At 46.2% G+C, this 72,089-nt stretch overlaps 1 pseudogene; it reads left to right on the top strand.

Annotated features, from left to right (window-relative positions):
* The first annotated feature begins 31,151 nt into the window (after nt 1-31,151).
* Nucleotides 31,152-63,170, top strand: LOC141229232 (cingulin-like; annotated as a pseudogene).
* The last annotated feature ends 8,919 nt before the right edge of the window (nt 63,171-72,089 follow it).

Here is a 72,089-nt window from a genome sequence, read left to right as displayed (position 1 = left end):
CTGGACGACCAGTGGGAGAGAGACCCGTACACAGTACTGCAGTCCAACCACGACAATCCGAAGGTATGTGTGATTACCAAGGATGGAGGAGAAACCACTAGCACCGTCTCCAGAGACCACCTAAAACGGTGCCCCGAGCAACTACAGAGTCCAAGTGAAGATCAAGATGACCTTGAACCCGCAGAGGACAAGGAAGAGATGATCAGCACAGTTCTCGGAGAGTTCCCCCGGACCTGGACTCAGATAAATGGCGCAATAGTGGTACCAGTCCTACACTTCCTTCAGCCTACCCAGCAGGAGCCTACAGGAGGACAGGAAGAACAAGAAGAGCAAGCGGCCCCAGAGGTGGAAGAACCCACGCCAGCAGCCCAGGAGAGTCAACCCTCTGCTGACAGTGAGCCTGCCTTGCCTGCGGTAAGCCAAAGGACCCGCAGACAGCTGCCTGCCCTGCCTGTACACCCAGCTAGTAGCTGTACCCTCAATGATAGTGGGGAAAGCCAGGTTGGTCCACCACCAGACAGTGGGTTAAGGAGGTCAACCAGGAGCACTTACTGGGAAGGACCGCCTACCCACAAATATGTGGACAGGTGAATGTGGCCAGGGATGGTACGGAGCAAGTCCACAGCTTTTTTTGCTGAGAGTTGTATTTAGCTCGGTGAAAGGACCGGCATAGAGGGAAACCGTATCTACTCTGGGTTTCATTTCTCCGTCTCCAGGTTTCGCCCATTATCACATACGACTATGCCTGGCTGTATGTTCAGCGGTGAGAGTCACAGATCAGGCTGCTGGCTGTGTTACAGCTTTCAACAACTCTGCAGTGCTGGGCGGTTTGTCAATTAAGCATGTTATCTTCAGCACAGCCTGTTGCCGCTTGGCCAAGGCAGTGCTGCAAGGCTGTCAGCTTGTGACTGATGTGGTCATTTCGGAGATGGAGGAGGAGGTGCATTGACCGGGAAATGTCATTTTAACATTTTACAACCTTATCTGGCAATGTGGTGTGTGACACATAATCAGACACATCCTGTTTTATTTATGATGGAGGGACGCTGAAAGTCATAAAGCCTATGTTTATAGGGCCATCAGACAGGCCTTACTATTCTTAAAAGGCCAGCAGTCGGCCCTCGCTATTGTTAGAGAGCCATTAGCCGGCTATGCTTTGTTGTTCCCATTATTAACAAGTGGGTCTCCTATACTGTTATTGCAAATCCAGTAACTGCAAGGGCTGCCAAAAATTTGGACGCAACCCAATACCCCTTTGAAGAGACATAGAGGAGGGTCTCAGTAACAAAAATGTTCCCATTATAAAGGATCGGGTCTCCAATAGTGGTAATGCCCATGCTGTGACTGCAAGGGCTGCCAAAATTTGGGAAAAACCCCACTAAGAATTTAAAGACACATAGAGCAGGGCCACAGTAACGACAAATTCCCATTAGAAAGGAGAGAGTCTGCTATACAGTTATATGGTATGTAGTGAGTCCAACGGCTGACCAATTTTAGGAAAAACCCACTAAGAATTTAAAGACACATAGAACCGGACCACAGTAACAAGTATGACATGTTCCCATTAGAAAGGAGAGGGTCTGCTATACAGTTATAGGGTATGCAGTGAGTCCAACGGCTGACCAATTTTAGGAAAATCCCCACTAAGAATTTAAAGACACATAGATCAGGGCCACAGTAACGACAAATTCCCATAAGGAAAGAGAGAGTCTGCTATACAGTTATAGGGTATGCAGTGAGTCCAAAGTCTGACCAATTTTAGGGAAAACCCCACTAAGAATTTAAAGACACATAGAGCAGGGCCACAGTAACAAGGTACGACATGTTCCCATTAGAAAGGAGGTAGTCTGCTATACAGTTTTAGGGTATGCAGTGAGTCCAACGGCTGACCAAATTTAGGAAAAACCCCACTAACAATTTAAAGAGACATAGAGCAAGGCTACAGTAACGACAAATTCCCATTAGAAAGGAGAGAGTCTCCCATAGTGTTGGCCTATGCAGTGAATGCAAGGGCTGCCAAAAATTTGGAGGCACTTCAATGCCCCTTGGAAGAGACGTGGAGAAGGGCCTTATAAAAAAATGTTCCCATTAGAGAGGGGCAGGCCTCCGATACTTGTAATGCCCATGCACAAGCATATGGGCTGACAAACATTTATCCCTGGGGGGTATGCATGAACATACGGTATACAATTTTTTTTTACGGGCATCATAAACACCCTTTAAAAAAATTATGTGGGTGTTGCATCACGGACCACGGTCACCCTGGTGATGTGGTGGTGGAGAATCAGGAGAAGGACAAGAGCAAATAGTCAAAATCAGGAAGCGTATACCCATGTGTGGGTGTGAAAAGGTGCATGTGAATACGCCTCCCAAGAAAAGACACTGGATTTGAGTTTATGTTACGCTGCTATAATTCGGTGGTGTTGAGAAGTCTGGCCCAATCCAGTCCTTGTTCATTTTTATAAGTGTCAGCCTGTCAGCATTTTCAGTTGACAGGCGGATGCGCTTATCAGTTATAATTCCACCACCGGCAATAAAAACCCACTCTGATAAAACACTGGCGGCAGGGCAGGCCAGGACCTCCAAGGCATAGATAGCCAGTTCATTCCACGTATCCAGCTTGGATACCCAATAATTATAAGGCACAGAGGAATCACGGAGGACGTTGGTGCGGTCGGCAAGGTACTCCCTCAGCATCTTCCCAAACTTTGCACTTCTTGTGAGAGTACCCCGCGCCTCAGGGCCTGTGCGATGGTAGGGGCTGAGAAAACTCTCCCAGAACTTTGACAGTGTTCCCCTACCTTTGCTGGATTGAAGTTGTGTCTCTCTCGCCTGTACTCCTTGGTTGTCCAACGAAGTGTGCCCTCTGCCGTCAGCATTTTCAGATGGAAATTTATTTTACTAGTTCCGCAACAAGGTCCTTCTGGTGCAGCCCCATTTTTGTAGACCTGTCCGCCTCAGGAATAAGAGATATAAAGTTCTCCTTGTAGCATGGGTATAGAAGTGTCACCAACCAGTAATGACTGTCACCCAAAATTTTGAGAACGCGAGGGTCATGGGAAAGGCAGCGTAACATAAACTCAGCAATGCGTGCCAGACTACTAACAGACAAGACTTCTGTGTCCTCACCAAGAGGATGACTGACCATGCTCTCCTCCTCCTCCTCCTACTCCTCTCTGTCCTCCGGCCATCCACACTGAACAGACGGTATGACAGCTGTGCAGGTAGTACCGTCTATAGTGTATGAAACTAGCTCCTGTCCTTCCCCCTCCTACTCTTCCTCATTGTCACCCAATATACTTTGGGATGAGATGAGGCTTGGCTGTGTGTAATCACTCTGTATGGTTCCTTGCTCCATCTCATCGTGCTCCGCCTGCAATGCATTCTCTTTCATTGTGAGCAGAGAGCGTTTCAGAAGACAGAGAAGCGGGATGTTGATGCTAAATATGGCGTCATCACCGCTCACCATCTTGGTGGAGTCCTCAAAGTTTTGGAGGATGATACATATGTTTGACATCCATGTCCACTCCTGAGGTCTTATGTGTGGAGTCTGAACTGAATACCGACGGCCTTGTTGATGCTGGTAGTCAAAAAATGCCCTCTTCTGCTCACAAATCCCTCCCAACATCTGCAGTGTAGAGTTCCAACGTGTGGGGACATCACACACCAGTCTGTGAGCCGGAAGCTGCAAACGCTGCTGAAACACGGCGGAAGCTGTAGCTAACTTTCTAAAATGGGCACACAGGCGGCGCACTTTAACAAGCAGATCTGGCAGCTCCGGGTAGGATTTGAGAAACCACTGAACCATGAGGTTAAGCACATGGGCCAGGCATGGTACGTGTGTGAGCTCGCCTCGCCTTAGAGCCACCACCAGGTTCCGGCCATTATCACACACGACCATGCCTGGCTGTAGGTTCAGCAGTGTGAGCCACAGATAGGCCTGCTCTTTCAGAGCTGTCCACAACTCTTCAGCATTGTGCGGTTTGTCACTTAAGCATATTAGCTTCAGCACAGCCTGTTGCCGTTTGGCCGAGGCAGTGCTGCAGTACTTCCAGCTTCTGACTGATGTGGTCGTTTCGGAGATGGAGGCTGAAGAGGAGGAGGAGGCTGAGGAGGCTGAGGTGCAGGAGCTGTAGACCGTGGGGGCAACCCTGATTGACCTAGGGCCCGCAATCCTTGGCATCGAGAAGACGTGTTCCATCCCAAGGTCAGACTGGGTCCCGGCTTCCACTATGTTAACCCAGTGTGTTGTCAGCAAGATGTACTGTCCCTGCCCACAAGCACTTGTCCACGTGTCCGTGGTTAGGTGGACTTTCCCGGTAACTGAGTTGTTGAGGGCACAGCTAATGTTTTGGGAGACGTGCTTGTGTAATGCGGGGACGGCACACCAGGAGAAATAGTGGCGGCTGGGGACCAAGTACCGAGGGACGGCCGGCGCCATCAGGTTGCGGAATGCTTCCGTCTCCACGAGCCTAAAAGGCAACATTTCGAGCGCAAGCAGTAGTGAAATGTGAGAATTTAGTAGTGTGGCCTATGGGGGGTTGGCTGCATATTTGCGCTTGCGTTCCAAGGACTGGGGCATGGACAATTGAATGCTGCACTGTGACAAGGACATGGATGTGCTTCCTGATGCTGCTACTTGAGAGTGCGCAACGACAGATTCAGGGCAGGAGGCATCTTCGCATGCACCATGGACAGGGGATTGGCTTGCATGCACAACAGCGGAAGAAGCAATGGTGCCACCTGTAGTTACTGTTCCTGGTCATTTTGCCCCCCCCTGCTGATGCCAGCCTGGCAGGTGGTGCAAATGGCCTTTTTGGGGTTATCGGCAGAGTCTTTAAAAAACAACCAGACTCGGGAAGATGTAACAGTTGTACTGGCAACTTCCTTCATGCTGGTGTTACGGGGAACGATTGCCTGCCTTCTGTCTGCGGCCACAACACTGCTTCTTCCCGCCTGTTGGGGTGCTCTGCCTCCCTCCCCCTGTGTGCTGCTCTCCTCGCTCTGCGTGTCCTCCTGCCAGGTTGGGTCAGTTACTATATCATCCACCACCTCGTCTTCCACTTCCACACCCTGGTCCTCCTCCTGACTTTCTGGCAATTGTGTCTCATCATCGTCAACCTCTTGTGACACTATTCCACCGTCGCCTTCGTGTGACCGTGGCTGCTCAAGTATTTGGGCATTACTACACGTGATCTCCTCTTGCCCCGCTTCAAGTGGACCTGAATCAATAAATGGAAAAGTGAACAGCTCTTCAGAGTGTCCAAGTGTGGGATCAGTTGTCTCCGTGCACTCGGCATGGTGGGAGGAAGGAGGATCAGGGTGAGGAATATGCGGTCCAGACTCACGGCTACTGAGACTTGACCATGTGGAAGACAGGGTGGTGGTGGTGGCTAAGTGACTGGAAGCATTATCCGCTATCCAAGCAACAACCTTTTGACACTGCTCTGGGTTCAATAGTGGTGTGCTGTGGTCCCCTAGGAATTGGGACAGGAAGGTCAGGCGAGAAGATGTGGGTGTTTGTTGTGGCACAATTTCAGCTTGCCCACGGCCTTGTCCTCAGCCTCTGCATGAACCATTACCATCGCATCCAGTTCCCCATCCCTTGCCACTTGCCTTGCCCATTTTAAATGGAGGACAGTATCTTCCACGCTCACTACAAATGACTGAGTTTGGAGCGAACTTATATGTAGTGTTGAGCGAGCATGCTCAACACTGCTCGGTACTCGCCCGAGCATCACGCTACTCGGGATGTTCGGCGAGCACCGAGCATTTCCAGGTTAATCGGGCGGGAGCTCGGGTCTCCGCCCTGCATGTTTGGCGGTCTTTACAGAGCCAATGAACATGCAGCGATTGCCAGCCAGTCACTGTAATGCCGCAGCCATGTTGTTTGTGGGCATTACAGTGATTGGCTGGCCGCACAGCGTCACTTCGAGTATTTAAAACCGGGCGCCGCCATTTTGGACACAGTCACTCCGGATCAGACAGTGTAGGGACAGCGCTGCTGATTTAGGGAGAGATATATCCTGCGAAATAGTTAGTGTAGGGTCTGTAAAGGCTGCCAGATCAAACAAACAGTCCTTCTCAGGACTAATATCCATCCCAGATATCAGGCAGGCAGGCTGTATAGGAGACGCAGTGGTTATACCAGCAAACGCTGCATTACAGTCCTGTGTGCTCCTGTTGCTGAAATTGCCGGACTTAGCTCCAGGTCTCGGGGGCCAGGAAAAATCCTTTTTTTTCATCTAAATCCTCTTTTTTTTTTTCTCCTCCACACTGTACAAATACCTGTCTTATTAACCTTTTGGTGTCCCTTCCCCCCACCCCAAAAAAAAAGTGTGTCTCTGATTTTTCAGACACAAATATATCTGTTGAAAATAGTCGGGTATAGGCCAGAGAAATAGAAGTGTGGTTTTGCAGTTCCATGGGCCATTTGTATCTAAAAAAAACAGTTTGAGTGTGTCGCTCACTGTTCAGCCGCAAATATATATATTTAGAAAAGTCTGGTATACACCAGTAAATTAAAACTGTGGTTTTGCTGTTCCACGGTAAAAAATCTCTATTATCCTGTTTTTGGCATTTTTTGCCGTAAAAAAAAATAATAGTGTCTCCCGGATTTTTCAGACACAAATATATCTGTTGAAAATAGTCTGGTGTAGGCCAGAGACACATAGTGTTATTTTGCTGTTCCACGGTAAAAAATCTCTATTATCCTGCTCTTGGTATTTTTTGACGTAAAAAAATAAATAATAGTGTCTCCTTGATTTTTCAGACACAAATATATCTGTTGAAAATAGTCTGGTGTAGACCCGAGAAATACAAGTGTGGTTTTGCAGTTCCACGGGTCAAATCTCTATATTATCTTGTTTTTTTGCATTTTTTGCCGTAAAGAAAAGCAGTAGTGTCTCCTGATTGTTCAGACACAAATAAATCTGTTGAAAATAGTCTGGTGTAGGCCCGAGAAATACAAGTGTGGTTTTGCAGTTCCACGGTTCAAACCTCTGTATTATCCACTTTTGGGCCATTTGTATCTAAAAAAAACAGTTTGAGTGTGTCGCTCACTGTTCAGTCGCAAATATATATATATATTTAAAAAAGTCTGGTATACAACAGTAAATTATAACTATGGTTTTGCTGTTCCACGGTAAAAAATCTCTATTATCCTGCTTTTGGCATTTTTGCCGTAAAAAATAAATAGTGTCTCCTGATTGTTCAGACACAAATATATCTGTTGAAAATAATCTGGTGTAGGCCAGAGAAATACAAGTGTGGTTTTGCAGTTCCACGGGTCAAATCTCTGTATTATTCTGCTTTTCGCAATTTTTGGCCGTAAAAAATAAATAATAGTGTCTCCTGATTGTTCAGACACAAATATATCTGTTGAAAATAGTCTGGTGTAGGCCCGAGAAATACAAGTGTGGTTTTGCAGTTCCACAGTTCAAACCTCTGTATTATCCACTTTTGTGCCATTTGTATCTAATAAAAAACAGTTTGAGTGTGTCGCTCACTGTTCAGCTGCAAATATGTATTTTGTATGCATACACCAGTAAATTATAACTGTGGTTTTGCTGTTCCACGGAGAGAAATCTCTATTATTCAGATTTTGGTATTTTTTCCGTAAAGAAAAACAGTAATATTTTCTCCCTGATTGTTCAGATTGTTCAAAAGAGTCGGGTGTAGGCCAGAGAAATAGAACTGTGGTTTTCCTCTTCCACGATTCTAATCTACTTTTTATTACCCTTTTTCCATTGATAGTGCGAGTGTAAGCTATTTAACTTACTTTACAATGGGCAAGGCGCGTGGCAAGGGACGTGGAAGTGGACGTTCTGGTGATGGTGCGTGCAGAGGACGGGGCCATGGCCAAGGTGAAAATGTGCCACAACCAACAGCCACATCTTCTCGCTCCCACTTCTTGACCGAATTACTAGGGAAGCACAGAACAACACCAGTATTGCGAACTGATCAGTGTGAACAGGTTATTAATTGGATAGCAGATAATACTTCCAGTTACCTGGGCACCACCACCTCCGGCCTGTCTTCCACACGGTCGACTCTTAGTAGCCGTGAGTCTCGACCGCATACTCCTCCTCACCCTGATGCTCCTTCCTCCCACCATGCCGAGTGTCGTCAGACAGCAACTGATCCCACACTTGGACACTCTGAAGAGCTGTTCACTGGTCCAATTCCAGATTTGTGCCCCTCGCCTGCTCCGCTTGAAGTGGTGGAAGAGGAGATCCCATGTAGCGATGCCCAAATATTTGAACAGCCACGGCCACAGGAAGTCGACGCTGGCAATTTGTCACAAGAGGTGGACGATGACGAGACATAATAGCCAGGAAGTGAGGAGGAGGATCGTGGTGCGCAAGTGGAAGAGGAGGAGGTGGTGGATGATCTAGTAACTGACCCAGCGTGGCAGGAGGACATGCAGAGTGAGGCCAGCAGCACACAGGGGGAGGGAGGCAGAGTACCCCAACAGGCAGGAAGAAGCAGTGTGGTGGCCGCAGACAGAAGGCTTTCCCCGTAACACCAACATGAGGGACGTTGGCAGTACAACCGGCAGGTCTTCCAGAGTCTGGAATTTTTTTAAAGGCTCTGCTGATAACCCCAAAAAGGACATTTGTACCACCTGCCATGCCAGCATCAGCAGGGGTGACAAAACTACCAGCCTGACCACCACCAGCATGATCAGGCACATGGCAGCAAAGCACCCGACTTTGTAGGCCGAAACCCAGGGTCCACGACCAGTGTCAGCGGGTGTCACCACTGCTTCTTTCACTGCTGTGCATGCAATAGAACCCCCTGTTGTGTGTGCAAGGAAATCCCCTGTCCATACTGCATTCAAAGATGCCCCCTCCTCTCAGCCTTCACTTGCTTTGGCATTTTCTCAAGAAACAGCATCAACGTCCACATCCCACCGCAGCGTTCAATTGTCCATATCCCAGACCTTTGAATGAAAGCGGAAATTCGCAGCTAACGCCCCACAGGCCACAGTCCTAAATTCACACATTTCACGACTGCTTGCATTGGAAATGCTGCCTTTTAGGCTGGTGGAGACGGAATCCTTCCGCAACCTTATGGCAATAGCCGTCCCTCGGTACTCGGTTCCCAGCCGACACTATTTTGCCCGGTGTGCCATCCCCGCACTACACAAGCACGTGTCCCAAAACATCTGCCGTGCCCTCAACAATGCAGTTACTGGGAGAGTCCACCTGACAACGGACACGTGGACAAGTGCTTGTAGCCAGGGACGGTACATCTCCCTAACGGCACACTGGGTAAACATAGTGGAAGCCAGGACCCAGTCGGACCTTGGGACGGAACACATTCTCCCCACACCGAGGATTGCGGGCCCTATGTCAGTCAGAGTTTCCCCCACAGTGTACAGCTCCTGCGCATCATCCTCCTCCTCCTCCTCATGTTCAGCCTCCATCTCAGATATCACCACATCAGTTATAAGCTGGAAGCACTGCAGTACTGCCTCCGCCAAGCGGCAACAGGCTGTGCTGAAACTCCTAAGCTTAGGTGAGAAACCTCACACTGCTTGTGAGTTGTGGACAGCTGTGAAAGAGCAGGCAGATCTGTGGCTGAGACCGCTGAACCTACATCCAGGCATGGTGGTGTGTGACAATGGCCGTAACCTGGTGGCGGCTCTGAGGCGAGGCGAGATCACACACGTACCATGCCTGGCTCATGTGCTTAACCTCGTGGTTCAGTGGTTTCTTAAATCGTACCCCAAGTTGCCAGATCTGCTCATCAAAGTACGCCGCCTGTCAGCTCATTTTCGCAAGTCGGCTACAGCTTCCGCCGCCCTTGCTGTGTTGCAGCAGCGTTTGCAGCTTCCGTCACACCGACTGGTGACTCGCCCCCTGGGCCGCGTGGGGCACCCGGAACCGGGCCTCTTGTGGGATGCTGGGGGTTGTAGTCTCCATGGCGGCGACCCGGTCCGTGGCTCAGGGTGGTCAAACCAGTGGCAGTCTTAGTGTAATAACAAATGTCCGACTACACCACCCGTGGATTGCGGTCAGTGGGGACCGCTGCTGCGCGCAGACCGCTGAGGCTGATGTTGTATGCGCAGCCAAGAATGGGATAACTCCCCACGGGAGAAGTATTGCCTCAGGGCAGCTAGTGTGGATGATGGGAGTGATGATGTGAGCGTCCCAGTACTAATGGTGCTGGTGCGGCGATGAAACACAGAGACGTGTGGTTGCAGTTTCCAATGCTTAACTCACAGTTGTTTACTCGTCCTAGTCACCTCGGTACCGGCGGTGTCTGCCCAAGCCGTGCTGCATCCACCAGGCAAGGGATTCATCAACTCCCAGGCAATTCCAGAGTGTGGCACAGGGCTCCCTTCTCTTCCCTTCTCTGGCCGTCCCCACCAGTGACCCACCTTTGTCCAGCTTCCTCGGGCCTTCTCTTGGCGAAACCTATCTCCGGTTTCCCTGACCCTATGTGGTATGCTTTCCTGGTGGATGTAGTGAGGGGTCGCACCAAGATGTGGTCACAACCTCCAGTCTTTGGCTGAGGAATTTGTTGCCTCCACCAATTTGGGTTCCGGTACCCTGCTCTGCCAACCCGTCACCCGCAATCTCCTGGGCCTACGGGGTTCCTTCTTCTCTCGTGTCTCTGGGCCTCTCTTAATGTGCTGTTCCTTGTTTCCTTTCTGTTCCAGTTCCTTGCTGTTTCTGTTCCTCTCCTCTGGCTCTGGCCTCCTCTCCAGGCCTGCCTCGTGGAGCTGGGCCCAGACTGAGCCACAACTCCCTGTCAACCCTCTCTGGCTGAACTCCTTCTCTCAACTCACTCCCCGGACTGAACTGAACACTGTTCTAAGATGGTGCCCACCTTATATACCTCCCTCTATGTGTGAGCCCAGGTGACTAACAACCAATGGGCTCCTACCTATGCCCAGAGACCCATCCCTATCTTCTCCTACACCACTGGGTTTTCCTCCCCCTCCCCACTCCAGCCAGGGACAGATGCTGTCGTGCCTGCACTTCTGTGGGAGCACCGTTGAGCTGTCCCTCGGAAATGGGGTGTGTGTGGTGCATGCAGATAAACGAGCCCTAGTCCACACTCCATCCTTACCCGGAAGTGGAATATCACACCTCTGGTTTGAGGTGCAGTACCCCTGTAGCAGCCGATCCCTCGGGTTGCTACACTGGTGTGTGAAGTCCCCACACGTTAGAACTCTACCCTCCACATGTTGCAAAGGATTTGTGAGCAGAAGAGAGCAGTTGTGGAGTACCAGCTGCAACAAAGCCGTCGATATTCAGGTCAGACTCCACACATAAGACCTCAGGAGTGGACCTGGATGTCTGACATCTGTACCATCTTGACAAACTTTGAGGTGTCCACCCAGATGGTGAATGGTGATGACGCCATCATTAGTGTCAGCATTCCACTTATCTGTCTTTTGCAACGCTCTCTGCAGAGAATTAAAGAGGAGGCATTGCAGCCAGAGTATGATGAGATGGATCAAGAAGCCGTAGCGGTCGATTACACACAGCCCAGCCTCATCTCATCCCAACGTGCATTGGGGGACAATGAGGGAGAGGAGGAGGAGGAGGAGGAAGAACAGGAGCTTGTATCATGCGCTGTAGACGGTAGTACCTGTACAACTGTCATACCGTCGGTTCAGCGTGGGTGGCCTGAGGACAGGGGGGAGGAGGAGGAGAGCATGGTCAGTCGTCATTAGTGTTGAACCACCCCCGTAGTGTTCGAGTTCGGTTCGGTTCGTCGAACACCCGTGTGTTCGCCGAACTGTTCGTCGAACACCTTCGAACACCGTTAAAACCAATGGCAGGCAAGCAAAAACACATAGAAACACATAGAAAACACCTTCAAAGGTGTCCAAAAGCTGACAAACTGCTCAGAAGACACAACTAACACATGGAAAAGTGACAAGTACATATAGTCATGCAAAAAGAAAAGAGGTGGAGGAGTAAAAGGAGGGGGAGACACAGATATAGGCATGTCATGCCCTTCTAAAATCCAAACAGTGAGAAGCCGACACGTTCAGTCCGCTCCTGCCCGTGCCACCTCCGCGTCGCCGGGTTTGTGCCAGAGCCGCGGTGAACCCTGACGGCCAGCCCCCCTCTCCCAATACTGGTGCCTGTCCGCTGGTGGATCGAGCGAGCCCCCCTGTGGTGGAGGCAGCTCTAAGCTTTTTAATTTAAATTGTCTCTCTAATTTGAATGAATACACTTTAAATCCATTTACAAGGATCTATTGGAGGGCAAGTCTCATGCCAGCAGCCGCGTAATTCCAGCTCCAGTAGCGTTCACTAAAGCTGCTGCAGTTAAAAAGCTTTTATAAGGATCGAGCTCGGCTGTCCACCGCAAGGCATCCTACTGCCAGTCCCAGCCCCTATGCCTTGGGGTGCCTCCTGATGCTCTTCACTGAGTATCCCGTGGTCCCGAAGCATTTCCTTTGAAAAAATTAAGTGTCCAAACTACAGGTGGTGTAGCTTGCTTAACAGCCGGGATAATCCGCTGACTAGCAGACACTGCTACTAGGCACAAAGTATTTCCTGGGCTAGATGCAGTTAAAAATTTGTAATTAGATACTCTCAATGGATGCTGAGAAAGCATTCCATAGAGTCTCCTGGCACGCCATATATGATTCTCTTAAAAAGCTTGGGGTAGGGGTCTAGGGGACCCTTTTATAGCCAAAATCACGGCCCTGTATCGCAATACGTCACCTAGGCTGAAGATAAATGGTACTGTAGCACCCTGAGGGCTCGGTTGCTACAGAGGTATTGCACCTCACCCAGAGGTGTGATATCTCACTCTCAGGTAAGGATGTAGTGTGGATCAGGACCCGACACCTGCATGCATTACACCACATTGCCGTGGGGCAGGGCGACCAATATGCCCCTGAGATGGGCACGACAGTCCCTGTCCCTGGCTGGAGTGGGGGGAGGGAACACTGAGGAAGGGGAACCCTGTAGTGCAGTAGCAGGGAGGAAGCAGTTCCTGGGTGCATTGAGAAGGGAGTATAAAAGGTGGGCACCATCTTAGTTCAGTGCAGAGAAGTCTGAGCAGAAGTGGCAGGGAGCAGGGGCTCTGCATGAGCTCTGCTCCGGAGGCGGGCCTAGTAACAGAGGCCCAGGCCTGGAAGAGGGAGAAGGAAGGAAGAGGAGCGGAGAAGGCTCCAGGAACGAGGAACGAAGGGATCCCAGGGGTGCGGACGGGCGAGTCGCCACCGCACGCCCGAATCCACCTGCGTGGAGGGGTCAGGCCAAAGGGGGAGACCGGTCCCCGAAACTAGTGGAGGCAGGAAAAGACCCTCAGCTAGAAACAGGAGGCTGTGACATTTTATGTGGCGCAGCCCCTCGCTACACCCGCTAGGAAGGCACCACATAGGGTCAGGGAAACTGGCGCCAAGTTTACCAAGAGGAGGCCCGAGGCAGCCGGACAGAAGGGTTGGTAAGAAAGGCCAGACAAAGGACACACAAAGGGGGTCCTGTGAAGCGCTCCTAAGTTATCTGGGAGTTGTCTGAGCCCCTCACCTGGTGAGCACAGTATGACGTGGGCAGCCGTTTCCTGCAGACGTGGTCTGGATAATAAGAACTGTGAGTAAAGGCCCTGGACTGCATCACTGACTCCGTGTCGTTACTGCTGCTGCCCTGCACCATCACCCCCATCCTCCGCATACACTGCCCTGAGGCTATACTCCTCCCGTGGGGAGTTATGCTACGCTCTGCTGCACCCACAACACCAGCCTCAGCGGTCTGCCCTGGAGCGGCGGTTCACTCTGACCGCAATCCACGGGTGGCGTAGTCGGACATTTAAACATCAAAACCACATAAATAGTTCCGCCTCTGGTTTGACCGCCCTGAGCCACGGAACCGGGTCGCCGCCACGGAGACTACAACCACCAGCATCCACCAAAAAGGGTCCGGCTCCGGGTGTCCCAAGGCCCAGGGGGCGCGTCACAACATTTTCATCACCTTTCACAATCACCAATGGGACAAGGCAGGGATGTTCTCTGTCCCCTCTCTTATACATCCTAGTGACGGAGCACCTGCTCTCATCAATTCGCCATAACCCCAATATTAGGTGGATTGAGGTGGGAGGCACCGAGTACAAGTGCTCTCTATTTGCTGATGATGTCCTAGTATATATCACTCAATCACATATATCCATCCATGCTGTTATGGCTGAAATAGATCACTTTGTTACATGGTCAAATTTTAAAATCAATGCAGCGAAGTCTGAGGCCCTCGATGTCTCCCTCCCTAAATCCATATAGGATTCCATCCAGTCCAACTTTCCCTTTGCCTGGCCCTCACAGGGTATCAAATACTTAGGAATTCCTATTCATAGAGACCTCTCCCATCTATGTTATCTTAATTTTGGGCCCTTTATTGAACAACTCCATACAGACCACGGTTGGCAAGTTAGAACTGTAAGATTCACTACGTGAACCACTGGTGTTTTGTGGAAAAGCACATGTACACTGTGTTCCAAATTATTATGCAAAAAGTGTTTAGGAGTGATAAGGGAAGAATTTGTTTGTTTGTCAGTTAAACTCATTGATGGTGATGTGTGTCAGGGCTCTTTATATCACTGTAAGCAATTGCAGACACCTGTGCTAATTAGTTTGGCAGGTGTGTCCAATGAAAGGCAAGACTACTTAAGAAGGCTCTCTCACATTATTAAGCAGCCTACATTTTCTGCCAAAATGGGAAAGAAAAAGGATGTGTCAGCTGCTGAGAAGCAACAAATTGTGGAGTGTTTAGGTCAAGGCATGACTACAATCAACATTGTGCGATGATCAGGATGAAGTGTCTTGGCAATCAAGAAGTATGTAGCTGATTCACAGTACACACGTGTGTGTGCTGATAAGGGCAAATTGAGGACTCTTTCCTACAGGCAATTACGTCAGGTTGAAAGAGCAGCGGCAAAAAAGCCTTGTCATAGCAGCAGACAAGTTTTTGAAGCTGCTGGTGCCTCCAACGTCCCCCGAACAACAAGATGCAGGGTCCTTCAGAGGTTTGCAGCTGTGCATACGCCATCCTGTCGACCTCCTCTATCCACTTCACACAAGCAGAAACGGCTCCAGTGGGCCAAACATTACATGAAGACTGATTTCAAAACTGTTTTGTTCACGGATGAGTGCCGTGCAGCGCTCGATGGTCCAGATGGATGGAGTGGAGGATGGCTGGTTGATGGACACCCCATGCAAACACGGCTACAGCGCCAACAAGGAGGAGGTGGAGTAATGTTTTGGGCTGGAATCATGGGGAGAGAGATTGTCGGCCCCTTTAGGATCCCTGAAGGCGCTAAAGATGAACTCCATAATGTATGCTGATTTTCTCAAACAGCACTTCCTGCCATGGTTCAAGAAGAAGAACCGTGTATTTCACAGCAAGATCATTTTTTTGCATGATAATGCACCATCTCATGCTGCACATAAAATATCTGCATCTCTGGCTGATATGGGCATAAAAGGGGACAAACTTATGGTGTGACCCCCATGCTCCCCTGACCTCTACCCCATTCAGAACCTTTGGAGCATCATTAAAAGGAGTGTCTATGATGGCGGGAGGCAGTTCACATCTAAGCAACAGCTCTGGGAGGGTATTCTGTCCTCATGCAAAACAATTGAAGCAGAAACCATCCAAAACCTGACAAATTCAATGGACGAGAGAGTTCAGAAGCTCCTTTCGAACAAGGGGTCCTATGTGAAAATGTAACATCACCTAGAATAAAGTTTTGAGTTGAAAACTGTTTGATTTCAGTTTCTAGCAACCTGCTAATGCTTATAATTTCAAAAATGACCATTTTTTTGTTCTTTATTAAAATGAAAAGGTTGATCGAAAAGTTTGAGGGATCTAAGAGTGTGGCAACCCAGTAGTCATGATTACTTCGAATTCTGACAATATGAGGGTCATGCTGCAGGTAGTGCAGCAAGAAGGCACTTATGTGTCTTGCGCATCTCGGAGCCCCAAAATTATTTTCCGGGCTAGATGCAGCTAAAAATTATTTTTAATTTTAAATCTGGTGGAGCTTATTATAGATGGCCTAATAGGATCAGTGCTGCACACTGCTACAAAGCCCAAATTATTTTCCAGTCAAGATACAGATAAACATGATTAGTAATTTGAAAGCTTAAAACGGTTGGTAGGGTGATTTTAAACAATCATCAAGCTTTTACTCTCCCCAGGATGACACAGGGGTAGAAAAGTCGTTTTGGATCCATGATTTGTTCATCTTTATGAACGTGAGTCTGTCTACATTATCAGTGGAGAGCCGCGTGCGCTTATCTGTCAGCACACCACCAGCAGCGCTGAACACACGTTCAGACAGAACTCTGGCTGCGGGGCATGACAAGATCTCCAAGGCGTAAGTGGCTAGCTCCGGCCATTTATCCAGATTGGAAGCCCAAAAAGAGCAAGGGTCCAGTGACACAGTCGTGGCTTCAATGTTTACTTTGAGATACTCCTGTACCATCGTCTCTAGGCGTTGACTATGTGTCAGACTTCTTGTCTCCTGTGGCCTTGCAAAGGATGGGCTAAAAAAGTGGTGAAATGATTCCGCAAAATTGATGTTACCACCAGATACTGTGGTTCTGTTACGGTTTGAGTGCTGAACACTTGACGGTCCCACGGTTGGCAAGTTGGAACTGTGAGATTCACTACGTGCACCACTGGTATTTTGTGGAAAAGCACATGTAAGATTCTGCAACAGTCTCTGCTGATACTCCTGCATGCGTGCATCCCTTTCTATGGCAGGAATAATTTCTGCAAATTTACTTTTGTACCGGGGATCTAACAGTGTGGCAACCCAGTAGTCAGGATTATTTCTAATTCTCACAATTCGAGGGTCATGTTGCAGGTAGTGCAGCAAGAAGGCACTCATGTGTGTTGCGCATCCAGGAGCACCAAGTCCCTGTTGTGTTGGTGGCGAGGTAACAATCATGCTTCCTTCCTCTGTCCTCTCCCCCCAACCTCGCACAACAGAAATGTGATCAAGGTCTCCCTCATCTGATGAGTCTTCCATCAGTTCGTCCTCCACTGCTTCCTGGGCTCCTGCACCTTCCTCACTAGTTTGGCTGCTACCATGCGCCCTGGTAAAACCATCTCCCCCACCCTCACATGCCTGCCGCCTTGGTGCTGCCGACCGTCTGGACCTTGCAGATGTTAGCCCTTCCGCATACAACTCCTCCTCCTCTACTTCCTCCACCTCCTCTTGTGCCACCACCTGACTCCGAATTCTGTTTAACATGTGCTCCAGCATGTAAATCACCGGAATAGTCATGCTGATAATGGCATCGTCAGCACTAAACATCTTCGTCGCCATTTCAAAACTGTGCAGAAGGGTGCATAGGTCCCTGATCTGAGACCACACCTCCAGCGTGATTTGCCCCACCTCTGAATCTCGTTGGCCCAGGCTATACGTCAGAACGTATTGCACCAGGGCTTGTCGGTGCTGCCACAGTCGCTGCAACATGTGCAGAGTTGAATTCCACCGGGTAGGCACATCGCATTTTAGCCGGTGAAGTGGCAGGCCCAACGACTTCTGTAGAGATGTAAGTCGCTGAGCTGCGGGATGCGAACGGCGGAAGTGAGCACACAGCGACCGTGCCCTCTGCAGAAGGCCATCTAGTCTGGGATAGTGGGCTAAAAATTGCTGGACAACCAGGTTCAACACGTGAGCCATACAAGGCACATGTGTGACATTGCCCCGGCGAAGGGCCGCACCCAGGTTTGCAGCATTGTCGCACACGGCCTTCCCTGGTTTCAGGTCCAGTGGAGACAACCATTCATGAAATTGGTTCTCCAGAGCTGACCACAACTCCTCAGCTGTGTGACTCACATTTCCCAGACATTTCAATGTAAAAACCGCCTGATGACGTTGAGCCCTACTGCCAGCATAGTAAGGAGGTGTGCAGGATCCCTTCTGCGCAGTTAGAAAGCTTGTGGCATGACCAGACAGGCTTTGGGTGCAGGTGGAAGACCGAGAGGAGGTTGAGGAGGCAGAAGCAGTGGAGGAAAAATGACATAAAGAGGATTGACGCACAACTCGTGGGGACGGCAAGACTTGGACAGCAGCCCCTTGTCCTGCTGTCACCATAGTTACCCAGTGCCCAGTCAGCGACATGTAACGCCCCTGTCCATGCCTACTCGTCCAAGTGTCTGTGGTGAAATGCACCCTGTCACACACAGAGTTTCTCAAAGAAGCGGTGATGTTGTGTGCGACATGCTGGTGGAGCGCAGGCACACCTTTCTTTGAGAAGTAGTGCCGACTGGGCATCTGGTACTGGGGCACTGCGACGGACATAAGGTCTCGAAAATCCTCTGTGTCCACCAGGCGGAAAGGCAGCATTTCTGTAGCCAAGAGCTTGCAGATGGTGAAATTCAACCTCTTAGCTTTCTCATGGCTAGGAGAAAATGGTCTTTTACTTGTCCACATCTGAGGGACCGAGGGCTGGCTATTGTGCTTAGACGGGGTTGATAAGGGTGTCCCCGGCAAACTGCCGGTCTGTGAGGAAGATGCAGGCGGACATGTTAGGTTGCCTTGATCCAAAGGTGGTGCTATCGATGTCGGACAGCGCTCAAGACCAGCTGGTGTTACCACCTCCAAAGAAAATGATGACCTGCCAATCACGCTGGCTGTTGCGGGTAAAGAGGTGGCAGGTCTGCGCCCCAAAACAGGTGTGACTGCTGTCCCCCCAGTCACAGAGGATGAAGAGGCCGCGGATGCACAAGATATGGCAGACGGTGGTTGGCCCGGCCGGCTAGACCGCATTGTAGCACACTGAGCTTCCCACTGCAACTTATGCTTCATGTCCATGTGCCGGTTTATGCATGAAGTACTCAAACTATGTATTTTTTGGCCTCTACTTAGCTTTTGCTGACAAATGTTACAGATAACACGAGTTGGGTCATCTTTATCGATCTGAAAAAATGCCCAGGCTATGCAAGGCTTAGCACCCATGCGACCTGAAGAGCCACCACGACTTGTGGTGAGAGGCAGAGTTGTGTTTGAGGATGCAGTTGTTGACGTGCTTCCAGTACTACGTCTCTGTCCAGGAAGGCGCAACCTGACCTCGTCGTCACTAGCATCTTCCTCCACCTCCTCTGCTGACCTCATCTCTTGGCTGACTGTGGGTTGACAGTAAGTGGGATCTCCGACCTCATCATCATCACCCTGTGCGTTATCACACCCGTCGTCCTCAGAGCCAACCTGTTCCTGCCCTGACAAAAAACTAAAGTTGTCGCTCCAATCAGGTATTTGAGTCTTATCATCGTCTTCCTCATTGTCTCCACCAACAGGAGTTACAGTTTGGGAATGAGGGTCTACATTATGGTCAGAACCTTCTGCGTCTGGTCCTGGATCCGACTCATAAAGATTCTGGGCATCAGTGCAGATCATTTCCTCGTCTGGATTCACAGAAGCGCTGGAGTCGACCTCTGATTCCCAGGCTATAGTATGAGTAAACAGCTCTGCAGACTTAACCATCTGTTCTACCTCATACTCAGACGGGCAGCTGGAGATTTGGGAGCTGTGAGGAAGCAAGTGCGATTGGGGTGACACCTTTGAGGACTGGAGTATTTGTGATGTTGAAGTTGATGTGGAGGAGAGCCCACTTAAAGGAGCACTTGATATCCGTTGAAGCACCTGCTGTTTTTGTGCCTCATCTGGAATTTGTAGCGATTGGCGTTGCCGTAAGAAAGGGATCTTATCACATTGTCCGCTAAAAGAAGTAGACATTTTAGTTTGGCTGGAAGATAGTCTTTCTTCTGCAGATGTTACTGTTGCTTTAACACCTACCCCACGGACACAACCTTTTTTCCCCTTCCCAACACGCCTATTCCCCTTTCCACCAGCAGCAGGCCTTTTTCCACTCATTTTGGTGGTTAACTAATTCACAACTCTGGAGTTGTTTGCACAAAAAAACAATGGATGGGAACCGAGCAGAGCTGAGTGGCCAAACTGTGGTATTAGGCCAAAACTATTGGCTGGGTTAGATGCAGAAAAAAATTATATTGAATTTGCAACCTGATGGAGGTCAGTATAGATGGACTAATAGAACAAGTCCCACACACAGCTAGAAGCCAAAATATTTTTTCAGAGGTAGATGCAGAAAAATTTTTTATTCAGTTTGCAACCTGATGGAGGTCTGTATAGATGGATTAATAGAACAAGTCCCACACACAGCTACAAGCCCAATATTTTTTCAGAGGTAGATGCAGAAAAAAAATGTATTCAGTTTGCAACCTGATGGAGGTCAGTATAGATGGACTAATAGAGAAAGTCCCACACACTGCTAGAAGGCCAAATATTTTTTCAGAGCTAGATGCAGATAAAAATTATTTTTAATTTGCAACCTGATGGAGGTCAGTATAGATGGACTAATAGAGAAAGTCCCACATACTGCTAGAAGGCCAAATATTTTTTCAGAGCTAGATGCAGATAAAAATTATTTTTAATTTGCAACCTGATGGAGGTCAGTATAGATGGACTAATAGAACAAGTCCCACACACAGCTAGAAGCCCAATATTTTTTCAGAGGTAGATGCAGAAAAAAATATATTCAGTTTGCAACCTGATGGAGGTCAGTATAGATGGAGTAATAGAACAAGTCCCACACACAGCTAGAAGCCCAAATATTTTTTCAGAGGTAGATGCAGATAAAAATTATTTTTAATTTGCAACCTGATGGAGGTCAGTATAGATGGACTAATAGAGAAAGTCCCACACACTGCTAGAAGGCCAAATATTTTTTCAGAGCTAGATGCAGATAAAAATTATATTCAATTTGCAACCTGATGGAGGTCAGTATAGATGGACTAATAGAACAAGTCCCACACACAGCTAGAAGCCCAAATATTTTTTCAAAGGTACTGTAGATGCAGATAAAAATTATTTTTAATTTGCAACCTGATGGAGGTCAGTATAGATGGACTAATACAACAAGTCCCACACACAGCTAGAAGCCCAATATTTTTTCAGAGGTAGATGCAGAAAAAAATATATTCAGTTTGCAACCTGATGGAGGTCAGTATAGATGGAGTAATAGAACAAGTCCCACACACAGCTAGAAGCCCAAATATTTTTTCAGAGGTAGATGCAAATAAAAATTATTTTTAATTTGCAACCTGATGGAGGTCAGTATAGATGGACTAATAGAGAAAGTCCCACACACTGCTAGAAGGCCAAATATTTTTTCAGAGCTAGATGCAGATAAAAATTATATTCAATTTGCAACCTGATGGAGGTCAGTATAGATGGACTAATAGAACAAGTCCCACACACAGCTAGAAGCCCAAATATTTTTTCAGAGGTACTGAAGATGCAGATAAAAATTATTTTTAATTTGCAACCTGATGGAGGTCAGTATAGATGGACTAATAGAGAAAGTCCCACACACTGCTAGAAGGCCACATATTTTTTCAGAGGTAGATGCAGAAAAAAATATATTCAGTTTGCAACCTGATTGAGATCTGTATAGATGGATTAATAGAACAAGTCCCACACACAGCTACAAGCCCAATATTTTTTCAGAGGTAGATGCAGAAAAAAATATATTCAGTTTGCAACCTGATGGAGGTCAGTATAGATGGAGTAATAGAACAAGTCCCACACACAGCTAGAAGCCCAAATATTTTTACAGAGGTAGATGCAGATAAAAATTATTTTTAATTTGCAACCTGATGGAGGTCAGTATAGATGGACTAATAGAGAAAATCCCACACACTGCTAGAAGGCCAAATATTTTTTCAGAGCTAGATGCAGATAAAAATTATATTCAATTTGCAACCTGATGGAGGTCAGTATAGATGGACTAATAGAGAAAGTCCCACACACTGCTAGAAGGCGAAATATTTTTTCAGAGCTAGATGCAGATAAAAATTATATTCAATTTGCAACCTGATGGAGGTCAGTATAGATGGACTAATAGAACAAGTCCCACACACAGCTAGAAGCCCAAATATTTTTTCAGAGGTACTGTAGATGCAGATAAAAATTATTTTTAATTTGCAACCTGATGGAGGTCAGTATAGATGGTCTAATAGAGAAAGTCCCACACACTGCTAGAAGGCCAAATATTTTTTCAGAGCTAGATGCAGAAAAAAATTATATTCAGTTTGCAACCTGATGGAGGTCAGTATAGATGGACTAATAGAGAAAGTCCCACACACTGCTAGAAGGCCACATATTTTTTCAGAGGTAGATGCAGATAAAAATTATATTCAATTTGCAACCTGATGGAGGTCAGTATAGATGGACTAATAGAACAAGTCCCACACACAGCTAGAAGCCCAAATATTTTTTCAGAGGTACTGAAGATGCAGATAAAAATTATTTTTAATTTGCAACCTGATGGAGGTCAGTATAGATGGACTAATAGAGAAAGTCCCACACACTGCTAGAAGGCCACATATTTTTTCAGAGGTAGATGCAGAAAAAAATATATTCAGTTTGCAACCTGATTGAGGTCTGTATAGATGGATTAATAGAACAAGTCCCACACACAGCTACAAGCCCAATATTTTTTCAGAGGTAGATGCAGAAAAAAATATATTCAGTTTGCAACCTGATGGAGGTCAGTATAGATGGAGTAATAGAACAAGTCCCACACACAGCTAGAAGCCCAAATATTTTTACAGAGGTAGATGCAGATAAAAATTATTTTTAATTTGCAACCTGATGGAGGTCAGTATAGATGGACTAATAGAGAAAATCCCACACACTGCTAGAAGGCCAAATATTTTTTCAGAGCTAGATGCAGATAAAAATTATATTCAATTTGCAACCTGATGGAGGTCAGTATAGATGGACTAATAGAGAAAGTCCCACACACTGCTAGAAGGCGAAATATTTTTTCAGAGCTAGATGCAGATAAAAATTATATTCAATTTGCAACCTGATGGAGGTCAGTATAGATGGACTAATAGAACAAGTCCCACACACAGCTAGAAGCCCAAATATTTTTTCAGAGGTACTGTAGATGCAGATAAAAATTATTTTTAATTTGCAACCTGATGGAGGTCAGTATAGATGGTCTAATAGAGAAAGTCCCACACACTGCTAGAAGGCCAAATATTTTTTCAGAGCTAGATGCAGAAAAAAATTATATTCAGTTTGCAACCTGATGGAGGTCAGTATAGATGGACTAATAGAGAAAGTCCCACACACTGCTAGAAGGCCACATATTTTTTCAGAGGTAGATGCAGATAAAAATTATATTCAATTTGCAACCTGATGGAGGTCAGTATAGATGGACTAATAGAACAAGTCCCACACACAGCTAGAAGCCCAATATTTTTTCAGAGGTAGATGCAGAAAAAAATATATTCAGTTTGCAACCTGATGGAGGTCTGTATAGATGGATTAATAGAACAAGTCCCACACACAGCTAGAAGCCCAATATTTTTTCAGAGGTAGATGCAGAAAAAAATATATTCAGTTTGCAACCTGATGGAGGTCAGTATAGATGGACTAATACAACAAGTCCCACACACAGCTAGAAGCCCAACATTTTTTCAGAGCTAGATGCAGAAAAAAATTATATTCAATTTGCAACCTGATGGAGGTCAGTATAGATGGACTAATAGAATGATGCTATGCCCAAAAGATTTTACTTCACTAGGTACAGTAAAAAAATTGGTATTCTATACACAGGTGGTATATCTTGCAACACAGATAGGCTACTCCACTGACTAACACACTCTGCAATAGGCCAAAAAGGATTAGCTTTGCTAGATTCAGCCAAATGCTGTGAAAAAAACTTGCACAGCACTGGCACAGACCTGCCTGGCAAAAACTGATAGGAACTGATGTAACCTAGTCCTGAAAAGGACTCCAATTACAATTAGTCTTTACTCCCAACCTATCTATTTAAGAGCACAGACCTGCCTGATAAAAGTCGTAGGAAATGCTGTAACCTAGTCCTTAAAAGGACTGCAATCACAACTATTCCCTACTCCCAAGCTATCTGTAGATTTGTGCGAAAATTGGCTTGAAATTAACAAGGTATAGCGCACACAGCAACAGCGGTGCCGTCTAACACGCAGCTGCAGCAGTGAGAAAATGGTGGCGACGGGGAAAATGGCTTGGTCTTATAGGGCAAGGACATGTGACATACACTGCCAATGACACATGCCCTTGCTTGTGTGAAAAAAAGCACTTCGCTCCGTGTGTGCGCTGCTGATAGGCTGACAGATTGCACCTCCCCACTGTAAATGCGGGAAAGAGAAAAAAAAAATGGAGATCTTCATTGTTCCTGCAGAGATCCATCACCTGCCCCTGCCCCCACCCACTGTACACTCAAACTGCGTATTAACATTAATTTTCATCATTACTGAGAAAAAATCCAGTTATGATTTTGGTGCACGAACAGTTATCGAACATAACCTCGAACAGCCGAATTTTTCTCAAATTGTTCGTGTTCGCCGAACGGCTCGAACACCGCCCAAAACAGCTCGAATTTGAGATTGGCAAACAGTTCGAGTAGAACAACGCTCATCTCTAGTCGTCATCTTGGTGAGGACACGGAAGTCTTGCCCGTCTGGCACGCATGGCTGACTTTATGTTACGCTGCCTTAACCGTGATCCTCGCGTTGTCAAAATGTTGGGTGACAGTCATTACTGGTTGGTGACACTTTTAGACCCCCGCTACAAGGAGAACTTTCACCCTCTTATTCCTGAGGTGGAGAGGTCTACAAAAATGGGGCAGTACCAGAAGGCCCTTGCTGCAGAACTGTTAAAAAAATTCTCATCTGAACACGCTAGCGGCAGAGGTCACAGTTCGTTGACCAACCAAGGCGTACAAGCGAGAGAGAGGCAACTCCAATCCAGCAGAGGTAGGGGAACACTGTCAACATTCTGGGACAGTTTTCTGAGACCCGCCCAGCTTACAGGCCCTGAGGTGCGGGGTACTCTCACAAGGAGTGGAAAGTTTCAAAAGATGGTGAGGGAGTACCTTGCCGACCGTACCAGCATCCTCCGTGATTCCTCTGTGCCTTTTAATTATTGGGTATCAAAGCTGGACACTTGGAATGAACTCGCTCTGAACGCCTTGGAGGTCCTGGCCTGCCCTGCCGCTAGCGTGTTATCGGAGCATGTTTTTAGTGCCGCTGGGGGAATTATAACTGATAAGCGCTCTCGCCTGTCAACTGACAATGCTGACAAGCTGACCCTTATCAAAATGAACAAGGGTTGGATTGGGCCAGACTTCTCATCACCACCAAATGACAGCAAAGTAACATAAAGTCAAATCCACTGTGTTTTTTCGGGAGGTGTATTCACATGCACCACTTCACACCCACACATGGGTATACTCTTCCTCATTTCGGCTGTTTTATGGTCTTCTCCTTATCCTCAGCCTCCACCACCACTGAACCACCAGGGTGACCGTGGTTTGTGTTGCCATTATTGAAAGTTCCTCCATCCTAATTTTTGGCAGCTTTTGCTTGGAAGGCATCAGCAAATACTATGGGAGACCCACTCCCCAATAATGGGAATAATGTTTTTAAGATGCTGTACTGCATGGCTCTTGTAAGGGGCATTGCAAGTTCCTCCATCCTAATTTTTGGCAGCTTCTGCTTGGAAAGCATGAGGAAAGACTATGGGAGACACACTCCCCAATAATGGGAATAATGTTTTTAAGATGCTGTACTGTATGGCTCTTGTAAGGGGCATTAAAACCGTCTTGTTAAGCTACTGTGACCTCCATCACTTTTCCAAGGGGCATTAAAACCGTCTTGTTAAGCTACTGCGACCTGCACGTCTCTTCTGAGGGGCATTAAAACCGTGTTGTTAAGCTACTGCCACCTCCACGACTTTTTCAAGGGGCATTAAAACCGTCTTCTTAAGCTACTGCAACCTCCACCTCTCTTCCGAGGGGCATTAAAAGCGTCTTGTTAAACCACTCTGAACTCCACAGCTCTTCCAAGGGGCATTGAAATGTTGTTTTTAATTAACTTTAACCTCCACGACTCTTCGAATGGGCATTGCATTTCCTCCTAATTTTTGGCAGCTTTTGCTTGGAAGGCACAAGCAAATACTATGGGAGACCCACTCCCCACTAATGGGAATAATGATTATATTATGCTGTACTGCATGGCTCTTGTAAGGGGCATTGAAAGTTCCTCCATCCTAATTTTTGGCAGATTTTGCCTGGAAGGCATAAGCAAAGACTGTGGGAGACCCACTCCTCAATAATGGGAATAATGTTTGTAATACGCTGTACTGCATGGCTCTTGTAAGGGGCATTGCATGTTCCTCCGTCCTAATTTTTGGCAGGTTTTGCTTGGAAGGCATAAGCAAAGACTATGGGAGACCCACTCCCCAATAATGGGAATAAAGTTTGTAATATGCTGTACTGCATGGCTCTTGTAAGGGGCATTGCAAGTTCCTCCATCCTAATTTTTGGCAGCTTTTGCTTGGAAGGCATAAGCAAAGACTATGGGAGACCCACTCCCCAATAATGGGAATAATTTTTGTAATATGCTGTACTGCATGGCTCTTGTAAGGGGCATTACAAGTTCCTCCGTCCTAATTTTTGGCAGATTTTGCTTGGAAGGCATAAGCAAATACTATGGGAGACCCACTCTCCAATAATGGGAATAATGTTTGCAATATGCTGTACTGCATGGCTCTTGTAAGGGGCATTGCAAGTTCCTCCGTCCTAATTTTTGGCAGATATTGCTTGGAAGGCATAAGCAAAGACTATGGGAGACCCACTCCCCAATAATGGAAATAATGTTTGTAATATGCTGTACTGCGTGGCTCTTGTAAGGGGCATTGCATGTTCCTCCGTCCTAATTTTTGGCAGGTTTTGCTTGGGAGGCATAAGCAAAGACTATGGGAGACCCACTCCCCAATAATGGGAATAATTTTTGTAATATGCTGTACTGCATGACTCTTGTAAGGGGCATTGCATGTTCCTCCGTCCTAATTTTTGGCAGATTTTGCTTGGAAGGCATAAGCAAAGACTATGGGAGACCCACTCCCCAATAATGGGAACAATGTTTGTAATATGCTGTACTGCATGGCTCTTGTAAGGGGCATTGCAAGTTCCTCCATCCTAATTTTTGGCAGTTTTTGCTTGGAAGGCATAAGCTAAGACTATGGGAGACCCACTCCCCAATAATGGGAATAATGTTTTTAAGATGCTGTACTGTATGGCTCTTGTAAGTTGCATTAAAACCATCTTGTTTAGCTACTGCGACCTCCACCATTTTTCCAAGGGGCATTCAAACCGTCTTGTTAAGCTACTGTGACCTCCACGTCTCTTCAAAGCGGCATTAAAAGAGTCTTTTTAAACCACTCTGAACTCCACAGCTCTTCCAAGGGGCATTGAAATGTTGTTTTTAATTACCTCTAACCTCCATGACTCTTCCAACGGGCATTGCATTTCCTCCTAATTTTAGTCAGCTTTTGCTTTCCAATGCAAAGGCGAAAACTAAGGGAGACCCACTCCCCAATAATGGGTAGAAGGTTTTTGGTACACTGTAATCCATGTCTGTTTCAAGGGGCATTGCAGTTCCTCATAATTTTTGGAAAGCCTTCCATTCACTGCTTAGGCCAACAGTGTTCAGGAGACCCAGTTGCTATAAATGGAAAAAACAGTTTAGTTAAGGCCCTCTGACCTCCATGTCACTTCCAAGGGGCATTGGAGAGCCTAGAAATTTTTTGCTAGGCATTGCACTCACTGTATGCTCTATAACTGCCCTTGAGAAAGCAGCCTGGGATGGCGCGAAACGCGCATTGGGCCTTCACCTTTTTCACCCCCCCACTTAGGCTGTGCTTCCTTGCCAGGTAATTATCCCATTGGATTAATACTTTTTCAGCATTTAGTTTTGGGCACAGAGTTTCCCATGATACAACACTGGTTCTTCCCCCACCCCTGTCTATTTAACAGTTAGTGGGATTATACAGTATAGGTTGATCCTGTGTTCCTGACTCCAGTTCTCCTATTTAAATCTAATATTTACAATTTTTATTATTATTATGGGCAAATGTGCAATTATGCTAATCCATGGGTTTATTATGATCATACTATTACAAGTGTATCTGACCTGGAAGCACTTTACCATCTGGTTACCTCATTGTCTAAGTCTTTATCTATCTTTTTATATTAATAAATAAATATTTTCTTGCAATATATACTGAGCCGTTCTCCTCTTTGCCCATGCCCTATAACTGTGTAGCCGAACTGCTCCTTTTTTTACAGAATCATATCCTACAAGACGTGTGGTTGACTGGCCTGATATTGATGTGAATGGACCCTGTTCCTCCTGCTCTTTCTCCTTTGCCACCACCTCTTCCATCATTTATCACCTGAAGCTTTGTTTTAACGGGAGTCATAGAACTGGGATAGTAGCAGGAAAACATCCAGCAATCCTCGGAGAAGGTAGGATATGCGCCAAAACACTGACCACCTAAGGCTTAGCCGCTACTACATACATGCGCTTGCATTCCAAGAAAACAAAGCAGATGCTAACTTCTATTATCATCATCATGCTCCTCACCTTGGCACTCTCAACTCCCCTGATGGAGAAGCCAGGGCCCACTGGAGGAGTCTGGTTCTCTGGTGGGCTCGTCCAATGCTGCCCTAAAGCAGGCCAGGCAAAGAAAAGTGTGTGGGAAGGTGACAGGAGAAATAGGGGCGGCTGGGGACCGTTTATAGACACCCGGCCGCCCCCTGGTGGCTGGGGACCGAGCATGGACACCCGGCCGCCGGGCGGCTGGGGACTGAGTATGGATACCAGGCCGCCAAAGCAGCCATGAGGTAGTGGCCAGCTTCGGCCTCCTCCAAACTGAAAGGCCCCATTTCAAGTGCAAGCAAGCAGTATGGCATTGCAGCCTGGGGGTGGGTGGGTGGCAGGCTGCACACTTACGCTTACATTAAAAGAAAACAAAGCAGATGCTAACTTCTATCATCATCATCATGCTCCTCACCTTGGCACTCCCAACTCCCCTGATGGAGAAGCCAGGGCCCACCGGAGGAGTCTGGTTCTCTGGTGGGCTCGTCAAATGCTGCCCTAAAGCAGGCCAGGTTAAGAAAAGTGTGGAGGAAGGTGACAGGAGAAATAGGGGTGGCTGGGGACCGAGTATGGACACCCGGCCACCCCCTGGCGGCAGGGGACCGAGCGTGGACACCTGGACGCCCCCTGGCGGCTGGGGACCGAGCTTGGACACCCAGCCGCCGGGAACTGAGTATGGATACCTTGCTGCCGAAGCAGCCATGAGGTAGTGGCCAACTTCAGGCTCCACCAAATTAAAAGGCCCCATTTCAAGTTACAGCTGACAGTATGGTATTGCAGCCTGCGGGTGGGTGGGTGGTTGGCTGCATATTTGCGCTTGCATTGCAAGGAATGGGGGAGGTACAATTGAACACTGCCCTGGGACAAGGACTTGCACAGGGATAGTTGCAAGTCTGCATCTTCTGGGAGTCAGAGATGCTTCCAGGGGTCTTCCCCATGCTGTTCCCATGTCTTTTCAGCACTGTATGCATGTGTCACACAGCACATGGCCAGATAAGGTTGTAAAATGTTAAAATTACATTTCCCGGTGAATGCATTTGTCACGGTTGAAAGCAATACAAAAGTGCAAAAACGCATCAAAAATGCTACTTGTGAACATAGCCCAAGGTGTGGAGGAGTATTTTTGGTTATTTATTTTACCTTATACACAAGTCTTTACCCTGGAAAGAATGTTCCTTAACATATTTCACAGGAAAACCGTTTCAGTTTCGTTTTTGAACGTTTTATTGTGAGCCCGTAAAAGTGGCTTAATACCTCTGACCACGTTGTTTACTGCAGTGACTTGGGGGTCAGAAATGCTTCCTGGGGCGATCCCCATGCTGCCCCCATGTCTTTTAAGCACTGTCACTATCGTTTTGGGCACTTTTTAGGCTTTCTACAGACTGCCGGGGGTGACGCCGCAAAAATGCTCGGGTCTCCCATAGACTAACATTGGGCTTGTTGCTCGAGTCAAGCACCCGAGTATCACGATGAGCTCGGCCCGAGCTTCGAGTACCCGAGCATATTAGTGCTCGCTCAACACTAGTCACATCTAATATATATTCTTGCATTACATCAGGATACGGACTGTACTTTTCCAAATGGAATCTCAATGCTTCCATAGCTATATAACATGGTATAGAAGTATATAAAGAATTAACATCACAGCCTATCCAGGTGTAATCTGATGACCATCTTTTGTTTGACAACTGATCTAAAATATCCTTGGTGTGTTTGATATATCCAGGCACGCGCTGTACCAAAGGTTGTAAGATCGAATCTAATCACTCACCGAGACGTTCACTACATGATCCAATTCCATTGATTATTGATCGCATTGGGGGTGGAAGGATGTCTTTACGTATCTGTGGCAGAGCATGCATTGTAGGTGTTACAGGATTCAATGATATTAAATATTCACTGATTTTTTTTGTTAATATGCCCAATTTTACACCCTCCGCTATTAAGATGTTCATTAAGATTAATTAAGATTAAGATTTGCTCACTACATTTTTTGTTGAATTAAATTTTAAGCGGGAATATGTCTTTTCATCAGATAAAAGCTTCAAAATCTGCGTCCTATAAGTTTCAGTGTCTAAAACAACTGTAAATAAAGATATGATACCGAGGGGTCAGAGACTTAAAAAGATACCAACTAAAGCCTACAATGTGGATTTCATGAATGACTGGAACAGTATTTTGAATATTTGCTCCTTGAACCTCATGAAATTAATTATAAAATGTGAGAACATACAACTCCAGGTACAGCGCGTGCCTGGATATATCAAAGACACCTAATTATTTTGTTTTTGACAGAATTTTTTATTTACAGATCCAAGGTGTCTCAATGGGTGCTCGTTTCTCACCTTCTTTGGCAAATCTGACTATGTCATATTGGGAACATTGTTTTTTGTATTCAGACAGTAATCCTTATATACCTAATTTGTCCTGGTATGGTAGATTTATTGATGATATGACATTCATCTGGCAAGGAGATGAATCTGCCATTCCAGGATTTCTTACATTTTTGAATGACAATTCATTTAATTTGCGGTTTACTGTTTCTTATAGTTCAAACGTTTTGGTGTTCTTAGATTTGATTCTTACGGGCATTCCAGGTGAAATTGTATCCACTGCTATTCATCGCAAACCATCTGCAGGTAATTCCATCATGCATTTTTCTAGTAGTCAACCGCAGCATGTAGCTAAAGCCATACCAGTAGGTGAGTTCACAAGAATTGTCAGAAATCGCTCTCATCCCATAGTTTCTGAAAATGAAGTAATAATAACCTCAAAAAGATTAAAACAACGGGGTTATCCCCAATGGGTATTGGACAGGGGTAAAAAAATAATTTCTGACAAAAAACGGACTGATCTATTGTGTCCTAAAACAAAAGTAAAAAATGAGTTTTTGAAAAGTAAACCTGTCATCTCGCTGCAATATAGTGCACAATTTTCAGAAATAAAAAAATAGTTTACTAAACATTTATCAATACTTTTTGAAGATGAAATATTAGCATGCATTTTGATAAAAGGCTGTAATGTTGTGGCAGAAAAGGCATCTTCATTAGGTGACTCACTATCTCCAACATTTTTTCTGATCCACACATAAAAAAAGCACTTGGTTGCAGCAAAAAGGGCAGTTTAAATGTGGTTCAGTGAAATGTCGCATGTGTTCATACACACTGTGCAGTTCTGTTTGTCATGATTCTGATCATTCAAATGAATATAAAATCAAACAGTATATTAATTGTGATTCAGAGAACGTGGTATACAAAATGAATTGTACTATATGCGATACATTTTATATAGGTTGTACTACACGTAAATTAAAAACTAGGTTTAATGAACATTATAATGACATACTTAATTCAAATAACACCAGTAGAAATGTCTCTGCTATCGCAAAGCATTTTATTATTGAGCACAATCGTGACATGTCTTCTTTGCAAGTTTTAGGTATTGAAAAACTTTTTCCGCATGCAAGAGGTGGAGATATAAAGCGAAAACTATTGACAAAAGAAGCGTATTGGATATTTAATCTGGATTCAAGAAGCCCAAAGGGTTTTAATCTGAAGAGAGAAACCATGTATCGCTATTGACTGTTTTCATGCACCTGCTGCTTAATGTGGTAATTATGTCATGTGATTTGTTCCAACTGTTTTCATCGGCACATTTTTAGTATTTTAGAAAATCCTTTTCATTGTGTAGCTATGCAGTGATAAAGGACACAAGTGAGCGTTCGAAACGCGTCTTGCTCCCCTACCCTGTCTATGCAACCTTTGTAATTATTTGCAAGTTTTTAATGTACAAAAATTAAAGAAAGAATTATTTTACCAGACGCTGGAACAACTATTGCATTTTTTTTTTACTTGACAGATGTCCAGAAGACAGTCATTGGCACACTCCACAAGGTCCCAGAGTTCCCATTTTCATCTGGAAATCAAGGTCCCAGAGTCTGGAGGAAGAGTGGAGGCCACAATCCAAGCTGCTTGAGGTCTAGTGTGAAGCTTCCACAATCAGTGATGGTTTGGGGAGCCATGTCATCTGCTGGTGTAGGTCCACTGTGTTTTATCAAGACCAAAGTCAGCGCAGCCATCTACCAGGAAATTTTAGAGCACTTCATGCTTCCCTCTGCCGACAAGCTTTTTGGAGATGGAAATTTCATTCTCCAGCAGGACTTGGCACCTGTCCACACTGACAAAAGTACCAGTATCTGGTTTAAAAACAACAGTATCACTGTGCTTGATTGGCCAGCAAACTCGCCTGACCTTAACCTCATAGAAAATCTATGGGGTATTGTCAAGAGGAAGATGAGAGACACCAGACCGACAATGCAGACGAGCTGAAGGCTGCTATCAAAGCAACCTGGGCTTCCATAACACCTCAGCAGTGCCACAGGCTGATCGCCTCCATGCCACACCACATTGATGCAGTAATTGATTCCAAAGGAGCCCCGACCAAGTATTGAGTGCATTTACTGAACATACATTTCAGTAGGCCAACATTTCAGATTTTAACCCCTTTCTGACGTATGTGGTAATAGTTTTTCCTTGTGCCATGGGCCTATTGGGCCAAGGACGACTTGTAGCGTCCCGAGGGTTCGGCCGCTACAGGGGTATTGCTCCTCAACCAGAGGTGTGATATTCCACTCCCAGGTAAGAATGGAGTGTGGACCAGGGCTTAGTTAGCTGCATACACCACACACACCCCATTTCCGGGGGACAGCTCTACAGTGCTCCCATTTATATATATATGCAGGCACATCTGACTATTTCCCTGGCTGGAGTGGGGAGGGGGGAGGAAAACCCAGTGGTGTAGGAGCAGATAGGGGTTGGGTTCTGAGCATAGGTAGGAGCTCATTGGGTGCTGGTCACCTGAGCTCACACACAGAAGAGGAGGTATAAAAGGTGGGCACCATCTTAGTTCTGAGAGTAGTACAGTGGAGAGGTGACAGGGAGCAGAGGCTCTGTAGGAGCTCTGCTCAGAAGGCAGGCCTAGAGAAGAGGCCAGTGCCAGAGTGGAGGAGCGATGAAGGAACAGGAAAGAAGGAGAAGAGACAGAGAAGTAGAAAGGCTCCGAAACAAGAAGGCAGAAGGGACCCTAAGAACCCACGAGATAACGGGTGAAGGGTCAGGCAGAATAAGGGTACCGGATTCCCAAGTTGGTGGAGGTAAATTATCCCTCAGCCAAAGACCGGAGGTCGTGATCATTTATTGGTGCGACCCCCCGCCAAACCTGCTAGGAAGGCACCATATAGGATAGCGGGAAAAGGGGCCCACGTTTGCCCGCATAGATCCGCGGCAGCTGGACAGAAGTTTGGTCACTGGTGGGGCATGAGCCAGAGAAAGGACAGAAGGGAGTCCTGTGCCATACTCCTGAAATGCCTGAGGGTTGACCGACCCCCTCACCTGGTGGACGCAGCACGGCTTGGGCAGTCATTACCGGCGGAAGTGACTTGGATATCAACTGTGAGTAAAAGACCCTGGACTGCAACACGTTGTCTCTGTGTTTCTTACCGCGCCAGCACTAATGGCACTGGGACGCCCTGCACCACAACCCCCACCATCTACGCTCACTGCCCTGAGGCTACACTCCTCCCGTGGGGAGTTATACTATTCACTGCTGCACCCACAACACCAGCCTCAGCGGTCTGCCCTGCAGCGGCGGTTCACTCTGACCGCAATCCACGGGTGGCGTAGTCGGGCATTCATAACTATACTAATAGACTGCCACAGCATTTGGTCTGACCACCCTGAGCCACGGGACCGGGTTGCCACTACTACCCCCATCAGCACCATACACTAGAAGGCCCGGTTCTGAGTACCCCACGGCCCAGGGGGCGAGTCATACTATTACTTCATACTGTGATCGCGCCCACACACAAGCGGTGCCGGGGCGATTGGCACCGGGTGTCAGCTGATTGTCACAGCTGACACCCAGTGCTATGTGCAAGGAGTGGTTCCACACCGCTACCTAAACATTAAGCCCCGAAATGCTGAGATCGAAATCAATCACAGCATTCCGGTGGCAAGGGGAGGTAAGCCAATACTGAGCCAGGTGCTGGTGGTTGTCATGGTGACTTGGATGTCGTCATGACAACATCCGAGTCACCAGACACGTCACTGACAGTGTGGGAGAATTCTCTCACGCTCACCGCATGCGCAGGAGAATTCTCCCACGCTGTCACTGACGTGCATGAGGTGAGCTGAGTTCATTGGACATGAACTCGGCTCATCTGGATGCCGTCACAGCGAGACACTGAGGAGCGCAAGCATGCCTGCGCTTCTCAGTGTCTGCGGCATGGCAAGCTGGATGGCAGCTTTCTGCTGCGATCCAGCCTGTCATGTCAATGTAGCAGAGCTGAAGCCATCCTGGGAACCATGGAAAAGTAAGGATGAGGTTGGTTTATTATTTTACTTTTATTGCAGAAGATATTGGCTTCCGCTGGAATGGGAATGACGGTAAGTATGGTTTAATTTAGAACATTAAAGGAATGTGTCTTTATTTCAATTAAAGGACTTTATTCTGGGTGTTTGTGTTCTTTTTAACTTTGACTATGGGGTTAGTAATGGGGTGTCTTTTAGACGCCTCTCCATTACTAACCTGGGCTTGATGTCAGCTGGCATTATAAGCTGACATCATCCCTAGCCCTATTACCCCACTGCCACAGCTACACGGCAGTGGGAAGAGCGAGGCTAAGTGCCAGAATTGGCGCATCCTATGGATGCGCCATTTCTGGGGCGCCTGACGGCTGGTGTTTCTAGCCTGGGAGGGGGCCAATATTCATGGCACCCTTCCTGGGCTACTAATATCAGCCCCCTGGCTGTCTGCCTAGCCTTTGCTAGCTATTAAAATAGGGGGAACCCCACGTCATTTTTTTGGGGGTCCCCCATTTTAATAGCTAGTAAAGGCTAGGTATTCAGCTGGGGGCTGATATTAGTAGCCTGGGAAGCTCTGTGGGTATTACCCCCTTCCCCGGCTTCAAACATCTGCCCCAGCCATCTGCTTAACCTCCGCCAGAGACTAAAATTACGGGGAACCCCACGCCAATTTTTTTTTAATAAATCCTTTATTTTAACACTAAATGACAAGTACAGTAATCAACACTATCACTGTACTTCTTATATATGTGACTGACATGTTTCTATCTATCTAATCTATGTGTGATGCTCTATTCTTTCTGTTCTAAATTGTCGGGTACCGATGCTGAATTGCCGGACGGCTTTTTTAAAGAGAGTGTCTTCTGAGCAGTTTGTCAGCTTTTGGACACCTTTGAATGTGTTTTCTATGTGTTTTTGTTTGCCTGCCATTGGTTTTAACGGTGTTCGACGGTGTTCGACGAACAGTTCCACGAACATCCCGGTGTTCGATGAACCGACCCGAACCTGAACACTACAGGGGTGGCTCAACAAAAAGTAAAAAAAGTAAAAATTCCAAAAGTGTCAGAAAGTGGAAAAAAATAACAAACTGTAAAACTATTTTAAAAAAAATGAAAAAAATAATCCACAAAAATAAAAATATACTGTACCCATAAATAAACATTCTTATGAAAAAAATAAATAAATAAAAGTACACATATGTGGTATCACTGCGTCCGTAACGACCTGACCTATAAAACTGTCCTGCTAGTTAACCCCTTTAGTGAACACAGTAAAAAAAATACACAAAGCAAAAAATGTTGCTTTATCATCATACCGCCAAACAAAAAATGTAATAAAACGCGATCAAAAAGATGAAAGCAAATAAAAATGGTACCGCTGAAAATAACATCTTGTCCCGCAAAAAACAAGCCACCATACAGCTCCATCAGCCGAAAAATAAAAAAGTTATAGAGACAGAATTGTTTTTTTCTATAAAATTGTTTTTATTGTGTAAAAGCGCCAAAACATAAAAAAAATATAAATGTAGGATCGCTGTAAACATACTGACCCAAAGAATAAAGCTACCTTATCAATTTTACCACACGCGGAACGGCATAAAAAAAAACACAAAAAAAAACAATTCCGGAATTGTTGTTTTTTATTTATTCTGCCTTCCAAAAATTGGAATAGAAAGCGATAAGAAAATGTCACGTGCCCGAAACTGGTATCACTAAAAACGTCAACTGGTCCCTCAAAAAACAAGCCATCACATGACTCTGTCGGCCAAAATATGGAAAAATTATATCTCTCAAAATATGGTGTCTTTTAGTATGTGACAGCTGTCAATCATAAAAAACTATATGAATATGGTATCGCTGTAATCGCACTGAAGAATAAAGTTGTCTAATCAATTATACCGCACGAGGAACGGTGTAAAATAAAAACTTTAGGGTTGTGATAGGGTTAGGGTTAGGGTTGAGCTAGGGTTAGGGTTGGGCTGGGATTAGGGTGGGGCTAGGGTTAGGGTTGCGCTATGGTTAGATTTGGGCTAGGGATAAGGTTATGGTTGGGTTATGGTTAGGGTTTGGCTAGGGTTAGGGTTAGGCTAGGGTTAGGGTTGGGCTACGGTTATGGTGGGCTACTGTTAGGGTTGGTCTAGGGTTATGGTTGGAGTAGGGTTAGGTTGGGTTTGTGCTAGGGTTGGAGTTGTATTAGAGTTAAAGTTAGGGTTGTGTTGGGGTTGGGAGTTTTTTCAAAAGTAAAAAAAAAACAACAACGATATGGCGACTAGTGTTGAGTGTAAGTGCTCGCTACTTGAGTTTGCATCGGGTATAAACTAAGTATCGCGTGTGCTCGAGTCTCCGCCCCATATGTTTTGCAGCTGTTAGACAGCCAAAAAAGCCTTGCGGGTATTGCCTGCCATGCACGACGTTGTTCGAGACTCCGCGGCCGCATGTTTCACGGCTGTTAGGCAGCTGCGACACATGCAGGGATTGCCTATTTGTTATGCAATCCCTGCATGTGTCGCAACTGTCTAGTGGCCGTGACTCATGCAGCGGCGGCTCGAACACAGTTGTTCAGCATGCAGAATATACTCGGGCAGCACTCGAGCGTGCTCAGTGAAAGGGTTAACTGAGCACGCTCACTCAACACTACTCTGCTCTCTTTCCCAGGTCACACAAAATTCTCTGCCAATACCTACTGTGATTACAAGTGCCCGGAGGAGGACAAGAGCTGTAAGTCATTACATACACCACTTTGCAGTATTCGCTGATGCAGAATGGTGAATGTAATGACGTACTGCTATGCTTTACTCCCCTTGCACTCGTAATCACAGGTTGTGATGACGGTGAGATCCATGTGACCTGGTTAGACTCATCAATTTTACCAGATCTAATACAGAAAGCTTGGTCTAACCTTCTCTGGGACATCTTATCTTTTCCCTGTACAACGCTGCTTGCTTATGACTGGGCAGCATGATACAGGGGAAAAAGAGAAACGCCCTCAGAGAAGAATCTATGATACTCCCGTTTCTTAGTTGTAACGTTAATTAGTATATAAACTTTACAAGCTAACAGCTGTGCAAAGGAGATGAGGAATAAAGAAATATGTTTTATTCCGATTTTCAGCCACTTTATCATGATATAGCCAGTTCATCATCTAAAAAATGGTGAAACGTCTTCTTTAAATCAGAACTTGGGCTTTCATTTGTTGGAAAAAAAGAAAGTTACACTTGGCAACAAGATTGGTATTGTTAGCTTTCATAAATAAGTTGTAAAAATGAAATTTTTATAACAATTGTTTCACAAGTCTAATGAAAAATAACCCTTTAGTTTTTCTTGCCAAATCAATATTTTTAACTTTCTGCTTTTTATATGTTTTTGACAACAATAAAAAGAGTGCATTGAATAACATGCTTTTCAAGTGCAGCCTCAACAGTAATGCCCACAAGAAGCAAAGAAACTGGAATGCAATCAATCAGTAATGTTTTGTTTTTTAATTAGATAATTTTGTATCAAAAACAAAAGGGCAGTTAAGTATTCTTAACATACTTGAATGTAGTTGGAATTACAGAATATTCATTAGTGAAATTACTATAAAGAATTACAATGAATATCTTATAAGTTACAACATTTTCATTTTTACTTATTCTTTTTTTTATTATAACCTCACATCCAGCCTCACAACACACCAGAGAGAGAAATAACCATGATGAACCCTTTTACACATAAAATAAATAATATTTATTTTTAGATACATATAATCCTGCTAAAGTGAATGGGTCACAGAGAATCAGGCTATAAACATCCATAGCTCAGGATAAGGGATGAGCGGACCTGTTGAAATTTGGATCTTGGTACCCGACCCAAACTGTATTCCAAACTTCGGTTCGGGTACCAGAACTGTACCCAAACTTGAACCAGGACCCGAACCCCAATGAAAAACAATGGAGACCCGAACTTTGGGTCTGAGTAAGAAAAAAAACTCTCTCTACAGCGGACTTCCCCCGTGACTCCGAACATTGCAACAGACTTCTAGAGAAAGTCCATGTTCGGCGTTTAGCATTGGACTAACTGTCCGGTATAAATGCCGAACTTTTAAGTTCAGGTACACTCATCTCTACTCAAGATTACTTGATTTAATTTTAGTACACAGAATCTAGAGCAATCAAATAAAACTAAAAAGGACAAGTAACGGAAGCATTCTGTCTCTCAACAAGACTCCGGTGGGTAATCCTAGAACATCCAACAATGGTTGCCGAATGCTTTCAAATTTCTTAATTGCATTTCTCTTTCTATAGACTCCTATTTACAACCACATATTGTCCATTTTATTCCCCAATTGTTGGTGGTTGGACATCTAACCAATGTTTTTGTGCCTGATATAAAATATGTGATATACCTATAGCAATCGGAGATTCCAAGTCAACCCAATCCCTTAGATACCCCCCGATACACATATCCTGAGATGCGCCTAAAATCGGATTCCAAATATGCTTTTGTTTTAGGGACAGAGCATCTTTCCAAAATGGGCCTGAGTGTATTCCCAGAACATATTCATCAATTGTGCATTCTCCACTCCACACCTCATTCTTCACTCATTCTCATTCTGCACTTGAGTGAACCCCAATTTTATGGAGGAAGCTGGGTGTTCTATAAACCCTTTGAATAAAAAGATCTGTGAAAGCCTCTGTAATTTACATGGGGACAACCTGGGAATGAGCTCCAACAACTCCATCTACGGTTCTTCAGAAATTGGACCAATATCTGCTTCCCACTTAGATTTAAATCGGTATTCCTATCTCCAAGATCCTCTCCCAATATATAGTAGGTATAATAATAATATTAGCAAATACCTCCAATTAGAAATGTAGTATAGTTCTTCTGATTTGCTATGTCACCTACCCCATGGCAGGGAATTGCAGCAGCTTAGATATCCATGGTTATGGCTTATCATAAAGTGACAATTAGTAAGTTTTTTAGTTTTTGTAACCATGGTGTCACGGGTGTGTCAGAAGTGACAGACAGTCACCCTGCAGTTGGTTGCAGGATATCTCTACGTTTGCCTTTACAGACATTTTCTTAGACGCTGTCTCTAGGACCCAGCGGCTACCTTCCTCTGGCTATTTAACACCCTGCCTGGGTGTATAAATACCGGCTATGTATTCATTACTACTTGTGAAGGCTTAGCATGAGCAGTACTTCATGATCTCTGGAGCTTGAGAACGGGTGCGCATTTGTCTGGAGTTCGTCTAAAGCTAAGCAATTTCCCCCAGTTTGTCTACCTATGTTGTCTATAGTGTTTAATTGAGATCAACTAGTGCTCATTTCCTCCCTTCCCTAGCCTTAGCCATATGCCAGGGAAAGACAGGACAATGCACATGTGCAGCGACTGGTGAAGAGCCAATACAAGGGAAGACAGGGTGATGCTAGATCAACCTAAGAGGTCTCCACTTCCCCCCTTTCGCTAGAGTTTGGGCTTCCTTTCCCTCTTCCCTTTGTGATGCACTATTGTAGCACCCTGGGGGTTCAGTTGCTACATAGGTATTGCATCTCTCCCAGACGTGCGATGTCTCACTTTCAGTTAAGGATGGAGTGTGGACCAGGACCCCGATACCTGCATGCATTACACCACATGTCCGGGGGGCAGGGCGACCGATATGCTCCAAGTAGAGCACGACAGTCCCTGTCCCTGGCTGGAGTGGGGGGAGGGAATACCTAGTAAAAGGGGAACCCGGTAGTGCAGGAGTAGGGAGGAAGCAGTTCCTGGGTGCACCTAGAGGGAGGTATAAAAGGTGGGCACCATCTTAGTTCAAAGAGAAGTCGGTTCAGTCAGAGGGAAGATGTGACAGAGCAGGTCTCTGTTGAGCTCTGCTCCAGACGCGGGTCTAGCCTGTGAGGCCCAGTCAGCACTGAAGAGAGAGAGAGAGAGTTGGGGAGAAGAATGAAGAAGAGCGGAGGAGGTTCCAGGAACACAAAGGAGAGAAGGGACCCCAGGGGTGTGGACCGGCTGATAGCCACCATACGCCCGCATCTACCTGAGCAGTGGGGTCAGGCCAAGGGGGAGACGGGTCCCCGAAACTAGCGGAGGCGGGGAACTACCCTCAACTTGAAACCGGAGGCTGTGACATTTTATATGGTGCAACCCCTCGCTACACCCGCTAGGAAGGCACCACATAGGGTCAGGGAAACTGGCGCCGAAGTTTACCCAGAGAAGGCCTGAGGCAGCCGGACAGAAGCGTAGTCACTGGTGGGGTATGACAGGCCAGAGGAAGGACACGAGAAGGGGGTACTGCGAAGTGCTCCAAAATTATCTGAGAGTTGGCCGAGCCCCCTCACCTGGTGAACATGGTGCGACGCGGGAAGTTACAGCTGGCCGGAGTAACGTGGAGTAACGAACTGTGAGTAAAGATCCTGGACTGCATTACAGAGACTCTGAGTTATTATTCCCGCGCACCATCACCCCCATCATTCACCTACACTGCCCTGGGGCTACACTCTTCCCGTGGGGAGTTATACCATCCCTGTTATGTTCTGCTACCAGAGCAAAGGAAAGAGAGGAGATCTGTCCCTACGATAGAACTCAGCTGAATCCCTACGATGTAACAGGGAACCTGATCCTGCGATCAGACCTGCTAAAGTCCTAAGCTAGTCTGTACGGAGACCTATAGATGTGGGGAAGGAATCCCTACAAGTACTAAGGACTGGGAGGAAAATGGGACACCTCCTAACAGAAATAGTAGCAGACAGACGAACAAACAAAATATATAGAACATAGAGGTCCGAAGACCAAGCAAACTAACAGAGTTAGATACAGAGCACAGGCTAGCTAGAAAGTAGTTATACAATGAAGTCCAGCAAAGCCAGAAGGGCGGAGCAGGATTAAATAGGCCAACAAGGTCATGTGACCAGCAAAGGAAAAAACCTAAGAGCAAGGTTCTAACAGTACCCCCCCTTCTAAGAGGATCCTCCGGATCCCCTAGGACCAGGCTTATCAGGAAATCTCCTGTGAAACGCTCTGATAAGTCTGGACGCGGAAACATCATCTGACCTCACCCAAGAGTTATCCTCGGGTCCGAAACCTTTCCAGGCCACAAGATACTGCAAACTACCTCTATACCGTCTAGAGTTAAGGATGCGAGAAATTTCATATTCCCCATCCTCCACCACCGGAGGAACAGAGGCAGAGGCGTCACCATCTGACACAACAGCTTTTTTTAACAGAGAGACATGAAATACCGGATTAATTCTCCAGGAGGTAGGAACCTCCAACCTAACAGCAGATTGGTTGACAACCTGAAGCACCTTAAAGGGCCCTACAAACTTGGGACCCAATTTCTTAGAAGGAATCCTCAACCGCAGATTCCTAGAGGACAACCAAACCATGTCACCAACAGCGAACAAAACCTCCTGTCGTTTCTTATCAAAGTAGTCTTTAGATTTTCTGTTGGCCTCCTGAAGATTACCACGCACATCCGTCCAAACTCTCTCCAAATCACCGGAAAAAATCTCCTCCTCAGGCACGGCAGATCCCAACTTGGAGAACGACCCAAACGACGGATGTCTCCCAGAACAACAAAAAAAAGGCGAACAACCAGCAGAAGAAGATGTATGATTGTTCAGAGCAAATTCAGCAAGGGGCAGAAACTCAGACCACCCCTCTTGATTGTCTGCCACAAAACAACGCAAGAACTGCTCAACATCCTGGTTTTTCCTTTCTGTCTGGCCATTAGATTCAGGATGATATCCGGACGAGAACGACAAATGAACTCCCAACCTGTCACAAAAGGCACGCCAAAAACGAGCCACGAACTGAGGACCCCTATCAGAAACAATGTCAGTAGGAACGCCATGAAGTCTGACAATTTCCTTGACAAAGGCCTTAGCGAGAGTTTTAGCGCAGGGCAGTTTGACGAAGGGAACCAAGTGACACATCTTGCTAAATCGGTCCACGACCACCCAGATGACAGTAAAACCCTCAGAGGGGGGAAGGTCAGTTATAAAGTCCATAGCCAAATGTGTCCAAGGAGGACTGGGAACCTCCAAAGGACAAAGCAACCCCGCAGCAGGAGTATGTGAGGACTTAGATCTAGCACATATAGTACATTGACACACCCACTTAATGACTTCCTTCTGCCATCCAGGCCACCAAAAACTGCGACCCACCAGTCTCTTGGTCTCAGAGATTCCGGGATGACCTGCCAACCGAGATTCGTGACACTCAACAAACAAATCTCTCCTAAAGATCCCAGGCACAAACAACCTCCCATGAGGAGTGTTAGATGGGGCATTCTCCTGTGCTTTAAGAATCTCATCTTCCAAAACGGAGTCCAAAGCAGCTATCACAACACCTTCTTGTAAAATGTTCTCCTCTTTCTCAGCACCGACTATGGGAGAAAAACTGCGAGACAAGGCATCCGCCTTAACATTCTTAGTACCAGGGATGTAAGTAACGGAGAAATTAAACCGCGAGAAAAACAGTGCCCACCTAGCCTGACGGGCATTCAGGCGCTTGGCAGCATCAAGATATATCAGATTTTTATGATCCGTAAGAACCTGAACGGGAAATTCCGCACCTTCCAAGAAGTGGCGCCAGTGTTCAAATGCGAGTTTAATAGCCAATAATTCCCGATTACCAATATCGTAATTCAGTTCAGTCTCCGAAAATTTTTTTGAAAAAAAGGCACAGGGATGTAATCCATCCCCGTTATCCTGAGACAATACTGCGCCAACCCCCACAGAGGAAGCATCAACCTCAACCAAAAACGGCTTAGTCACATCAGGCTGCATAAGGATGTGAGCAGAGGTGAACCTCTCCTTGAGATACACAAAAGCTTCAATGGCCTCAGAAGACCACTGAACCGCATCAGCACCTTTCCTGGTGAGATCGGTCAGAGGTTTGACAATACTAGAAAATTTTTTATGAATTTTCTGTAATAATTGGCGAAACCTAAAAACCTCTGTATCGATTTCAAACCAATAGGCCTAGGCCATTCCTGTACAGCTTGAACTTTAACCGGGTCCATCTCAAAACCTTCGCTGGAGATAATGTAACCCAAAAAACTAATTCTCTGTACAGCGAACTCACATTTCTCCAGCTTAGCAAAAAGCGAATTGTCCATTAATAACTGTAATACCTCACGTACGCTCCGCCAATGAGACTCCAGATCCGGCGAATAAATCAAAATGTCATCCAAATACACAACCACATTTTTGCCGATCAAAGGTCTAAGGATGTCATTAATAAGATTCTGAAAAAATGCAGGAGCATTAGTAAGACCAAAAGGCATAACCAGATTCTCAAAATGACCCACAGGAGTGTTAAAAGCAGTCTTCCATTCATCACCCTCCTTCATGCGCAACAGATTGTATGCCCCCTTAAGGTCAATTTTAGAGAACCACTTGGCCCCCATTAACTGGTTAAACAGATCAGGAATCAATGGCAGTGGGTAAGGATTGCGTACAGTAATTTTGTTAATCTCACGAAAATCCAGACAAGGACGTAAACCGCCGTCCTTTTTTTTTACAAAAAAAAATCCAACCGCCACAGGAGACTTAGAGGGCCTAATGTGACCGGCGGCCAAACTTGTCTGTATGTATTCCTCCAAAGCCTTCCTCTCAGGAATAGTAAGGTTAAATAAACGACTTTTAGGAAGAGTCGCTCCAGGGACAAATTCAATAGAACAATCATAGTCTCTATGGGGAGGCAAAACCTGCGATTCCTTCTCAGAAAAAACTCTCCAAAAATCCTGAATAGGAACAGGCAATTCTCCCCTATCCAAAGCTGCAATACGCCCGTTACAACACTTGTCATAACATTTATGGCTCCAGGATTTAATTTCACTGGTAGACCAATCCAGTACAGGATTGTGAAATTTTAACCAGGGCAATCCCAATATTACTGGAGAAGGCAAGTTATTCAAACCTACCAAATCCAATTTCTCGTGGTGAACACCATTAATAGTGAGAGGAAATTCACAGACCTTGAGAGTAATATTCTTCAAAGGGGAACCATCCACCGAAACCACAGCAATAGGGGATGATAAAGGTTCGGGTTTTAAATTGAGTCTTTCCAAGAATCCCCCATCAATAACATTCAGAGTAGATCCACAATCAACAAACACCCGAAATTCCATTAATTTTTCCTGAGCAATCGTGGAAGCAGCTAAAAATACACCCTTGGAATTTAAACAGGCAATACGGGCATGACTGACCATTTTTTTTTCTTTCTTCATACGAAGCTCACAGCCTTTAATCAAATGACCAGATTTTCCGCAATAGAAACACAAGCCTTCAGAAAATCTACGGTCTTTTTCTTGAGAGCGAGGTGCCACCGATCCAATCTCCATCAGTTCACCACTGTTAGTACACACATTCTCATAACCAGAAACTGACATAGCAGAGGATTTGCTCTCATTAACCCTTGCACGCAGTCTCCTATCCACCCGTATAGCTAATTGCATAGCCTGTTGCAAATCTTCAGGTGTAGGATAAGCAATTAGCAGGTCTTTAACCCTTTCATTAAGCCCAGCAAGAAATAGACTTTTCAGAGCAGAATCGTTCCACCCTGTTTGAGTAGACCAACGACGGAAATGAGTACAATATTTTTCCACATTACCTGATCCCTGTTTCAAACGTCTCAACTCAGTCTCAGCTGATGCGACATGGTCAGGATCATCATATAATAGTCCCAAAGCAGAAAAAAAACTCTCCACTGATCTGAAGCATGTATCACTAGGTTGCAAAGAAAAGGCCCACTCCTGAGGCTCTTTGCGCAAAAGTGACATTATGAACCCTATGCGCTGGGATTCATCCCCAGAGGACTTGGGTCTCAAACGAAAATACAATAAGCAAGCATTTTTAAATGAAAAAAATTCTCGGTGTTCACCAAAAAATAAATCCGGCAAACATACCTTAGGCTCCAAGAAATGTGCTCCAGGACAGTTACTCACGTGCTGACGGAGCTCGGCCACCTCCAGAGAGAGTCCCTGCAGGCGATGAGCCAAATCCTGCACCGACACCATGATGGAACAGAAAAATCTTTCCTTAGAGAATTTGCAGGCTGGACTTACTGTTATGTTCTGCTACCAGAGCTAAGGAAAGAGAGGAGATCTGTCCCTACGATAGAACTCAGCTGAATCCCTACGATGTAACAGGGAACCTGATCCTGCGATCAGACCTGCTAAAGTCCTAAGCTAGTCTGTACGGAGACCTATAGATGTGGGGAAGGAATCCCTACAAGTACTAAGGACTGGGAGGAAAATGGGACACCTCCTAACAGAAATAGTAGCAGACAGACGAACAAACAAAATATATAGAACATAGAGGTCCGAAGACCAAGCAAACTAACAGAGTTAGATACAGAGCACAGGCTAGCTAGAAAGTAGTTATACAATGAAGTCCAGCAAAGCCAGAAGGGCGGAGCAGGATTAAATAGGCCAACAAGGTCATGTGACCAGCAAAGGAAAAAACCTAAGAGCAAGGTTCTAACAATCCCTGTGCTGCTCACAAACATCAGGCCCAGCGGTCTGCCCTGCAGCGGCGGTTCATCCTGACCGCAAACCACGGGTGACGTAGTCGGACATTTGAAAATAATGAAAACCATATCAATAGACTGCCACTGGTTTGACCACCCTGAGCCACGGGACCGGGTCATCGCCACGGTGACTACAACCCCCAGCATCCCACCAAAGGCCCGGTTCCGGGTTCCCCACGCGGCCCAGGGGGTGAATCACTATGTCTTTCCCACATCTTGCTTGACACATGGATACCTAAGATGTTCCCATGATCTGTACATGGGGTAAGCAACATAGTGAATCAGAAGAACTATACTACATTTAGAATTGGAGGAATTCGCTAATATTATTATTACAACTAATACATATTGAGGTAGGATCTTGGAGATGAGAATAAACCTTTAACTGTCAGAGGGTTCTCATCTATGCAAGGTCACAGAAGTTATTAATATTTAGTAGAAATTAAACCATGTGTGTGGTTCACAGGTAGGATCATATCTGGGATAAAGTGATTGTGTATTAGCATCCTTGTCATAGTTGACTGGGTCTAATATGTGTGCCTAAGTTGTAGGTATTTGTAAAAAGATGATAAGGCAAGTTAATCTCCTTCTGGAGTTTCTACACCCCATCTTCAAGCAGATAATCTATTATCTGGATTACTAAGGTTACTGTATTAATGGTTAGTGGCCACATTAGAAAAGTAAGTACATGCCAACAATGATTTTGCTACTGAGAGAAAAACATTTGATTTATTGTGATTTACACTAAATTGAACGCGCTGATTCCAAACATGAACTCCGAATTTTCCTGACACATTTAGATTTTAAGTTATACATGCAAAGGATATTCACTTATAATGTTAATGCATTATATATTGGAAATATTCCAACGTACATGCCCAGACCTCTCCGAACATTCTCATACAGGTCTATCGGCTGATGTCAGCACGGAGTATATAAGGCAAACTGGACAGAGCTCAATAAAGTGATCGGTTACAGGGCTATCAGTTTGGAAACTTAAGGCTGGAGTCATACTAGCGTATAAAAAATTGGTCCGATGCTGAAAAATTAGGACGAGTGTATGGTGGTATGTTATACATACTGCTGAATAAAAAGGGTTCAATAAAATATTATGCACCCCAAAAAAATGTTTTGTGTGTAAAAGCAGGAAAACATTAAAAATCTTATATTAATCTGGTATCGCTGTAATCGTACTGACCTACAGAATAAAGCCATCGTATCACTTATACCCAGGGCCGGCGCCAGCACCCGGAGCACGCGGGCAAGTGCCGGGGCCCTGAGCAGGCTCACTCACCCGCTGCGCTATGGGACCCGTGAGCGGAGGAGGGTGGTGTCAGCTCCCGCTCCCCCCGCTTGCTCAGGGCCCCGTCAGCCGGCGGCACAATACTTACCTCTCCCTGTGCTTCCGCAGCAGGTCCGATGTCTTCCGCAGCTGCAGCACTGTGACGTCTCAGGTCAGAGGGTGCGGTGACGTCTTTCCACCGCGCTCTCTCCTGAGCCGTCACAGCGCAGAGTGGGAAGACGCCGGCGATGCTGGAGTCCAGAGCATCGGCAGCAGGTGAGTAGTTAGGTGAGTATTTTATTTTATTTTTTTTAATGTATGGAGGCATGGGGAATTATAAGGGAGGGGGGAGAGAGGTGACATCCTGCATGGGGCGTTATATGGGGGGAAAGTGACATCCTGCATGGGGCATTATAAGGGGTGGTGACATTATGCATGGGGCATTATAAGCGTGCGTGACATCCTGCATGGGACATTATAAGGGGGTGACATAATGCATGGGGCATTATAAGGGGGGTGACATTCTGCATGGGGCATTATAAGGGGGAGTGACATAATGCATGGGGCATTATAAGGGGGGGTGACATCGTGCATGGGGCATTATATGGGGGGATCAGCCTGCATAAGGCATTATGTGGGGGAAACAGCCTGCATGGAGCATTATGTTGGGGCACAGCCTGCATGGAGCGTTATATGGGGGCCAGTATTCTGTATGGAGCGTTATATGGGGCCAGTATCCTATATGGAGCGTTATAATGGGGCCAGTATCCTTTATGGAGCGTTATATGGGGGCCAATATCCTGTATTGAGCATTTTTTGGGGGCCAGTATTCTGTATGGATCAATTCGCCGGTTTCTGAGCTATTTTAGAAATTACAATAGATATCGGTCATGTAATGCAAGAAGTGAAATCTTCTGCATTGTATTATATATATATATTTTTCTGCGGCATCTGTGTGTCATGAATCGTGGTATGTGTAAAAGGGGCCCACTGAGACTCTTTCGCCCAGTGCCCACGAAAACCTGGAGCCGGCCCTGCTTATACCGCACGGCGAATGTCATGAAAGAAATAAAAAGAAATTCTTGAACTTTTGTTCATATTTATCCTGTGAATGCTGGGAGTTGTTGTTTCACAAAAACTGGAATGTCCATAGTTCCTGCACTTACAAAATGTGTGAAAATATGTAACAATGGGAATGGTTTCTCTCATAGACAGTGATTCCTGCTCTTACCTGTCATTTGTCCATTGCTAGATGTATCACCAGCAAACAAAACACTCAATGTTCTTGATTTCAGGCCTTAAATACACTAAAGCTGGAATTGGACTGGTTGCTATGGGCTATAGGTCTTTGTTCCTATGGTAACAGTGTAGTGTTGTCATAGAGCCTAGAATTTAATTACATTTGAAGTAATATAAAGTCATTTACTTTTTTCAGTCGCAGTAAATGCATTTTACTTTTGGGAACTTTTCCTTATTCGTCCTGCTCCTCCAGCCTTGATGCTAACCAATGTGATCTGCCATATTATTACTACTTGTTATAAATATTAATTAATACCTGTGGAGATATCACTCATGGTCATATGTGACATCATCAAATCCAGGAGGCCATTGTTACCTCACAGCATGATGTCACAATGACTGTGGGTCTATATAAACGGGTGTTCAGGGGGCAAATGATCATTTCAAGAGATGAAGACAAGGAGAGCAGAGGATCCAGGATCGAGGACACAGATTCTCATTTCAGGAGATGAGACGAGGAGATTGGAAGTTCCTGGATTGAGGATACAGGTAAATGAGAAACTTTACAGGGATTTAAGTTAGTGAACTTAGCGCCAACATGGACATCGATCCTCCAAGTCTACGGATTGTGGCTGTAAGGTTCTAGCTTTCTCCAGTCCTTGCTGGCAGAATCTCTACACTTGGGTGATGAAGGTTCTTTGTGAGGTCAAACAGCAGAATGTTGGACACTGAGAGTTCTATGCAGAAAACATGGGGACATCCCTGGGGCTATCACAGACGTCAGCAACAAGATGGGACCTTGGATGGAGACCCTGCATGTGCTACTTCGGTCATTGACAGTTCCAGTGGTATAGGTGGCTGCCACAGATTGCTGGTGGTGGTTCTGTCATTTTAATTTCGGATTTTTGAGGCAAAAAAAAATCTACCCTTAGTCCCCCACATGGGAGAGAGGTTGGTGCAGATACATTGGGGGACACATATTAATTTATTTTACTGTATTTTACATATATATACACTGTATATATGTGTATATATATATATATATATATATATATATATATATATATATATATAGTTTCCACGATTTTTTATAAATTACATTTCTTGCACCATTTTTAAGTATCTACATCAAAATTTAAAAATGCAAAGAAAAGGGGGCATAAAGTACAATATATATATATGACTGATTTTCTATGGGTCTTTGCCTGATCCGTCTTGTATTATTTTTTTCTTACCAGGAAGAATATCTGGATCCTGGAAGGAAGACTGAAGAATCTAACAAGAGCCACGGGATTATTTAGTGTTAATCATTTAATATGTCTGTAGATAATATTTGTTGTCTTATGAGGTCATTATATACTGATTATATAGATCTAATTCTGGAATCAGTGCATCATGACATCATATTACATAGGTGTCTGCTGTCTAACCTAATTGTATAAGGGACCTGATATGATATAACTGCCCTATGTCTGTATCCGAAGGGCTAGTGTTTGTGGGGTGTAGTGTTTGTGGGGTGTAGTGTTTGTGGGGTCTAGTGTTTGTCGGGGGGTAGTGTTTGTGGGGGGTAGTGTTTGTGGGGGTTAGTGTTCTGTATTTTTACAGGGGAGATCAACGTAGACAAGCTATAAGCTCAGAGTCCGATCTGATAAGGAGAGGTGAGGCGTGTTACCAGGACAAAGAAGATCTGCTCTCTGGAAACGAGTCATTGCTCTATATATCAGTTAGTTAGTTGTAGTATGGCCTTGGTCCTGGGTTCTCGAACTGATCGCCTTTTCTCGGGGTCAAGAAGGAATTTTTTCCCTGTGGCACACATTGGCTGAACGTGTCCAGGTTTTTTGCCTTCTTCTGGATCATTGGCTTTAGGTAGGGGTAAACATTTTATTTAATAAAATGTTTAAAATTAATGCTCTGTCTCCTTGTGTCTTTATTTTCTAGCACTCAGGTAGTTGTATATGTCAGTTCTCATTTTTATGATCCACGGCTGCCACAATATGAAGGCAAACTGAAATACAAGGGCGGTAATTATGTGTCTACTAATGTAATGACTGTATCTATGATGCATAAAATATAGTCAAAAAAGCAAGGGGTAGATGCCCAAACAGATTTAAGTCAAGAAAAGCTGCAATTGGACTAATTAAAAATATATTTTTATTAGAATTGATTAAAAAACCTCAATAAAAATCACCTAAAAACGCCAATAACAAATATCAACAGAGATGAGGTAGGTCACCTCAGTGACCAGTAGGTGATTAGAATAGTGCCAGTATTCCAAAACCAATTGTCACTGGACATGCAGCCAAACACACAGCAGGTACAAATAACAATTTAGTGACCAGCTAGTGGTGGCCACAAACTGTACAATAAATGCTCATATCCTTATATACACACGTGGTCAAAATTGTTGGTACCCCTCGTTTAATGAAAGAAAAACCCACAATGGTCTCAAAAATAACTTGAATCTGACAAAAGTAATAATAAATTAAAAATCTATGAAAATGAACAAATGAAAGTCAGTCATTGCTTTTCAACCCTGCTTCCACAGAATTAAAAAAAAAATAAACTTATGAAATAGGCCTGGACAGAAATGATAGTGCCCCTGAAAATAATGTGACAAAAGGGACATGTTAAATGAAGTTGTGTCCACTAATTAGCATCACAGGTGTCTACAATCTTATGATCAGCCAGTGGGCCTGTATATAGGGTTACATATACTCACTGTGCTGTTTGGTGACATGGTGTGTAGCACACTCAACATGGACCAGAGGAAGCAAAGGAAAGAGATGTCTCAGGAGATTAGAAAGAAATTTATAGACAAGCATGTTAAAGGTAAAGATTATGAGACCATCTCCAAGCAGCTTGATATGCCTGTGACTACAGTTGCAAATATTATTCAGAAATTTAAGATCCATGGGACTGTAGCCAACCTCCCTGGACGTAGCCGCAGGAGGAAAATTGATGATAAATCAAAGAGACGGATAATACGAATGGTAACAAAAGAGCCTAGGATAACTTCTAAAGAGATTAAAGGTGAACTTCAAGCTTAAGGAACATCAGTGTCAGATCGCACCATTCGTCGTTGTTTGATCCAAAGTGGACTTCATGGGAGACGACCAAGGAGAACATCATTGTTGAAAAAAAAGTCATAAAAAAGCCAGACTGGAATTTGCCAAACTACATGTTGACAAGCCACAAAGCTACTGGGAGAATGTCCCATGGACAGATGTCTGTGTTCACAGACAGAAAAATTAAAGGGGTTGTCTACTACTATTGAAAATAGTCCAATGTATTATTATGATAAATAGAAGCTTCTTTGTATATACCTTCCTCTGCTGTTTCTGCCTGTGAGCGGCACTATCACTTGCCGCTCACAGGAATCACGTCACCCCCAGCTGCAGTCGGCGCTGACAAGTTCAGGCTGCAGCCGAGGGTCCCTCTTCTGCTTTCCATGGTGGCTGCTGGGTCGTGGGCGGGGTTACCCCGCGCATCACACCCGGCATCCACCGCGTGCTCTCCCTCTCTCCATTCATTGGGAAAGCAAATGGTGGATGCAGAGTGTGACGCGGGAGTAACCCTGCCCACAACCCAGCAGCCACCGCGGGGATCCCAGCGCTGAGTCACGCCTCACTTGACATGACCTCAGCGGGGGTCACGTGCTGCCTGTGAGTGGCCAGTGATAGCGTTGCTCACAGGCAGAAACAGCAGAGGAAGGTAATTACAAAGAAGCTTCTGTTCATCATAAAAATACATTGGGCTATTTTCCATAGTAGTGAACAACCCCTTGAAGCATAACAATAGAAGAACACTGTCCCTACTGTTAAACATGGAGGAAGCTCTGTTATGTTTGGGGCTGCTTTGCTGTGTCTGGCACAGGATGTCTTGAATCAGTGCAGGGTACAATGAAATCTCAAGTCGACCAAGGGATTCTAGAGAGAAATGTGCTGCCCACTGTCAGAAAGCTTGGTCTCAGTCGCAGGTCATGATTCGTGCAACAGGATAATGACCCAAAACACACAGCTAAAAACACCCAAGAATGGCTAAGAGGAAAACATTGGACTATTCTGAAGTGGCCTTCTATGAGCTCTGACCTAAATCCTATTGAGCATCTTTAGAAAGAGCTGAAACATGCCGTCTGGAAAAGGCAACCTTCAAACACGAGACTACTGGAGCAGTTTGCTCATGAGGAGTGGGCCAAAACACCTGTCGAGAGGTGCAGAAGTCTCATTGACAGTTACAGGAATCGTTTGATATCAGTGATTGCCTTAAAAGTTTGTTCAACAAAATATTAAGTTAAGAGCACCATCATTTCTGTACAGGCCTACTTCATGAGCTTAATTTTTTTAAAAATTCTGTGGAAGCAGGGTTGAAAAGCAATGACTGACTTTCATTTGTTCATTTTAATCATTTTTAATTTATTATTACTTTTGTCAGATTCAAGTTATTTCTGTGACCATTGTGGGTTTTTCTTTCATTAAACGAGGGGAACCAATAATTTTGACCACGTGTGTACTATTGAACAGTTTTTATACGTACCTTAGTGCAGAAATGGCAATGCTCATTCAAACTAGGTGAGCATTCAAGTGGTTACTAGTGGAACCCCGGTCCCTTTCTTCAACTGTGGAGCATATTATGCCTTTTCTCAGGTATTTATGTAGGATAATAATTAGCATATATCAGTCAGACATCCTCTATAAACCTGTCCACTTTGGGCAAAGGTGATAACACTCTTATAGGTGCAGCTACATACATGCAGCGACATAGGGCTATGATCTCAACATACCACTGTCACCCTGTATGCACAATAATGCGGTATTGGTGTAACTGTGTGCACACATGTGATTATTCACCAACCGTAGGAAAATAAAGGGAATAATCTCACCCAAGTTGAGGATATACCATGCCGGTTCCCTAGTTCATTCATTTCCTCCATTCTCCCGACGCGTTTCTTCAAACACATTGATTCATCAGGGGAGGTACTTATTCCTACCATGTAGACGGTAATATCATTACAGACACGTTTGTGGGATAACGTGCTCAATGTTGCAGTAGAGGCACTCACCTCACTGTCTCCATTTTAAACCAACACTGCGCTGTTGTGGCTCCATCTACAGTGTGTGACGCATTTCCAGTCCGAAAATCTCACTTCCGGTCTGTGAAACGCAGGACATGGCCGCTGGAACTCACTGGTTCCGGAAGCGACGCCTAAGGCGCCGCCCCATGGTAACAGTGTCCAGGGCTCACAATACTTGTCCTTGCCCCCCAGACTCGAGATACAAGGTAGAAGGGTTGTAACCTCTTACAGTGAGTACAGAAAGTATTCAGGGCCCTTTAAATTTTTCACGCATTGTTTCATTGCAGCCATTTGGTAAATTCTAAAAAGTTATATTTTTTTCTCATTATAGTACACTCTGCACCTCATCTTGACTGAAAAAAAACAGAAATGTAGAAATTTTTGAAATTTATTAAAAAAGAAAAACTGAAATATCACATGGTCATAAGTATTAAGACCCTTTGCTCAGTATTAAGTAGAAGCACCCTTTTGAGCTAGTACAGCCATGAGTCTTCTTGGGAATGATGCAACAAGTTTTTCACACCTGGATTGGGGGATCCTCTGCCATTCTTCCTTGCAGATCCTCTCCAGTTCCGTCAGGTTGGATGGTGAACGTTGGTGGACAGCCATTTTCAGGTCTCTCCAGAGATGCTCAATTGGGTTTAGGTCAGGGCTCTGGCTGGGCCAGTCAATAATGGTCACAGAGTTGTTCTGAAGCCACTTCTTTGTTATTTTAGCTGTATGTGACGCGCCCCCTGGGCCTGTGTTGTGCAGGGGATACCCGGAGCCGGATCGCTGGGGGTTGTAGTCTCCGTGGCGCTGACCCGGTCCGTGCCCAGGGCGGTCAAACCAGTGACAGTCTTAATGTATAGCAAATGTCCGACTACGCCACCCGTGGATTGCGGTCAGTGGGGACCGCCGCTGCGCTGCCGACCGCTGAGGCTGATGTTGTTTGCGCAGCCGAGTATGGGATAACTCCCCACGGGAGAAGTATTACCTCAGGGCAGCTAGTGTAAATGATGATGGGAGTGATGGTGTGAGGGTCCCAATGCTAATGGTGCTGGTGCGGCGAGGAATCACAGAGACGTGCAGTTGCAGTTTTCAATGCTTTACTCACAGTTCTTTACTGGTCCTAGTCACCTCGGTACCGGCGGTGACTGCCCAAGCCGTGCTGCGTCCACCAGGCAAGGGACTCGACCAACTCCCAGGCAATTCCAGAGCGTGGCACAGGGCTCCCTTCCTTTCCTTTCTCTGGCTGTCCCCACCAGTGACCCACCTTTGTCCAGCTCCCTCGGGCCTTCTGTTGGTGAAACCTTTCTCCAGTTTCCCTGACCCTATACGGTATGCCTTTCTGGTGGATGTAGTGAGGGGTCGCACCAAGATGTGGTAACAACCTCCGGTCTTTGGCTGAGGAATCTGTTGCCTCCACCAATTTGGGTTCCGGTACCCTGTTCTGCCAACCCTTCACCCTGTATCTCCTCTGGGCATATGGGGTTCCTTCTGTCCTCGTGTCTCTGGGCCTTTCTCTGTGTTCCTTGCTTCCTTTCTCCTCTGTTCCAGTTCCTTTCTTACTTTCCTTTCCGTTCCTTCTCCTCTCTCTTTCTGCTGTTCCTGGCCTCCACTCCAGGCCTGCCTCTGGAGCTGGGCCCAGACTGAGCCACAGCTCCCTGTCAGCCCTCTCTGGCTGAACTCCTCTCTGAACTGACCACTGTCCTAAGATGGTGCCCACCTAATTTACCTCCTTCTGACACCCGAGCTCAGGTGACTAGCAACCAATGGGCTCCTGCCTATGCCCAGAGACCCACCCCTATCTGCTCCTACACCACTGGGTGTACTTTCTCCTCCCCCACTCCAGCCAGGGACAGATGCTGTTGTGCCTGCACTTCTATCTTGTGGGAGCACCGTTGAGCTGTCCCTCGGAAATTGGGTGTGTGTGGTGCATGCAGCCTACCGAGTCCTGGTCCACACTCCATCCTTACCCGGGAGTGGAATATCACACCTCTGGTTTGAGGTGCAATACCCCTGTAGCAGCCGAGCCCTCGGGGTGCTACATATGCTTAGGGTCATTGTCTTGTTGGATGGTGAACCTTCGGCCAAGTCTGAGGTCCAGAGCACTCTGGAAGAGGTTTTCATCCAGGATATCTCTGTACTTGGCCGCATTCATGTTTCCTTCAATTGCAACCAGTCGTTCTGTCCCTGCAGCTGAAAAACACCCCCATAGCATGATGCTGCCACCACCATGTTTCTCTGTTGGGATTGTATTGGGCAGGTGATGAGCAGTGCCTTGTTTTCTCCGTACATATCATTTAGAATTATCACCAAAAAGTTCTATCTTTGTCTCATCAGACCAGATAATCTTATTTCTCATAGTCTGGGAGTCCTTCATGTGTTTCTGAGCAAACTCTATGCGGGCTTTCATATGTCTTGCACCGAGCAGAGGCTTCCGTCGGGCTACTCTGTCATAAAGGCCCGACTGGTTGAGGGCTGCAGTGATAATTGACTTTGAACTTTCTCCCACCACACTACTGCATCTCTGGAGCTCAGCCACAGTGATCTTGGAGTTCTTCTTTACCTCTCTCACCAAGGCTCTTCTCCCACGATTGCTCAATTTGGCTGGACGGCCAGGTCTAGGAAGACTTCTGGTGGTCCCAAACTTCTTCCATTTAAGGATTATGGAGGCCACTGTGCTTTTAGAAACCTTGAGTAATGCAGAAATTCTCTTGTAACTTTGACCAGATCTGTGCCTTGTCATAATTCTGTCTCTGAGCTCCTTGGGCAGTTCCTTTGAGCTCATGATTCTCATTTAGTCTGACATGCTGTTAAGCTCACGCCCGGACTGTTTGGCGTGAGCGTGGTTAGTGGTTCCACTGGGCCACGAACCGAGGAGTGCCTGGAGGGGCGTGACTATGTGCCTTGCCAGATCCGACAACGGACACACGGCGGCTTAATCGACTCCGTGGTCTGAGGAGGGATGAGGGAGGTGGCCCAGGTGCTACTCCAAGTCACACCTCTGTCACACAGCTGTTGACCCACACCAGGGAATGCAGGAAAGGACAGGTTTGGCTGGTATGCAGACGGGCGGGTACTGGCAGGCATGGCTGGTATACAGACAGGCAGGTACTGACAGGTAGGTAAACAGGCTGGATAGGGACCAGTACAGACTGGGATACAGGAGCAGAGCCGCAAGAGCGGAGGACAAGCGGAGCAGAGCAGTGCCGCAGGTGCGGAGGACAAGCGGAGCAGAGCCGCAGATGCAGAGGACAAGCGGAGCAGAGCAGAGCCGCAGGTGCGGAGGACAAGCAGAGCGGAGCAGAGCCGCAGGTGCGGGCAGACAGGACAGGGCTCTGATCCCATGGAACAGACTGGGAAACACAGGAAGATAGCTGGAACACAGGCGGTAGATACAAAGGCAGGGAAGCTGGACAAGCAGAACCAGATACACACAAGGTACTTGCAATGAAGTAGCGAGTGGACACAAAACTCACAAACAGAAGTACAGAGACAATGAGTAGGAGTTAGGTACTGGTTCAGACACTGCAGGAAAAGGGAAGGATCGGACATAGAGACAAACAGGTAACGGGCTAGGACACAGTTCAGACAGGAACTGACACTGGAAAGAGATACAGGAACAAGCCTGTGCATACAGCCCCCATAGTGGTGGAAAAAACTAGAAGTGACAGATGCAGTTAACGGGCCTGGGTTCTCAGCCCCTGGGGTGGCGGAAACAGACTAGAAGTCACAGATACAGGACAGGACCTGCCTACTCAGTTGCACAGAACACATTAAAAGAAAGTGTTGCTCAGGCACCTCCCACTGGGTGGAGGAGGTTTAAGTATCCAGTGACTCACAGCAATAGGCTGGGGACGCATTAGGACTGTGCACACTGTAACTTTAACACTCAACTGGTGAGGTGGGGTTTGCCACAACCCAGGGAATTTTTGTTCGGCTTCCATTCATTGAAAAATGCTGGTATGAGGATCCGTGTCTCATTAGCTTCCATCCATTTGTGGGTGTCAAAAATTTGTTATACTCATGTGTAATCAATCGCCAATAAGAAAATGATTAAAACAAACGTGATCTTTGAATTTTCTGTAAAAATAAGAGATCTCTAAACACTGGGTTATAGGAAACCCCACATCACCAGTTGCGTGACAAAAACCCCACCTCACCAGTTGAGGGTTAAGAATCAGGAAGTGCCAGCGCCGCCGCCCTAAGCCAGCAGACAAGAGACATGCGCACAGCAGGGAGAGGAGCATAGTGTGCAGCCTGAACTGGTAGGTAAGTTGGCGGTCTTGCATGGTGGGAGATGGTAAGCCATGTCAGCACGCCGCCAGGGATGTTACACATGCGCTGTGAGCTGTGAGGTCTTATATAGAGATGTGTGCGCCTTTCCAAATTAAGTCCTATCAGTTTAATTAAACACAGCTGGACTCCAATGAAGGATGTAATGCAGCGGCTTGCTGCATTGCCAAAATGTCTGAGGGGGTGTGTTCTGGCTCACCACGTACGTCCCCTTCAGGTGACTGATCACATGACTGTGACATCATCATAGGTCCTGTGTGCACAGAGTGATATATATTTGGGGGGGTTTTGAAACGCAGTGAGTCAAGAGACCTGATCTCTGTGCCTGGGACCCCATTAGACCTGGAAGGCATGATGCCTGTAGGCCACATCTGGTGAGCCTTAAACCACAGCTTTGGCAGAACAGAGATGATGGAAGCAGCTAGACCTAGCAAAGGTAAAAGACCGTGCTTGATATGGACATTGATGTTGTTACTTTGCTTAGGACTGTTTCTGAAGCCAAACGGGCATAGCTACGACTGAAAAGGCTCTAGGATATTTCGTGTGTAACATTCCTGCGAGCCACTGAGATGGACTATGTTATAAGCAGTTTATGATGTGTAATAAACTGCTGGACTTTAGATTACAGGAAAACATTGCATGTGTGCTTTAATTGACCCGGTGAAGTGAGTGCCCCTCAACATGATCAATAGCGCTACCTCACAATTGGTTAGAGAATGCGGGCAACTGCAGTCTGGTTGCAAGGGGTAACGGCACAGGACGACGAATGTGGATGCAAGCATCTGACTGTGGCTTGACGGGGCCACGAAGATTTAAGCATCTGGCTGTAACTCGGCAGGGTTATGAAAATTGTCGTCGCACTCAAACCTGGTTTGCTGTGGCTTGGTGGGGCCACGAAATTTTTTCTGGTGAGAGCGGTGTGAAGTGTCTGGTGTGAACAGCGCACTGCGATGGCTATAAATGGAGCAGTATCCCCAGATAGAATGGAGAAAGGGTTAGATGACCGGCTGCAAACGCTCTTCAGCAAAATAGAGTGTGCTAAAGAAATGCAGGAGCTGATAAAGATGGCTGTGAATGGAGCAGAAAATGAGACTGAAGCTATTGAGCGATTTAAGTGCCTGTTAAAATTGCAGCAGGTATTTGGGAAACGGCAACAGGACATGGTGCTGGAACGGCAGGACGTTGTTTTTTTTTAAAGCACCCCCTACAGGTGTAGTTGTCCAAAAGGGATGGAGTCTCAAAAGGGGGTGGGGCATAGAAAACCAGAATTGGTTACTGGTCGTGTGTTGGTATCGCCTAAAAATGACAATTCAACCGTTGATAACTGGGTAGCTCCAGTAGAAGGGGTTGACACCATGGGGAGTGACACTATGAAAGTAGAAAGAGAGTTCAGTCAGGAGGAGTTAAATGAAGTGAGAAAGTCCCACTTTCGTCTTCGAAGGTACAAGGGCCACAAAGAAGTTGCTCCTGTAGTCTTTGCTGAAAGGGTAAATAAAGAAAATGCAATGCTGTGTGCCTTTATTCCGAGTGTGGATTCTCCTTTAGAAGCAGAGGAGATCAGGATAGAAGAGGAGCTGACGCTGCCAGTAGCAACCTCTGGTACAGTATCCAACAATAAAGAAGACCAGGAGGAAGAGTTGGATGCAGTTCTGTAGATTCAGTACAAGCATGATGATCTACTGAGACAGAAGGTTCAGGAACTGACAGCCCTGAAGGGAGCGCTGAAAGAGGAGGTGGCCAATCATGACCAAGAGCTGGAGCCTTTCAGGCAGCAGTATCAGAGTGATGTACAGCAACTAAGGAAAAACATGGAGAATGTGTCCCAGGACCAGCTGAGCCTGGAGTCTGAGCGGCAGAAAATAAACCAGATTTTGAGGAACTTGCAGTGAGAACTGGAGGAAAGCAGAGAGGAACTCAACCAATGGAAGGAAATGTTCCAGAAAAATAAAGAGGACCTCCACAAAACCAAGGAGGAGGTTTTGCAGTTGAAGCTTGAAAAAGAGGAGTCTGAATATGAGCTGAATGAAATGAAAAATCATTTCTCCCTGGTGCAGTCAGAGCTGAACCAAGTGAAGAAAGGCTCTGGGGATGCGGAGGAAGCAGAGGTCACAAGAAAGGAAGTGCAGAGATTTCAAGAGCAGGTGAAGCAGCTGATGCAGGAGATGCAAAGGCTGGACGAGGGTCTACAGCAGCGGGATAGGGAGCTATCTGCCTTAAAAGGGGCGCTGAAGGACGAAGTTTCTGGACGCGATCAAGACCTAGAACACCTGCGAGAACAGTTCAACCGGGAGCTGCGTGAATCCAAGAAGGAGTATGATGAACACAATAGGGACCTGCTATAAACCAAGAGGGACTATGAGGATCTCCTCAAGGTTAAGAAAAAACTAGAGGATGATAAGGCTGATGCAGAGCACATGCTACAAATGATTGAGACCACTCAGCAGGACACCCATGATGAGAATGATGATCTCCGTAGAAAGATCCTAGGACTGGAAGCTCAGGTGAAGGAGCTGAAGACATTCTGTGATGATCTGCAGAGGGCAGAGACGTGCCTTCAGGATAGAATCAGCAGGATGGAAGCTGAGTGGAAAAAGATGGAGGAGTCTATCGGAGAAGCCACAGATCAGGGTCAGGAGTTTGCCACTGAAGAAGGGAGGTATGAAGCAAATACCTCCTCGAATAATGTGAGCTTGGATGATTCGGTGGATGTAAGAGCCGAGATCAAGGAGCTCAAGGAGACGCTACAAGCCCATTTGAAGCAAGAGAAGCTTGAGAGACTGGCTGTCGAGTGCAGAGTAGGCTCATTGGAGACAGAGAGGGCTGAGAGAATTCTGCTGATAAAGGAGCAGTTGAAGCAGGAAGAACTTCAGAGATGGGCTGCTGAGAGGCGAGTAGCTGAGCTAGAGGAAGAAGTTTTCGAGCTCAAAGGTCGCCTGGCAAAGTACCAATCAGTGAACGAGGCCGCCTTCGAGAAGGAAAAGGGCAAACAAGTTGCGCTTAATCGTTTATACTATGAGAAGGTGGAACTGAGGAGAGCTGAGGAAGTGTTAAAAGAAGATCAGTATGGGATGGAAAATGTCAAGAGGAGAATTCTTGAGTTCATAGCTGTGAGTCAGCTCAGGGGAAGCATACAGTGTGAAGAATCTGAAACTCAGTTGTCCCTGAAACCTGAGCCAGATGATCGTTTGGAGACCACTGATTAGACAGAAACTTCACGGTACAAGTGCCTCATAGATGTACCCGAAGATTTGAGAGAAGAATGCACCAGAGAGTCAGTGCATGAAGAGTTTAAGAAAGCCGTGGCAGCCTGTAAGGTGTACTCGACCTCAGAAGCTAAACAGCTGGTGGTCCTGTCCACAACTGAAGTCACAGGGAAGAGGGTGGCTGTCCTAAGTGACATGCACTGGCGATGTGTTTGCATGAAGAGGATTGTCCGGTTGAAGACTGAACAAGCCATTAGACAACTGGAGCTTATGAGAAAAGCTCAAAGTCTGCGAGAAGAAGTCATCTGGGTGCCTCATGCTCTGGTAAGAAAGCTCATTGGGAGAAATGGCCAAGCCATGCAAATGATGGTAAAGAAGTCTGGTGTGATGAAAGCAAGCAGTCCACATGATCATCAGGACTGGATACCGGATGAAGACAGCATGGTGTCATTCTCCACTGTAGGAACAGAAGAAAATCTTGCATATGTAAGAATGCTGATGGAGTACCGAGTGACCTACCTGCGAGAGGTAGAACAGTTGAATCCCGCCAGACTGTGAATGGAAAGACAGCGTCGACTGAGCAGCAGAAGATGGCAGCCGTTTATAAATTGTGAGACCAGACAGAGAAAGGGCCTTCCAAATAATAGAACGGCTACAGCAGAAGTTAGAGACCTTTCAAGATGTTCTGAGGATAGTGGGTGTGGGTTTAGAGGTCGTGAGTCCTCCATTAGCTCAAGTCTGAGAGGCCCATACAAATGACCCAATACAGTACGAGACAGTACGGAGTCGGACCTGACCTTAGATACAAGGGCAAGTGAGTCGCACTGCTGTATTGACCGCTGGGAGCGAGGGGGGTCTGACAAGGTTACGACTCGGAAATGTGAGTTGACGAAGTTAGTGACAAAGACTAATCACATGACTGTGACATCATCACAGGTCCTGTGCGCACAGAGGGATATATATTCGGGGGGGTTTTGAAACGCAGTGAGTCAAGAGACCTGATCTCTGTGCCTGAGACACCATTAGACCTGGAAGGCACAAGGCCTGTAGGCCACATCTGGTGAGCCTTAAACCACAGCTTTGGCAGAACAGAGTTAATGGAAGCAGCTATACCTGACAAAGGTAAAAGACGGTGCTTGATATGGACCTTGATGTTGTTACCTTGCTGAGGACTGTTTCTGAAGCCAAGCCGGCAGAGCTGCCACTGAAAAGGCTCTAGGATATTACATGTGTAATATTCCTGCGAGCCGCTGAGATGGACTATGTTATAAGCAGTTTATGATGTGTAATAAACTGCTGGACTTTAGATTACTGGAAAACGTTGCATGTGTGCTTTAATTAACCCGGTGAAGTGAGTGCCCCTCAACATGATCAATAGCGCTACCGCACAAGGAGTAGAACCCTCTCAAGGAGGATCACAAGGAAATGGACACCATGTGACTTAAATATGAGTGTCTGAGCAAAGGGTCTGAATACTTATGACCATGTGATATTTCAGCTTTTGCTTTTTTTAATAAATTTGTAAAAATTTCTACATTTCTGTTTTTTTTTCAGTCAAGATGGGGTACAGAGTGTACTTTAATGAGAAAAAAAATGAACTTTTTAAACTTATAAAATGGCTGCAATGAAACAAAGTGAAATATTTAAAGGGGTCTGAATACTTTCCCTACCGACTGTTTATTCTGCTCCTCAGACATGTTGTGATGCGGCATAAACAGGTGTACTTCAGATGCATGCCCTGCTATAGGGTTTGCAGCTGGAAAATGGAGATCCACGTGAAGGGACACATATTTTTTATTGCGCCTTCAAACCCCCAAGAAGACACATGGTCATGGATCACTCTAAACAAATGGAATATACCCTGATATTTTTATAAACACACAGTGGTACTCTAAAGAGGCAGACGGTCTCAGAGGTACATCACAGTTATATATATTAATGGGGTATAGAACAAGAAAATGATTGGGCAAAGATATTTTACCATTATTTATTAGTTATGTCAGGGGGGTCTAGATCAAGAATGAGATTAGGCACTTAGCTTCCCATTAGGGTCAAGAAATGATACAGATACACATGCATGGATACCCTACATGTGCTAAGCTAGTAGGGTGATACCACCAACCTGCATTATTTGGAAAAAACTGGGAAGGAAAGTGTCTATTATTCCCTACTCTCTCCCTATTCTATATTGTCCCCTACCTCACATGGTGGTTGGCACCCTAAAAATGAAGCTCTTAAGTAGCAAATAGAGGTAACTAAGAAATTCTCATCAGAACTGGACTTCGCAAAAAAAGAAACATAGTTACAGAACAAGGTAGAATGGTACCAATACCACCTAAAAGAGTGTAAACACAAGTTCTTTATTACCTAGAAGAATTCAAGGAAAACAAGGCATATTAGGTGCCGATTACCAGACAGAATTATATTCCTTAGATAGACTTATCCTCCTCTGAAACAGAGGTCTCACATACTGATACAAAATCCAAAACCCAAAAGGGGAAATTAAAAGAAAGGGGTGGATTTCGGAGGAGAGGAAATAACAGGAGAACCCCGCAGAGAGGGAGTTTTTAGAGCTGAACTACCTGCTCAGGAGCCGATCCAATCAGCCGAATCCCGTTTAACAACACAGGTCATCAATCTATCATCAATGCCCCTCACTACTGATGAAATATGCATACTGAGTAAACGTTTAAGTTTTATCCACACCACTGATTTTGATGAATCTGAAATAATAATAGACCTGCATCTATTCATCAGACGTTTGAAATTAAAAAAGCTCTTCCTTAGGGAGGATAGAAAGGAGTGTGACAACTTGGGAATACCCAATAACCTTCTACAAGGCGTGAGGTTGCTATACCATCTTGATGAGGTGAACCTGAATACATTGATCCCTTCACGGACATTAAAAATAAAATTTCTAGAATGCCACCTCCTACCGGAGACTTAAGTTCCATAGATTTCTTCCTTAATTTGGTTACGGAGGATATCATACAACTGACAAAAACTAAGCATAGGGAACAACATAACCTTTCAAGAGGTGAAATGGATTCACTATACAGCCTTGAAAAGGATCAAACCATAACCATAAAGCCGTCCGACAAAGGCGGCAATGTGGTTGTGATGGATACCACTACCGACTCTCTCATCTCTCGGCATCACAGACTTGGCCCTATCTTGTATCTCCTCATAGACAGACAAAACATCAGTCTCTCCCACTCACACACCACCTCCTCATCTCACCCGACTTTGCTGCCCGACTAATCCACTTGTCTCCCCTCTATTCCTTTGCGTCTCCTCTCTGTCAATCCCTTCAGTGGCTCCCCGTTGCCCAGAGACTCCAGTTCAAAACCCTAACCATGGCACATAAAGCCATCCACAACCTGTCTCCTCCATGTATCTGTGACCTAATCTCCCGGTACATACCTGCACGCAACCTCCAATCCTCACAAGATCTCCTGCTCTACTCACTTCTTATCTTCTCTTCCCACAATCGCACACAAACTTTATCCCATTCATCCCTGCTACTCTGGAACTCTCTATCCAATAATAATAATAATAATAATAATAATAATAATAATAGTTTATTTTTATAGCGCCAACATATTCCGCAGCACTTTACAAATTTTTAGGGGGGACATATACAGACAATACAGAATAAGCATATCTCATATCGAAAGGAGTGAGGACCCTGCTCGCGAGCTTACAGTCTATGAGGTAGTGGGGGAGACACAAAAGGTAAAAAGTACATATATTGTATAATGCAGCCTTGATATACTGAATAGGATAAATAATAATACATGGACTGGTCGCCAGCCAGTATGTGTGCAGTCCTGACAGAGGCTATTATGTGCATGGTTGGTTTGAACTCGAAGTTGAAGAAGATTTTAATATGGGGGAAAACTGGGATGGACACAGTGTGTTTAGGTGATACGCCAGTCTAAAGAAATGTGTTTTTAGGGTTCGCTTGAAACTGTGGGTATTGGGAATTAATCGAACTGTCCTGGGTAGTGCATTCCAGAGAATTGGCGCAGCACGCGAGAAATCTTGGAGACAGGAGTGGGAAGTTCGGATTATGGAGGATTTTAGTTTTAAGTCATTTGCAGAACGGAGGGCACGTGCAGGGTGGTAGACTGAGACAAGGGAGGAGATGTAGGGGGGTACTGAAGCATGGAGCGCTTTGTGGGTAAGCGTGATAAGTTTAAAATGAACTCTATATTGGATGGGCAACCAATGCAATGACTGGCACAGGGAAGAGGCATCGGAGTAGCGGTTGGCGAGGAATATGATCCTGGCTGCTGCGTTCAGGACGGATTGGAGAGGGGAGAGTTTAGTAAGAGGGAGACCGATTAGTAGAGCGTTGCAATAGTCAAGACGAGAATGAATAAGAGCGACAGTAAGAGTTTTTGCTGAGTCAAAGGTGAGAAAAGTCCTGATTCTTGAGATGTTTTTGAGGTGTAGATGACATGAACGAGCGAGTGATTTGATGTGAGGAGTGAAAGAAAGATCTGAATCAATAATGACCCCAAGACAGTGGGCTTGTTGCTGGGCAGTAATGGTTGAGCCACAAACGGAAATGGCAATATCGGGCACAGGTAGGTTAGTGTAGGGAGGAAATACGAGTAGTTCAGTTTTTGACAGATTCAGTTTTAGGTAGAGGGAGGACATAATGTTAGATACGGCAGAAAGACAATCACTGGTCTTTTGTAGTAATGCAGGGGTGATGTCCGGAGCAGAGGTGTATAATTGGGTGTCATCAGCATAGAGATGGTACTGAAAACCGAATCTACTGATTGTTTGTCCAATAGGAGCGGTGTATAAGGAGAAAAGAAGGGGGCCTAGGACTGATCCTTGAGGAACCCCGACAGTAAGAGGAAGTAGGGAGGAGGAGGAGCCGGCAAAAGACACAGAGAAGGAGCGGTCAGAGAGATAAGAGGAGAACCAGGAGAGAACCGTGTCCTTGAGGCCAATAGTGCGGAGCATAGTGAGGAGGAGCTGGTGATCCACAGTGTCGAATGCTGCAGAAAGATCCAGGAGAATCAGCAGGGAGTAGTGACCATTAGATTTAGCTGTTAGTAGATCATTAGAGACTTTAGTGAGGGCAGTTTCAGTAGAATGTAAAGAGCGGAAACCAGATTGTAAAGGGTCAAGAAGAGAGTTGTCTGAGAGATAGCGGATTAGACGGGAATGGACAAGGCGTTCCAGGAGTTTAGAGATAAAGGGAAGATTGGAAACAGGTCTGTAGTTGGCCGTGCAGTTCTGGTCGAGGGATGGTTTTTTAAGTAATGGTTGTATGCTGGCGTGTTTAAAAGAAGAGGGAAAGATACCAGATGAGAGGGAAAGGTTGAAAATTTTAGTTAGGTGAGTGGTGACAGCTGGAGCAAGGACTGAAGGAGATGTGAGGGAATAGGGTCACTGGTGCAGGTGGTAGGGCGAGAAGATGCAAGGAGCCTGATCACTTCATCTTCCGTGACTGGTTCGAAGTCAGAAAATGAGCAAGATACAATGTGGCGGGGGAGAGCATGCATAACATTTGGGGATTGGGAGAAAATTTCCTGTCGGATATGGTCAATTTTTTCTTTGAAATAAATGGCCAGATCGTCAGCGCTGAGGTCGGTGGTCGGGGCCTGTGTTGTTTGAGGAGAGAATGAAACATGTCAAAGAGTCGTTTAGGATTATTGTAAAGTGAGATTATGAGGTTGTTAAAGTAGGTTTGTTTGGAGAGGTGAAGGGCAGAGTTATATGTTTTCAGCATAAATTTATAGTGGAGGAAATCTTCGGACAGATTTGATTTTCTCCACAGCCGTGCAGCGCACCTGGAGTACCTCTGGAGAAGACGTGTTTGAGGCGTGTGCCAGGGTTGTCGCCGTCTATGCCGAATTTTTCTTTGTGTAGGAGGTGCGGCTTCATCCAGGGCGCATAGTATTATTTTGTTATAATGCTTCAATGCAGAGTCGGGACATGAGAGGGAGGAGATTGGGGCCAATGATAATTGCAACCTTTTTATAAATTTCTGGGTGTTAATGGCACATAAATTTCTATAAGTGTGGACGGTGGGAGTGTCTTGAGTAGAGTCACAGTTCTTGACAGAGAATGAAAGAAGATTATGGTCAGAGAGTGGAAGGGGAGAGTTAGTAAAGTCATGTACTGAGCAAAGCCGGGAGAAGATCAGGTCCAATGTGTTCCCATCCTCATGTGTAGGAGAATTAGCAAGCTGTGAAAGGCCAAAAGAGGAGGTTAGGGATAAAAGATGAGCGGCAGATGGGGAAAGAGGATCGCCAATTGGGATGTTAAAGTCTCCCATGATTATCGTGGGGATGTCGCAGGATAGAAAATTTGGAAGCCAGGCAGCAAAGTGATCCAGGAATTGACGGGGGGGACCTGGAGGGCGATAGACAACCGCCACTCGCAGGGAGAAGGGCCGGTAGAGTCTGACTGTGTGGGCCTCAAAAGACGGGAAGATAAGGGAGGGTACAGGGGGGATAACCTGAAAAGTACATTTTTTTGAAAGAAGCAGACCAACACCTCCAATCATAAAAGACTCTTGCCTACCAAGGAAACCTTCAAAAGGAACCTGAAGTCCCACCTCTTCCGACAAGCCTACAACCTGCAGTAACCTTCTTTGCACCATACCGCTGCATGACCAGCTCTTCCCTCATCTACTGTATGCTCACCTATCCTTTGTAGATTGTGAGCCCTCGCGGGAAGGGTCCGCTCTCCTCCTGTTTGGCTTTACAGACATTTTCTTAGACTCTGTCTCTAGGACCCAGCGGCTACCTTCCTCTCGCTAATTAACACCCTGCCTGGTTGTATAAATATCTGCTGTGTATTCATTACAACTTGTGAAGGCTTTAGCAAGAGCAGTACTTCTTGCTGTTTGGAGCTTGAGAACGTGTGCGCATTTGTCTGGAGTTCGTCTAAAGCTAAGTAATTTCCCCCTGTTTGTCTACTTCTGTTGTCTATAGTGTTTAATTGAGATCAACTAGTGCTCATTTCCTCCCTTCCCTAGCCTTAGCCATATGCCAGGGAAATACAGGGCAAGGCACATGTGCGGCGATTGGTGAAGAGCCAATACAAGGACGTTAGGGAAGACAGGGTGATGCTAGATCAACCTAGGAGGTCTCCACTTCCCCCCTTTCCCTAGAATCTGGACTTCCTTTCCTTCTTGCCTTTGTGATGCAGTAAGTTTTTCCCACATCTTGCGTGACACATGGATACCTAAGATGTTGCAATGATCTGTGCATGGGGTAAGCAACATAGTGAATCAGAAGAACTATATTACATTTATAATTTGAGGAATTTGCTAATATTATTATTACACCTAATACACATTGAGTTATGATCTTGGAGATGAGAATAAACCTTTAACTGTCAGAGGGTTCTCATCTATGCAAGGTCACAGAAGTTGTTAACATTTAGTAGAAATTAAACCATGTGTGTGGTTCACAGATATGATCATATCTGTGATAAAGTGATTGTGTATTAACATCCTTTGTCGTGGTTGACTGGGTCCATTATGTGTGCCTAAGTTGTAGGTATTCGTAAAAAGATAATGAGGCAAGTTGATCTCCTTCTGGAGTTTCTTTAAACTTTTAGGCACCCCATCTTCAAGCAGATAATCTATTATCTGGATTGCTAAGGTTATTGTATTAATGGTTAGTGACCACATTAGAAAAGTAAGTGCATGTCAACAATGATTTTGCTACTAAGAGAAAAATATTTTGATTTATTGTGATTTACACTAAATTGAATGCACTGATTCCAAACATGAACTCCGAATTTACCTGACACGTTTATATTTTAAGTTATACATGCAAAGCCTATTCACTTATAATATTAATGCATTATATATTGGAAATATTCCAACGTACATGCCCAGACCTGTCCGAACATTCTCATACAGGTCTATCAGTTGATGTCAGCAGGAAGCACCGTATTTTTCGGACTATAAGACGCACCGGACCATAAGACGCACCAAGGTTTTAGAGGTGGAAAATAGTGAAAAAAAAACTTTTTTGGATTGCGATAGCTGATGCATGCTGCCCGTGGATCAGGCGGAATGTATCAGACACCGGATGTACGACGTAAGGCTGATATGGTATGTTTCAGTCTTCCGTCTGAAATGCTGCGGCAGAGGAAAACATACCGTCCTTTGGCTTCTCCTCTCCTGCTGTCAATGACTGAGTGGTCTAACTGTACACACACGCAGGAAGAAACGCCAAAAAACAAATGTGGCTGAAGTCATACAGCCAGTATGCTGCTCGATCCACTGGTTGCTTGTATCATGTACTGGCTGTATTCAGCCATGTATGGTATGTCCTCTTTAAGATCCCACAGGTATTGTGGTTGACTTTGAGGGGCACTATAACTTCCAGCAAGTCCTTCAGCTCTTATGGCATGCTGGGAGTTATAGTTTACCACAGGAGTAGTACAATGTTTTATGTCATGTGCTTTTTCACTTTACTTTATATTTTACTTCTACGTCATAATGCTTGCCTCTCATTCTGGACCCACGATAGGCAAGAAGCGGGGTCACACTGGCTGGGGGCTGCGGCAGCAGAGGTGGCTGGGGCTGCGGAGGGAGCTGTGGCAGCTGAGGTGGCTGGGGCTGTGGCAGCGGGCGGAGGCAGTTGGGGCTGCAGAGGGGGCTGGGTCTGTGGCAGCAGAGGTGGCTGGGGCTGCGGAGGGAGCTGTGGCAGCTAAGGTGGCTGGGGCTGTGGCAGCGGGCGGAGGCGGTTGGGGCTGCAGCGAGGGCTGGGTCTGTGGCAGCGGAGGTGGCTGGGGCTGTGGCAGCGAAGGCGGCTGGGGCTGCGGAGGCGGCTGGGGCTGTGACAGCGGAGGCGGAGGGAGCCAGGGCTGCAGAGGGGGCTGTGGCAGTGTAGGCGGCTTTGGCAACGTAGGCGGCTGGGGCTGTGGCAGCGGAGGTGGAGGGAGCTGGGGCTGCAGCGGCGGAGGGGGCTGTGGCTGGGGCAGTGAAGGCAGCTGGGGCTGGGGCAGCGGAGGCGGCTGGGGCTGTGGCAGCGGAGGTGGCTGGGGCAGCGGAGGGGGCTGTGGCGGCGGAGGGGGCTGTGGCAGGAGGGGGCTGGGGCTGTAGCAGCGGAGGCGGCTGGGGCTGAAAGGGGCTGTGGCAGGAGGGGGCTGTGGCAGCAGGGGGCTGGGGCTGTGGCAGCGGAGGGGTCTGTGGCTGTATGAGCGGATGGGGCTGTGGCTGTGGCAGCGGAGGGGGCTGTGGCGGCAGGGGGCTGTGGCAGCAGAGGGGGCTGTGGCGGCAGGGGACTGTGGCAGCGGAGGGGGCTGTGGCAGCGGAGGGGACTGTGGTGGCGATGGAGCGATTTTACCCAGTAATGAGCGGCGGCAGCAGAATGTTTGTGGGCACAGCCATGAATTCACTATGGCCGTGCTCGAAATCAGGAGGTGGGCGGTCTCTCATCCTGATCAAGCGCTGCAGTGACGTTACGAAGAGGCAGGGTCGGTAATGACTGCGCGCTGTGCTGTTCTGTGTTGCCCCGGCCCTGCCTCTTTGTAACATCATTGCAGCGCGCGATCTGGACCTGAGACCGCCCACCTCCTGATGGCTAGTGTGGACATAGTGAATTCATGGCTGCGCCCACAAACATGCTGCTGCCGCCGCTCCTTACTGGGTAACACCATTCCATCGCCGCCCCAGCTGCTGCAGCCCCCGTCGCTGCCGCAACCCCAGCTGCCTCCACATCACAAAACAGTACATTTGGACCATAAGACGCACCCCCATAAATTGGGGGGAAAAAGTGCGTCTTATGGTCCAAAAAATACGGTATATAAGGCAAACTGGACAGAGCTCAATAAAGTGATCTCTTATAGGACTATCAGTTTGGAAACGGCTGGAGTCATACTAGCGTATAAAAAATTGGTCCAATGTTGATCCAGAATAGTAGGACGAGTGTATGGCGCTATGTTATGCATACTGCTGAATAAAAAGGGTTCAATAAAATATTATGTACCCAAAAATAAATGTTTTAATTGTGTAAAAGCAGGAAAACATTAAAAATCTTATATTAATCTGGTATCGCTGTAATCGAACTGACCTACAGAATAAAGTCATCATATCACTTATACCCTGGGCTGGCGTCAGCACCTGGCGCACACGGGCAAGTGCCGGGGCCCTGAGCAGGCGGGGGGGGACCCACTCGCCGTCTAGCACCGTGCCGCGCTATGGGACCTGTGAGAGGAGGAGAGCGGTGTCAGCACCCGCTCCTCCCCCACTTGCTCAGGGCCTCAGGGTCCCTACAGCCTGCAGCTCATCACTTATCTCTCCCCGTTCCTCCGCAGCCGCTCCAGTCTCTTCGCGGCTGCTGCACTGTGATGTCTCAGGTCAGAGGGTGCGGTGACATCTTTTCACCGCGCTCTTTCCTGAGCCGTCACAGCACAGAGTGGGAAGATGCCGGCGACGCTGGAGTCCAGAGCAGCGGCAGCAGGTGAGAAGAAGTGAGGTGAGTATTTGATTATTTTTTTTTAATGTATGGAGGCATGGGCCATTATAAGGGAGGGGGGTGTGACATCCTGCATGGGGCATTATAAGGAAGGGGGGGTGACATCCTGCATGGGGCAGTATAAGGGGGGGTGACATCCTGCATGGGGAATTAAAAGGGGGGATGCT

Source organism: Phyllobates terribilis, unplaced genomic scaffold (genome assembly GCF_046119375.1).
Source record: "Phyllobates terribilis strain yellow unplaced genomic scaffold, ASM4611937v1 Scaffold_463__1_contigs__length_1437734, whole genome shotgun sequence".
Lineage (NCBI taxonomy): Eukaryota > Metazoa > Chordata > Amphibia > Anura > Dendrobatidae > Phyllobates > Phyllobates terribilis.
This window is presented reverse-complemented; position numbering and strand designations above follow the sequence as displayed.